Raw genomic sequence first — 72,089 nt, 5'->3', positions numbered from 1 at the left:
GGAAATCCTTTGTTCTGCCTTCCTGGGCCAGGGCTGCCTGGACCCCAGGAGGGCAGAAACCTTTCTGAGGGGTTGGCAGGAGCAGCAGCTGCAGTGAAACCCCAGTAAAGGTAGTTTGGCAGTACCCGGGTACTATGCTAGAGACCCGGGGGATCATGGAATTGTCCCCCTAATGCCAGAATGGCATTGGGGTGACAATTCCATGATCTTAGACATGTTACATGGCCATGTTCGGAGTTACCATCGTGACGCTATACATAGGTAGTGACCTATGTATAGTGCACGCGTGAAATGGTGTCCCCGCACTCACAAAGTCCGGGGAATTTGCCCTGAACGATGTGGGGGCACCTTGGCTAGTGCCAGGGTGCCCACACACTAAGTAACTTTGCACCCAACCTTCACCAGGTGAAGGTTGGACATATAGGTTACTTATAAGTTACTTAAGTGCAGTGGTAAATGGCTGTGAAATAACGTGGACGTTATTTCACTCAGGCTGCAGTGGCAGACCTGTGTAAGAATTGTCAGAGCTCCCTATGGGTGACAAAAGAAATGCTGCAGCCCATAGGGATCTCCTGGAACCCCAATAACCTGGGTACCTCAGTACCATATACTAGGGAATAATAAGGGTGTTCCAGTATGCCAATGTGAATTGGTGAAATTGGTCACTAGCCTGTTAGTGACAATTTAGAAAGCAGAGAGAGCATAACCACTGAGGTTCTGGTTAGCAGAGCCTCAGTGAGACAGTTAGTCATCACACAGGGAACACATACAGGGCACACTTATGAGCACTGGGGCCCTGACTGGCAGGGTCCCAGTGACACATACACTAAAACAACATATATAAAGTGAAATATGGGGGTAACATGCCAGGCAAGATGGTACTTTTTCTACAGGGACCCATCTATGTTAAGTAGAGGTAAGTATTTTATTTTTATTTTTTAAAGTGGCATAGGGGGGCCTAACAGAATTCCCCTGGGCATGGCCATTGGGCAGGGGGGCATGACTCCTGTCTTTGATAAGACAGGAGTCATTTCCACAGGGGTTGTGAGTCAAAAAATGACACTAGTCAGGTTTGAGTCAATATTTTTGACTCTAACCTGACTTGCACCATTCTTTGACGCACAACCCCCATTCTTCCCTACGCCTCCGCTGCCCGGTTAGAGTAATTTCTTTTGATGCTAACCAGGACGCAGACCCGGCTAACGTAATTCCATAAACAATGCACCCAGCTGGCGCGTTGAAATGGCGTTAGCAGGCGGTAAACTTTTTGAAACAAATCTGCGATAGCGCTGATTTGCGTCAAAAAGTATAAATATGGGCCTTGGTCCTGTAAAGTCTCACATCTAAGGCTTCAGTTGGGTATGCTTGTACGTGGAGGCACCCAGACATAGATCACCAGGACCGGCTTGTGGTCGGATACCGTCTTGGCTAAATAATCTGAATGTCACATTTGTGCATGAAACTTCGAGGAGCAGAGTAACATGTCTTGCCAGACATGCAAATTGTTTATTGAGGAATAAAAGGAGTAATCCCCTTCCCCAAGGTGCCACCCATCCCACGTATCCACCAGTCCTAACTTTTGCACCCAGTCCACTTCCTTATGCGCTGTCTATATAGCTGATGTGCCCCACAATGGTGGGTGCGATTTGTCTAGGTAGGGTTCTGTGCTGCAGTTAAATTTGTCCCTTTTGATTATGTGGGTTAGTGAGGTATGGTGTGTGAACTTTCGATAGTTCATCTAGGAATTTCAGTTCATCAGAGTTAGGGGCATAGATATTGACCACGATTATGTGTTATTCCTCCAGACGTCTACTAAGTATTGCATAGTGCCTATCTTTGTCCACCTTTTCCTCCAGGACCTGGAATGGTATTCCCAGCTGCACCCATAGGAGTACACCCTGTGCGAATACCGAGTACATGGTATGTGTTAGGTGAACCCACCAGCGTTTTTTGCATCACTTACCTCTCCACAGCTGTTAGGTGCATCTCTAGTAACAGTGCACTGCGTGCATCCCTCAGTTTAAGGCAGGCTTTCACCTTGTAGTTCTTGGCCATGCTATTAATCCCCCAAGCATTCCAGGTAATTGCTTTTTAGTCAGCCAGTTTATCAACTATTGGCTCTACAGACTTGGGTGCCCCAGATACTGGGCCTCCCATGGTCTCCTCTCTCACACTCCCTTAACAATGAATTCTACGCCAGACTCAAGTGAGCACCCCACCTCCACAGGACAGACAGGAAACAGTCATACCGTCCAAATACTAACAGCCCCAACCATAGATTAATAATGCCAACACTGCATGTTGGTAACACAGCGAACAGGTGTGGGGTTGTAGTGGTCTCCGATGCTTGGCGGCCCCACAGAGTGCCAGCCCCACCCTGGGCAAAGAGGATAGGCTTTGCTCATCAAATAGTTAATACATGTATCATGCCTTCCATACAGCGACCCACAGTGGTGACAGAAGTGACATCAGCAAGGAGAAAGAAAAGGCAAAGCAAGACCAGGGAACCTAGGCCTCTTTCTCCTCTCTAATCCAACACCAGGTCACAGACCACACAATAAATTACTCTAACCCAGGTCATCTACTTCTCATGGGTAATGTTTGACAGTTTGAAGTCAAAGATTGGGTGAATCAAAGAAGAGTAAATCATCTAGGAGTCTGACGATTGAGAGCCTACTCATCCATAGAACTCAGATCCGAACGGGCCCCCCAAGATTCACCAATGCAGACATGGCTTTCATGCGACCCTCTCAAACTTGTTCATGAAACAGGCTGCTAGGAGGTGTTCGGCCATGTTGAGAATGCCTCTAACCACTTACATTCTGATCCAGATGCTTCAGGCACTGCAGAGTATTTTGGGTGTGTTTCAATCCATGCCCAGGTCTCCATGGGTTCCAAGAAAAAGTGCACTCCATCGCCTCCCAGGATCTTCAGCGTGGCTGGCAACAACATTGCATACTTGACCCTCTCTGAATGAGCTTGGCCTTGGCAGCCAGGAATGAAGAGCACGACCACTGGACTGCCATTGTGAAGTCCGTGAACAACATAAGATTACGGCTGTCCACCTATATGTCCCCTTTCATTCATGCCATTTTGGGGATGTTACCATGATCTCTAGAGTGCAGGAGTCAGGTAACTATTGTCCTGGGTGGGGCACCCAGTGGAGGGGGCTTGTATGGTACCCTATACACTTGCTCATGTGCATAAAATGGGGAGAGGCCCTCTGTTGCCACCTCTGAGCAGATCCAGTAACCCAGGAAGTAAACCACATCCTGCACTTCCATTTTGTGAGCCCCTCCATTGAGGGTTGGAAGGCAGCCACTGCCCACTTAGTTGTGGTTCGGCATTCTGATAGTTTGTGAAGATCACCTCTGAGGATTCCCATATCCCAGAGCTTCTGCTCCAGTGCATCTTTGGAGTCTTGTTTGGTGGTCAGATTGGAGTCCAGTGTGCTTGCAATACATTGTGCCCAAAGGGCTGGTATATTGGTACACCCTGGCGGTCTGAGTTTGGTAGTGTGACCCATGTCTGTTCCAGTTAGCGCAGGGATGAAGAGACAGTTTTCTGCTACAAGTAGAGGGGGTGGGTGAGGGAGGAGGTGGGAAGCTTGATCTGCCCCCTCTGGACACACAACAGGAGTACACTTGTGGGCTGTCTCGCAGACCAGAGATAATATAGAGAGAGGGGCAGTGTGCAGCCACTGGGGTCACCACTCATTAATACGGGTGGCCTGCTGCGCTGTCCGGTCTGTGCCAGGTATTCAGTGAGGACAGTCCAACTGCCCCAGGTCAGCACATGGACATGAAGCATGGACCACCAAGTCCAACAGTTTCTGCTCCTTTCTCCACCCGTAGCTCCCCCAGTGGTCCCCCTCTATCTGTGTTAGTGGCACTTTCAGCACTAATTCACACACTGTGTCTGTGCATCAGTATTTAATGTTCTCCACCATCTTGCTCCACTGAGTAATCTCAGGGGAGTCATCCTAATCTTGACAGGTCCCAGCAGGTAAAGGGAGGAGAGGTGGTGATGCAGAGTTGCCACCTTTTAGTCACTGTTAGCACCTTGGATCCCCCCTTGGGCTGTTGTAGTGTCAGATGAGGCTGGATAGTGGTGCAGCTTTGGGAGCTCATTGATGGTATGTCCTAAACCATCGGGCACCCAGGCCACACCCTGCAGGTCTACCATAGTAGTTGCAATTTTTTAATATTTTTATACAGATGTCCTTCTCTTCTAACATTACATTAATTTTTCAAACTTTACAACAGATTTAGTCCCAGATTTACTAAATTCCCATGCAATGTAATGCAGCAGCTAAAAATGCTGCACTACATGAGTAGGAGAGAGCAGCAGGGTACCTTATTTACAGAGCTATGGCACTCTCCTCCCCACCTCCTAGTGCTGGTGCAGAAATGTGCTGCTGTGCACCACACATACACACACACCTTTGCACCATAGTGCAATGGTGTCTGCGTGAGTCTAGCATAGGTTTTGCACTGGAGGGCTACCCTTCCAGTACAAAATACTATGCTTAGACTCCCTTTAAATGTTTTCTCACTTTGTATGTGTGATGCACAGTGCAGCACAAACGCAAAGACAGATAAGAAAGGAGAAATAAAAACATTTCTCTGTTATAGCGCCTAGTTGAAATGTGTGCTGTTTTTTTACACAAAACCCTGTCTACTTTTCTTAGCAAATAGGGTTTTACGTCAAAAATCTTGGATGGTTGCATGGGAATGCCCTTGCACCACCCATGGAAAGCCCCTGTGGTGCTAAATAATGTAAAGCAGTGCTATATGCCGCTTTGTGTTACTTTCCAGCGATTTTCCAGCTGGAAAGTAAATTGGTAAAAAAAGATTTCAGGTTGATTTGCGTCACTTTTTTGATGCAAACACAGCACAAAATCTTAGTAAATATACTCCTAAGTTTTGAAGCTCCATATTCCTAGCCGAGTTTTTGGCAAGTTTTATCTACATTAGTTTGAAATAGCATTTTGAAATTCGTCATAAATGACAAGCCATTATATATCATTGCATTGTAGTTTGTGAGAACCTTACGCTTGGGGTTAGCGTAGTTTTAAGAAATGTGCACTGAGGGAATAGTTGGAAATTCATCATCTACACACTATTGTAATAGCATTGCCTTTATTCCATTTCTATAATGGTTTTCCCTCTCCAGCATAATTGGTTCAGCTGAAATTGGTATTTGGAATGCAAATAAACAAATAGTAAAATAGGGACATTATACCAATGTGCCTATAATGCTACTGTAAAAGCTTCCTTGAATGTTCGATATGAACTGCATAAAAAGGTGAGGAGTGAATAGCATACCTCTGAGCACTGGGGAAAGCAGAAAGGCAAAAGCTGTTTGGTAATGAAACCAATTACTTTTAGTAGAGAAACTTCTAACAGACCGAAAACATGCAATTTTATAAAATTATACAGAGCTAACACTGTTCGTTTTTTAGCAAACAAATTGTTGCTGACAAGAAGCAAATATATATTTATTTTATTAACGTCTCTTGTATTTAAACAGGTCTACTTTAAGAACTACAGACAATTTCACCTGGATGGGTTCATCTTTCAAATCTGTTTCCAGAAGCACTTATTGATTTCCCTATGACTTTTCATTCTCAATATGGACAGCATTTAGTTTCCACTGAGTTATAATTTTTTGGAACACCCAACTAGTGTTTGTTGCATAACCTATACTGTTTTCCTATAAAACAATAACACACACTGGTCTTTAACAAGCTCAACTAAATTATGGCCCAGCTTTATTAAGAACTGGTGTTAGCTTTACATGGCACAAGTTGTTGCAAGCAGTGGTGTAACAAAACTTGAGAAGCCCCTCCCCCCGCACAGCACATGGCGGGACTACTTCCAGACTCAGCCAGGAGGTCTCAAACCAGACTACTGTGCAGGACCCTGGAGCTCGCCCCACCCCCATGCACCACGGAGGCTGCGGGGCATTTGTTATACCATTGGTCACAAGGAAATGCAAGTATTTAAATGGGATTTACAATGCCACGCAAGGGGCTATTGGAGCTACCTTATGTGACTAAGTAAAAAAAAATGAAATGCAATGCAGCAGCTTGTGGAATTGCATTTCATTGTAATAGGCACTCCTTGGGTGCAGCATGCCATTCTCATGCATTCACCCATGGAATTTTATGCATTCTCAGATTTACTAAAGCTAGTAAACCTGAGATTGTGTCAAAAGGTGTGCCTTCCAAATTGGGTCATAGCAAGGAAAATGTGTTTTTTTTTCCTTGTTATTTCCTCTATATAAGCGTCATACATTTTGCATCACACATAAAAAGAGGAAATTGACTCTTACGATTGTTTTTGTGCAGGAAGGTGTTTCCTCTTGCATAAAAACAATCCTGTTCATAACGCAGGCGCCCTTGCAGCATGACACAAGAGTGTGCTGGTGTTAAGCAGCCTCAAGTACACCAGTGCAGGCAGAGAGCTGAAATGTACAGTATCGTGGAAGATATGGCTGTACTCAGCTCTCTCTTCCATTCACATAACTCATTGTAGCAACTTTGCTTCCTGCCCTGTGTTGCATGAGCCTTTAGTAAATATGCTCCACTATGGTTTTTCTGGAGGCACAATTGTCATGCATGTGAAGGAAAGTCAGCTTCTTCCAGTTACACAAAAGCCCAAACCATGTTTTTGTGCAGGCCCTCATCAGGCGCAAAATAAAAGAAAACCACTGTGTCAAACTATTAACCATTATAAAAGCATGCAGGTGAGACAAAAAGTTCTGCAATGAGGTGTGGGCAACCATGCAACTCTGTGCAAATTTAGGTCTAAATGTTCGATCCACATAATCTAAACACAGCAACAACCCATTTATCATCCTAAACATAGTCACTCATTAACATTCTATTTTTCCCAATCATGTGTAACCAAACACCATTTTTTGTCACCAATATGATAACAAAACATGGGGCATCTAATACATTTCTTTAAGTGCAGGCATAAGAGAAACAAACATGGTCATCATATGCACAATAATTTTGCAATTTACTAACCAACAATGAGGTACATACACTGACTCATTATTTTGCGCCACTTGTACATGATCTGCAAATGTACTCGCTAAAGATGACTTTGTACAGGAATACTGCAGTAGCCCTTCCATTTAGATTACAAATACAACAACACTGAGGTCACTGGGTCCTTTTGCTGATGTTAAGAGAAAACATACCAGTAGAAGAGAGAGGAAGTATGAATAATTGTATTGCATGTTGTTAGAAATGGTGTTGTTGATTGACTGGGGTGTAAACCTTAGTCAAGCAGCAACCACAATTCTAGTAAAGGTAAGTGACAGGCAAACCCCAAATTAACCTGTGCTCACCCTCTGTTATCTTGGCACCAAATGGCTAAAGTAAGAAAATGTCAACTTTCTAAAAGAGGCATTTTACAATCAGACCTTCTGTAGGTTGTGATTTTAAATTGTGATTCCAGAGACACAAATTTTGAAAAGTTTATCTCTTCCAGATTGCGAATTACATTTATAGGATATAATAAAGTGATTTCAATGTTATACTAGCTTCAGCACTGGTGGCACCCTGTGAGACCATCTTTTTTGGCACCCTCCCTCCCCCCCATGATCTCCTCCTTGGATTGTCACACTACCCCCTGGCAAAAGTTCCCCTTATCTCTCCATATCCCTCTCTCACATGAATTTAATTTTTTTAAAGCTTCGGTAAAGGCTAGATTTACTAATCCACTCACCTATCCACATTAAAATCAGATCTGTTCTTTCGCAGCTGGTATATTAACCCCCAGTGCTACTTTATGTCAAGTCAAACTAGACACTAGACAAAACTTTATTATTCTCTCTGTCTGGAAGATTAATCAGAAGAGTTATGTTGACATTTGTATTGTTGCCTGACAGCTGAATGCACCTGGAACTCCCCTTCAGCTGTTTTGAAATAGTTATTGCTAGATACAGCACCTCCTCCCCTGAGGTCAGCGCCCCCACCCCAGGTCAGTGTCCAGTGCAGCTGCACCAGTAGTAGCACCCCCCTGAAGCTGACCTGGCCTATGGGAGGGATAGGCCTTGCTGTAGTGAAAAACAACTGTGCAAGTTTTTCACTTCCAGGACGTGTAAACCTTAAAAGCACATTTCCCACTTTTTCCGTATATGCCACCCTGCCCTCTGGGTTGTTCAGGGCTAACCTTAGGGGTGGCTTATTTCTAGAAAAAGGGAAGGTTTGGACCTGGTAAAAGGGTTACTTTGCCACGTTGATGTGACAGTGTAAAAGTGCACAAACAGGCTCTGCAATGGCAGACCTGAGATATTGTTTAAGGGCTACTGAAGTGGGTAGTATAATTAGTGCCACAGGCCCACAAGTAGCATTTAAGTTACAGGCCTTGGGTATATGAAGTGCACTTTATGAGGGACTTAAAAGTAAATTAAATATGCCTGTAGAGGATAAACTGACGTTATCATTTATTAGGGGCGAGAGCACAAGCACTTTAGCACTGGTTAGCAGTGTTAAAATGCACAAAGTCGTACAGCCAGAAAAAAACTAGATCAGAAAAGTAGGTAGGCAAAAAGTTAGTAGGAAGACCACCCTAAGGCTGTCAGGTCTAACACATTGAATTTTTAATTAGGGTGAAATAAAGTTCACATACTGGCAATGTCAGAGGTAGTAAAGGTCACCCAAAAAGATGCCTTTATGTGAGATATTTTTAATTAAATTCAAACCAGGTTCCTGGAATTGCTATTATAGTAGAAATACACAACTAAAGTGCAGGCTTGCCCGAAACCTACGTTTTTACATTACAAATAGAAGATGCTAAACTAGTTAAAGTAGAGTACATGACCCAATCTGCCACATATTTAATCCTGCTACAAAGTATAACAAAAAACAACAACATGCAAGGGTTTAAAGCCAGCCCATTTCTTGCCATTGATTGCCTTTCCTTGTCACTCTCCTTTGCCTGCTTCTTATTCGTGCCACAACTTCTCAATCTTGTGGTGTCCCACCCATGGAACTGCTAACGCGTCCGTCTATGTTAATTTATACACATCAGGACTCGTTTTAGGCCAATGAATCTTTGGGCCCAGTGGTGAGACACCGTAGGACGAGATAACTGATCAATATATCAATCAATATGTCAATAACATTGTCAATAGTTAACACTAAATTATATTTTACTTTAGTCATTAATAAACATTCGGCGCACCCATGACCTTTCAGTCATGAATAACCACACCTTAATGAAGTTTTATGAGTTTTATTCCCTATTGATTACGATCTAGTAGCAAAGGCATTAATCTCGAAGCCAGGAAGCATATAAGCACAGTTACAAGATGACAACCACGGTAAGTTTTCAAGAATGCAAAAATCAGTAACATAGATAATCAGATGGGTATAACCAGATCACAATACATCGAATGTTCTAAGATACTAGTTCAGCATAGCATCACGTCAGTCACGTTAGTTTGTCAGTCAAAATGGATACCTCGTCTAACCTCTGATTAGCATTAGCATGTTGGGCTTCATGCAAAACAATTTGAACACCAATTTGGAAAACTTCTAACTAAGGTCTCTAATCAAAACATACAGCAGTTGGTACCTAGAAAGAAAAGGCAAATAGATTTCCGTTAGCTATATAATTACCCTCCTCGAGATAGGTCAGCATACAGGATCAGTCTTCGTCTTCAGGACATCAGTTAGTTCACCGTCAATCTATCTAAATTAGAGGCAAGGGACACTTTCCTCATAAGGAGGAAAGTGTAATAGGGCAGTCTATGGGCTAGGATGATTTTGTCTAAGTCTCAAATCACCAAATAGAGTGACAGAGTTTCTGGATGCAATCAATATCATTCCCTACCTAATGCCTCTCGTCTCTCGTGTCATGAGTTTTTATCCCCTTTTCGTAATACATTCCCCCAAAATTCTATTGGTTAATAACTACACCCCACTATTGGTAACCAATCAAATTATACATTAAGTAATGCATTTGTCATTTCTTGATATTAGCTCGTCTTCTAATTGGTCTTCATAATCGACATTTCGTAGGTGGCATGTCCGGGGTTACTTCACCATCTTGGCACACGTCTCAGGTTAAAAGTTCTCTTCCCCTCGTCTCATTGTCCTTGGAAGTGTCCATTAATGTTTCGAAGCACATAACTTTATACTAAAAGCTGCTAGCATGCGGATGAGAAAATGTGGCTCTGTCGCAAAATATTGAAAGGAAAAGAACAATCGCTGGGTCATGGTCTTTTGCAAGTCCGCACACTGAAGAGACAGAAGAATACGCTTTAATATGAGAGCTACACAGCTTTGCTTGACTCACGCTAACTTAAGATATACGAGTTCTAATGAATACAGTTTTGATCGTAATAATACATATAATCGAAGGATTATTATTATTAATTCAGCATTAGTGTTCACAAATGAGTAAATCACCATTTTTATTAATACAATTCAATCATTAATTATTAATATTGCATTGTCAAATGTAAGTGTTTCACGTCTATAATATATTATTTAAGCTACGCTCTCTCAGAGCATTGCCTCTTCACAATCTCCTTGACTGGTTGACAACTTGGCAGTTTTTCTTCCAGTGCTTAATTTTCAAGCACCACTTTTTCTTTTGTGTTGAGCACCCACACAGTACATGTGTTTTTGAGCTATCTCCCTCATGGACTTTTCTCCCCCTGCATTGCTCTCTGTTACCCACCCTGTTGTTCTCTCACGTGTGCTTCCATTGCCTCCTCTCATCCATGCTCTCCGGGTGCATACCCACCCTGCCTTCCCTCCCTCATGTTGCTTTCAGATTCATTTCACAAACTCCCACCATGTTGCTTGTGCTTTCATTGCCTCCATCCTCCCCAGTGTTACTTCCAGCCGATCCATTGATTCGATCCCCACACTTCCCTTTGAAAGAAAAAAAAGTTACGTGCATTTTATGTTCTTGTGTAAAATATACCGTCCCCAATTCGATCTATTGTCTAAAAGACCCAGAACAACATTCTCAAAATCTGCTAGTGTCTTATTTATTTTTACAACCTATACTGCTAATAACAGTACATTTCCTGTTTTCGGTAAAATGCAGAAAGTGTCACAAGAGTACAAAGTCTATTGGAGAACACTCTTAAAGTTTGTAACCTGAGGGGTGGCCTACGTTTACCTAGCCCCATCCTCCTCTGGACAATTTCTGACCGGGCGTGCACTGTCATAAAGCGTTAAAATTGAACCAAAATGCCTTCATGTCCTTATTTTTGGTCTGAACAGTTTAATGTACCATCTTAAAGCTGCATTCTCTGCGAGGATGGTGTGAAGTCTTATGGTGTTATCAGTATTGCTTCAAAAAAGCAATTGTCTAAGGGCAACTTCTGTCTCTAATTCAAAACTGCAAAACAATTCTGTACTAAGCGACACCCAGTTGTTATACAACAGGAAATGTACTATTTTTAGTTTAAAGCATTCTTGAAGCCAATATTAGTAAAACATGAGCAAGCTAGAAAGTTGCAAAGTACGTTTATTTTCACCAGCAGAAACAAATGCTGGGCTATTTGTTGATGCCCGCCTGCCAAGTCATGTGAATCATACGCTGCACAAGAATATGAAGGGTTGGTTCGAGGCCAGTCTTTTTGGTAAAAAAATATTTATTTATTTTTTGGGTTAATTCATTCTGGCTCTGCCCAGCTGTTCAGAATTTCACGGAAATCTGCTTATCTCGTATCCCTTGTTATCTGCTAAAAGCTGCCAGGGTCTGATTTCAGATGTCTTGCCAAGTACTGTTGTGCGATGTAGAGCAGAGCTTAAAAAGAAAAAAAGGGCGTGGAGCACATAGGGTATTTTTTAGCCTTGGCATATAAAACAGCAAACAAAAACATTCTGTTAAACATTCGCTATCTATAACTGTTGGTAGAGATCTACTATTATTCAGTTATATCAAAGAAATTAACAGTGCGCGGAACATTTCAAAGCTCAACAGTTCTAACATAACTGAATCATTTCATTTAGGGACTAAGCAAGCAAACTGCCAATTGCTTGTTTACAATTGCATTGGGAAGATTATACGAATCACTAAAATGTGTGAAACGCAAAACTGGGAGGCAAGTGAAATATAAGAAAGTTTTGGGGGAGAAATCGCTCAAATAGAGCAGTATTGGAGCTAGTGATCCAGTTAGTAAATGAAGAAACAATAGTAATATAATCAGTTATAATGATAGAATTCCTTAGGTATGTTGGAGCATACATTGTAGTAATGCTTTAGTGACCCAGAACTCAGGAGGGACATTTTCATTCACATTTAAAATCATAAGGTAGAAAAACTGCACTGACACGTATTTTAAAAGTGCTTATGTTGTCATTAGTGGTGAACACCATTGTGCCTACCAGATTTAACACAATTTAAATGATGCCAAAATATACTGTAAATATTAGAGTAACTGCTAGTAGTCAAACAAATTTGATTTTATAATGTTTAATGTGTGACCTATGAGTTTAAATAGACGTGCACATAGAAATAAATGCATTTCTTTGTCATAAATAATGTGATGCCTTAATAAGTTTGCTGTTCATAATGAAATGTTTTACTTATTCTGGTGATATGTTATAAATGCAGAACTTACAAGTTTGCATATTATGTGTGTTACATTACCAAACACATTAACACATTGTATTTCTTCTGTTAGCATAACTAGACCTGCAGACCTTGTATTTGTAGTCATGCGAAAGTGATGAATCATTATTCTTTTTCTAACAACAATTTTTCCATTAAGTTGCTCCTATGAATAGAAAAGGGTTCCTTTGTTTAGTTTCACAAGATTTGTTTCTAAATTACCTTGGTTCCCAAACATTGAGGCCTGTGGACTAACAGTGAAATAAATTGTTCCTTTTTTGTGTATTTTGTTGGAGTACTAAATCATGCCTTGAGAGAATATATGTTGTAAAAAAATGTATAGCTGACTTGTCATTTTTGGCATTGCTGAATTTTTGGTAGTGTTTTCTTCATTGTTTACCAAGCCTCCTGTTTCTGTCTAGTGTATGCGTGTGTGTGTGTGTGTGTGTGTGTTTGCCATAGGTCACCATTTTGCCTTTGTTCTCCATGCTCACTAAATTACATTGCCTGTACTATGAGTAATTCAAACTGCAAAAAATGTTGCAGTTCACTAAATGTTTTTCTTGTTTGTTTTCTTTTAAGTGCACAAGCGAAATCAACCACAGTACTACCAGACAGAAGGTTGGCCCAAGTGACGTGACCACAACACGTGATTCCTCCTCTGCTTCCTCATTTTCAGCTAAGTGCCAACTGACAGAGCTTGCAGAGTTCCAAAGAAAGATGCTGCCAAGAAAGTGACCGGTGAAGAGGAGGAGAAGAAGCAGATTGCTACCTCTGGCTTGTTGCCCTCCTCCTTTTTCAAGAAACTGTGTGTGCCTGCAGCACCGCTGGGAGCAGCACTCCCATATAACTGACGGCACCATCCCAACCTAAGCCCAAGCCCATGTCTCTTAGTGAGGCAGTCTGTGCAATAATGGCAACAAGTATTGGGTTTGAATTGGATTTGTCTCAGTATCTAACTAGTACCAAATTGTTTCAGCAAACTAAGGAAAGTGAACAACAGGCACCACAGCCAGCAATAATTCTTCCTGAAGTGGGAGCAGAACAGGAGGTTGAGCTTCCTGCAAGCTGTACTTGTTCTTGAACCATTGGCGTCCCGATCTCCAACAAGAAAAAGAAAGGATACTCAACCATCTTCTCCAAGTCCCCCTTCTGATGATCTGGACATGGACTGGTTTCCAGCTGAGTCTGAGACCCACCATGAGAGACAAGGAAAAATAAAAATTCCTGAAAGCCTTAGAATAATGGAAAGGCATGAGAATGGTACAGTGATGGAAGCCCACTCAGAGGACACAGACATTACCCCAACTATTCAACCAGCTCAGAGTGATGTGGCACTGGTTTCACCACCATCACCGCCAGCTTCAACATTTGTAAGGCCCTTGCTGAGAACTGCATCCACCACTGCCTCAGTCAAAGTACATACTGACGAGAGGCAATCAACACACCTTCTTACCTCCAGTACTTTAGGCATCAGCAGTGACACACTAAAAGGTCTACTTCCCAGTTTGGCCTTACTTTACGATTAGCAAGCAGGAGTATAACATTGCAATATACCCCATTTGCCACGCTAGTGTCCATCGAGGTAAGCCTGGTTCATACTATGGTACTAGAGGCCAAACGACCCATATGAAAAAACACCATGCAATCGGGTGGGAGGAGCACCTTAAAAAATAGCTGTAGGTGGGGGTGATGAGAGAGAGGAATCAGCTCTGATCCTGGTGGGAGATGACAAAGAAGAAGAGAATGACAGCTTTACACAAAGCAGCCCTGTACCAAGGAGTATGCTAGCATCACCTGCATCAATAACCTCCAAATGGCACAAGACTCAGATGGAGACAACATCTCATACAGTGATTATCCTGAGATGTACATTGAATCTACCACCTCAGTTGCATATGTCAGTGGTACCACAAAAGAAAACAATCCAATATACTATTATGGGCATGTTTAGGCAGGAGGGACCCTGTGACCGCAACCCGCCAATGGCACATTTGTACAAGGGGAAATTGGCTAAAATGTTAATGCTGGACCTCCTCCATTTTTTGTAGAAGGAGTGGGATGTTTAGAATTTACGGCAGTCATCTGCCCAATAAAATTTTTTTCCATTTTGCCCGAGTTGCTGCTCTAGCAGTCCATCAGGATGTGCTGCAATTGGTTAGGCAAGCTTTTCAGCAAAGTGCTGTTCACACTATCTACCCGATGACAGAGATGTGGGCCAGTTGCCAATCAGATGATTCCATGTGCATCACTGCACACTGGAACTCCTTTGTTATGGTTAGGTAACAGCTATCAGCAGGTCTCAGCATTGAAGAAACTTTTGAGGGCAATCAATAGCATGGAGCACTAGCAGTGCTCACCATGGAGAAATCTCATACAGCTGCACATATCTTAGAAGGCTTTAACAGCAAGTTGTTTGAATGGCTGTGACCCAGATGTCTCAGAATTGGATTTGCTACCACCCACAGACAATGGCACAGACAATGGCAGTAACATTGTCAAGGCAATGGCAGATGGTGAACATTTCAGGGTCCTGTCACAGGACTTTCTCACAAAAAGATATAGGGGGTCATTCCGACCCTGGCGGTCCGGGGACGGAGGAAGCACCGCCAACAGGCTGGCGGTGCTTCAGGGGCAATTCTGACCGCGGCGGTAAAGCCGCGGTCAGAAAAGGGAAACCGGCGGTTTCCCGCCGGTTTTCCTCTGCCCCAGGGAATCCTCCACGGCGGCGCTGCAAGCAGCGCCGCCATGGGGATTCCGACCCCCTTCCCGCCAGCCTGTTCCTGGCGGTTTACACCGCCAGGAAGAGGCTGGCGGGAACGGGTGTCGTGGGGCCCCTGGGGGCCCCTGCAGTGCCCATGCCACTGGCATGGGCACTGCAGGGGCCCCCTAACAGGGCCCCATTAAGATTTTCAGTGTCTGCAAAGCAGACACTGAAAATCGCGACGGGTGCCACTGCACCCGTCGCACACCAGCAACTCCGCCGGCTCCATTCGGAGCCGGCTTCATCGTTGCTGGGGCTTTCCCGCTGTGCGGGCGGGCCGCCTTTTGGCTGTCGCCCGCCTGCCCAGCGGGAAAGTTGAAATGACCGCTGCGGTCATTTGACCGCGGTACGGTCTTTTGGCGGTCTCCGCCCGGCGGGCGGTACCCGCCGCCCGCCGGGGTCGGAATGACCCCCATAGTCAGCAACTTATTGGCGACCCATAGAAAAATGTGCCCTTATTTCAACCATTCTTCTAAAGCCTGGAAGGAGTTGAGGATTATTCAGTATGCTAGTAGTAGACTAGTTAAAGCCCACATCCATGAGATGCCAACATGCTGGAGCTCAACCTACTACAAGCTGCAAAATCTGTTTGAGCAGTACAGACTGATCACTGACTATGTCCTTCAAAAAGGAGGGATGCAACTGGAAACATGACCATGCGCGTTGGAGGTGCCGGGAACTCGACTCTTGGGGCAGGAGCCCTTTAAATCTGATTTGCGCTCTCGCCGTCGCGGGACGCGCGCGGGCCCGTCCTTGCCCGTCACTGCCAGGAAGAGGCAGGGCAGGGTCACCCCCCTGACATCCATCCAAAGACGTCTGGATTAGGCAGCTCATAAGTCCATGGCTGCCTGAAGGTACTGTGTCGGCGCTTATTTCTAAAAAAAGAACTTTACTGAGGCTTTTAGCCATACTGAGAGGGTGGGGGCCAAGTCCCCCTTTTAATAGTGTAGTGTGCTTGATATTGCCCGCAAGAGTCCGGAGGAGGCTGGGCTGGGCCCCCTCCTTCTCATTTCCAGCAAGAGATCTGTTTGTATTTATGAGAGTAAAATTTTTATTTTAACATTTGTCACGTTTAATCTGAGAAGCCAATACTCGTTATTCAGCCCTACCTTCACTAGACCTTCCTCCAAATTCTTCTATCACAAATGCTAATTGGATATAACTTGGAGGGCTTCACTCAACAAGCTTACAGCCAGCGTGTGGGATACTCCCACCCCACAGCGGAGATTGACAAGCAGGATCAGACATTCTCGAGGCGGGACCTTTAATCAAAAATAACATAAGTACTTACCTGTATTCAAAAGGACTTTACCTCCTAGTCTCCTCAGGGTTTAAGTAACCCGTGCCTGGCACTTTAGGTCACTTCAACCAACACCATCAGGGCAAGAATCCAGAGGCCTGGAACTGGTTCCAGTAGAACCGAAGCATTAAATAGGTGACTAAAGACATGGGAAAACGCAAGGCATCAGAACCCCCAAGGGGGAAGGAGAAATCCACAAAAAAACTTAGGAATGCTGGCGGGAACTGTACTGTAGCTGAAATTGATGATCTCATTGAGGAGGTAGAGTCATTATTAAGCAATAGGGCTACCCCCCGGGAAGGTCCTGATAAAAAGATCACCTCCTACTACACAAAGAAAGCTGAAATAGAGAAAGATAAACTGACTGAGAGTGTTAGCCAGCAAGAGGGGAAGGTATCGCCCGGTATTAGGACAGGTAGCCCCAAAGATGCCATAACTCGAGCCATACACCCAAGCACCATAGATTGTATCAGGAAGAAGGGCCATATGCAGAAGAGTGATGTTGTGTGTTCCAACAAGTACGCAGTCTTGGCAGAACTCAGTACAAATAAAGTACAGAATGCACAGGAGGGGGAATTTGTGGATGAGTTAGATCAAACCATCCCAATAGCACAGTCAGCTAGAGAGAAGATATCATTACCCAATCAAGAACTAGAGAATTGTTTAAAACACAAAACAGGAACTCTAGTAGATCTTTATGATCTACTTTCTGGCTTAATCCAGGAAGTTAGGGAGTTAAAACACGAAGTAAGAACCTTATCAGATATTGTGGAAAAGGGGAGGGACAGGGGAATCCACAGAGCTCAGAGTGAAAAGGAGTACCCCTTAGCACCACTACATGCACAAGGTAGATCTACACGTCCTCAAAGTTTGAATGCCCACCCCAACCCTACCCCAGCTATAGCCAAGATTTTACATCGATCACAGGGATGCAGGAGAGGGGTAAATGAGGGGAATACTGGATTATGTAATTATCCTATAAGCAAGACTGGAGTTCTACGCCAAGAAACATGGAACTTTCGAAGAGAACCCCGCCTGGAAACAGGGCTACAAAAAGAAAAGGTGGTACCTACCTCGAAGCCCTATAACCTAGCACATAATGATCGTATCCCTCCCACCACATGGAGCCGTTACTTTGAGGAGGAAAAGAGTCCTACTAGGACCAATGTTGTTTATCTGTTAAATGTTCCGAAATCGACCCAAAACAGTATAGAAGATGAGGATTCCTTAAAGAATAAGCTTATACACTGGATCAGGGCTAAAAGACACTGCCTATCTATAATCCGCTCAGATATTACGAGGGCAGAAAGAATGCCAGGAGAGACGGGGAAGCAGGGTGTTGTTGCACTGACATTCATGGACGGAAGATTAACTGAAGGTCTGATTGACATGGAACAGAGAACCACTGCCCCAAAATTAATGCTATGAGATTTAGCCCGGACCCATTCATTACCAAACCCATAGACCAGAGGGTCAAGCATAATAATGGGGGAATACAAATGAGAAATGGAGATTCCAATCTTGAAACAGTAGATTGACTAACCCAGTTAGATCAGGCACATGTGGGACCAATTGGGGACTCAATAGTAGCTGAGCCCCATGAAGGGAATAAATATCATGCTAGAGGGGTAGGGAGTATAGGGGAGTATTTGCCCCGTAGGAAAGAATTGACCACATCCCTGAGCCCCATTTCTAACGTCACAACCTTAAATGGAAGGGGAATAGTCACTATGATCTCCTGGAATGTAGCAGGCCTAAAAAGTAAGCTCATAGATCCTGAATGGCAGGACTACATCGATCATTATCATGTTTATCTCTTCAAAGAGACCTGGCTTAAGGACCCACCGCACAAATTGGGATATAAAACCTTTTTTATTAGTGCAACTTCAGCAGCCAGAGGGAGGCCGTCTGAGGGGTTGGTTGCATGGGTGAAAATTTCACTAAACATCGAGATACGTACACAAGTCACAGAGTCAGAGGATATTTTGTGGTTGGTATTGGGAAATAAAAATAAGGTGACATCCCACTTGTTCAATGTGTATATAAGGCCTAGAAGGACAAATCTGGAGTCACCTGAAGTAGAATTACTAGATGGCTTGCTCAAAAAGATTCCAGTAGGAGAGACAATTATGATAGGGGGCGATTTTAATTGTAACTATGAACCTATAATTGGACTTGAACATTTAGCAGAAGATGAAGACCGAACGAGAGCAATCCCCCATCTAACAATAGAAAAAACTGTCCCTGGTACAGTGGCCGCCCTGCAACTTATGGGCCTCACACTAAAGCACGGACTGAGGGCGTGTAATGGCAGAGTGGGTGAAGGAGGCCTTAATATGGATACTTTCCAGAGAGGCAATTCAACCTCGAAAATAGACTATATTATGCATAGCATAAGTACATGGGAAAGATTAGTGACTTTTAAAATAGACAAAAGGAGGGAAAGCGATCATTTCCCGCTAATAATCGAACTCAGAGGCCACCTCCTGGATCTGGAACATTTAAAACATGATAAGGTGGAGTTACAACCCACTCTTAGCAATAATAGAAGGGTTGTAAAATGGCCAGCAATATTAGGCAACTTGAGCGTTATGACAAATATCTATAATATATATGCCGATCTTTTGGAGCCTCATGCTCATAAAAATTGTATTGATATCCCCATCATGGCCATCCATCAGTCAATGAGCACTGCACTAAGACCTTACCTAACCAAACAGATACAGCAAAAGCATAAAAAGGAGAAGGTGCAAACCACCCCTTCCAGTCCATGGTATACCACCAAATGCAGGGAGGGGAAAACAATATTGATAGAGGCCCTAAAACAAAAAAAAACACTAGCTGTACAACAGGCAAGAGCTAGCTATAAGAAAATACTGGCTACAGCCCAAAGTAATTGGGAGGATCAAAAATGGCAAGATCTGCTGGAAGCAGCCAAACGTAATGACGCAATGACCTTCTGGAAAATAGTTACTCACGGCAGTAAAGTGGGGTTATTCAATACAGAACATCATATAGACTCCAAAGCGTGGGTTAACTATTTTACATACCTTTATTCCGATCCCCCCAACCTTGACTATTATTCCTCCAAGCACAAAATTCTAGCTACTTGGGGCATTCTACCTGATATACAATTCCGCCTGGAGGAGACGGTGACTGCCATTAAAGCGATCAAGCCAGGGAAAGCCCCCGGTTTGGATAAGATCCCTGGGGATATGTTCAAACATAGTATAGAAACTTGGGCACCCTATATAAATCTACTAAGCAACGCTATAGCAAGGGGAGGTCCTGTGCCTGAGACATGGAAAGGGGCAGAAATAATTCCAGTCTACAAAAAAGGATCTAGGGAAGATCCTGGGAATTATAGGCCAATCAGCCTCATTGATGTTATGCAAAAAACTATGCTAGGCAGTTGCTGAATAGAATTAGCTGCTGGATAGAAGAAAACAGCATATTGACTATATATCAAGCAGGATTTAGACAGCAGACAAGTACAATCGATCAGGCCTTTAGGCTACTGGCAATAATGTGGAAATACACTAAATTAATGAAGGGCCACCTCTCTATTGCTTTCGTGGATTTGCGTGCGGCCTTTGATTTTGTGCCAAGAGACTCTTTATGGGCTGCGTTAGGGAAACAGGGCATGCCAGGGAGTCTCCTGTGCCAGTTAGAGAGGTTGCACGAAAACACATTTGCAAAGGTTCGGTGGGGTCCAAAGGGAGAGTTGACAGACCCAATACCTATCAAGAGGGGGGTGAGGCAGGGTTGTGTGCTTGCCCCAACTCTCTTTTCATTATATATTAATGATCTGATTGAGTACCTAAAACAGAGTAACCATGACTCGCCAAGGCTGAATGGAGATCCAGTTCCTGCCCTCCTTTTTGCAGACGATACCATCTTAATATCTCAAACTCCCATGGGCTTGCAAACCCTACTAGGGAAATTTAGTGAATACTGTAGCTCGAAGGGACTAGAAATAAACACAAATAAGACTAAATATCTGACCGTCAACCCCCATAAAGCACTCAAGAGAATCATTCTGATTAGAGGGCGGGAATTGGAACGAGTAAAAAACTTTAACTATCTAGGGATACTGTTGGACGCCAAGTTGTCATGGGCGCCGCACGTCAATAAAGCTGCAATCTCCTTAGTCCACAGTTCCATGGCGATTAGCAAAAATTACAAAAGCTCAAGATCCAGGATAGTTTCACCAGTATTTGAGATCCATAGGTACAAGGCACAGGCTGCTGCCTTATATGGTGCCGAGCTCTGGGGAATCTCAAACTTAACGCCGCTGGTAACCCAGGAAAACAATTTCATGAGGGGGGTATTGGGATTGCCTCCATCTACTCCATTGATTCCTCTAACTTATGATATTAATATGAAACAAATAGGTAAATTGGCAGCCCTGAGGCCATTGCTCTACTGGTGTAGACTTTGGACAACTCCTGAATTGATCCAATATAGGCAAGTACTAATCGAGATCATGGACCTGGACAAGACCATCTCCCTTCCGTGGCTCCACCACATAAGGTATTGGTTCTACAATTTAGGGCTGAAATGCTATTGGGAAGAACCGCATACACTCACAACACAATCTAAGATTCGATTTAAAGCAAGTATATTGGGACTTCTCTCTAATCAGCCCCCTCCACAGCAAGGACCTAGGTAGACTGACCTCAAGTTTCCTGGATATTAAACCAATACCGAGAGCTGAGGAATGGATAGATATTATCCAACCCAGGCGAGCAAAAGTAGTATTTATGAAGTTTCGATATGGGATTCTCCAGGTCAGGGCTTTTACTTCTAAATGGGGCCCCCAGAGTGGGAGAAGACACGAGGCGACATGTGGGTTGTGTAATATGGAGACCTCTGAAACGGCGGATCATGTTCTCTTAACCTGCAAAGCTTATGAGAAACTAAGGAGAAAATGGATTCGACCTATTTGCAGGAACGTAGGAATCAGAAACTATAACGAAGCGGCTAGATTCTTGAGATCTAGTACTATTCCACTTGTTGTTTATGGTATAAGCCGGTTTCTTTTAGCAATTTCATTTATCAGAGACAAGGCGGGCCTGAGGCTCTAGGTGTTCTAACTCAGATAAACCCCTACAGTTAAATTTATGGTGCCTGAAATGGCAAACGGGAGCTCTCTCTTGCAAGTTAATGGACTCCGGATATACATTATGCCTAGGATATATCTTCAGCTAATTTACACAAAGTGAGAGCTTAATGACCTTTTTTTTCCACTCACTGAGTTTTTCATTCCCTTCTTTTATAGCCGCTAACTGGTATAAAATGGTTATCTAGCCTCTACTGATAGCCCATGGGATATTGATAATGCTTGGGCAGGACACGAACTATAGAAACATTTGGCTTCTTAGTGCTAGGACTGTTTTTAACTGATGTATTTTAAGGTTTTTTAGAAGTACTATTTATTATTCATGTAATTATTTGTGTATTCTTTTTATAGTATTTGTATAATTATTTAATATTTTATGACGATGATTATTTTGATGTTTTATCCTTTTATGGCTGATAGCCGAATAAAGGTGTGTGTATAAAAAAAAAAAAAAAAAAAGAAAGAGAGACCATGTCCACCAAAGAGTACATTGGTGCCACAATACTTGATCCACGCTACAAAAAATTACTGCCCACTTTCATTCCTTTTTCAAAAGGGCATATTTGGCAATACAAGACATGGATTAGTGAGCAAGCGAGACCCCTGGAAGAAGAATGGCTGTAAAAGAGAGGCCTGGCAGAAGTTCTGACATGTAATCTTCAACCACCAGAGAGGGCACTGCTCATGTCTCACAGCAGCCAACACCAGCAACAACAACACCGGCAACAACAGCAGCAACAGAAGAATCCAACCCTACTTCTGAAATGTCTTGGTTTCAAGTCACAGGGCTTAAGTCAAGTGTAGTGGTGAAGGCAACAGAGGTTGAGTAAGTGGCAGCACCAATGACCATGAAGAGGATGGTCCAAGCCTATCTTGATAACTCAAAAGAGGTCTATGTGGATCATAACCCATTGGTTTATTGGCATGGGAAGATGTGCCAATGGCCAGGGCTCAGAAGACTGGCAATAAAGTATCAGGCTTGTCCGGTAGCCAGTGCGCCTGCTGAGTGTGTTCTCAGTGCAGCTGGCACAGTTGTCATAGTCAGAAGGATCAGTCTCTCACTTCAAAACATGGAACGATTGACCATGATTAAAAAGAACCAACACTTCATACCACAATATTACACTGTTCTTGAAACAGAACAGGAGGATGATAAGGGCAATTGATCAGACTCAAGTGCATTAGCTGACCAACTTCTCTGTGAACCCCCTGAGTTTGAGGATGAATTCTACTTTCCTGACTAAGTAGACTGTAATAGAACTTTCACATTATCATCACACTGTTTTGCACCAAAAATGGATACATTGTATATTTGGTGTCTCATTTATTGACATGTATGGCCAGATTGGAGTTGGACCAGTGTGCACAAAAGAAGCCTCCCATTTGCTTAAAGGACATGAAGACAATGCCGGCCTCTGTGACATCCCTATCCTTTTTTTCATTCTCTAGCTGAGCTGTCTCACTAAAGATCATTATTTTTAAGAATGCTGTTGTGTTACTTCCATGGGAAAAGAGGAGATACGATAATAGACAAGTGTGTACCACTGTGGTGTGCCTGGATTGAAACAGGTAACTATTGCACTAATGAGTAATATTATTGGGTGAGTGTGAGTGGTGATGATTGATTGTGGTGGCAGACAGAAAGGGTGTTGTTCAACTTACATTTGTAAACTTGATTTCAACAATTTGCATTGTTTGGGGGCTGATGGGTTATTCTGCCTAAATGTGATTGGCCTTTTCTTTCAAACTGAGCTAGATTTACATACATGGTCCACTACTTGCTGTAATTTTTTTAGGTTGTTCTGAGACTTGTGGCTTTAGTTAACAAATACAATCTACACTGAATGCTCAAATTCATTTGCTCATCTTGTTCATCTACAGCAGTGCAGTCTATCTCTCTGTTAGCCTCATTTGGGTGAGGAGGATTAGGATTTGGGAGTCGGTTGGAGTCGGGACTCAAGGTGAGACGAACTCCGGGTGGGACTACTTCAACTGACAGATGAAGGAATTTATCCCCTTCAAGTTCAAAGGAAAACCAATATGATTCAAAGAAGCCTATTGTGCCCTGTGGACTTCACTGGAGAGAGGTGTGTTAATTTGGGAAATGCTGAGTAGTGTGCTGGCTCACTTGTCAAACACCTCTAATGAAGTGGTTGTGCTTGGGGGGCTGTAATTGGAGACAGAGACGTCACATGATGAACACATTTGGCTAAATGTTGTGACAGTTGTGCGATTGATCAGCCAGGTATATGAAGTTTCTTGCCTGGGTTTGTTTGTTAATTTGTTCTTACTTCTCAGTTAATCACACATGAGTCATCATGTGATGGATTGAACTGCAGCCAGCAGAATATGCTCTAGCTATGTCTCTTGGTTAATTTCTCATAAAACTTACCTTCTTCTTGACTCTACAATATCAACTTTTATTGTTTTCCAATTACAGGCCTTCTCTTCTTCTCCAACACCCCTGCTTACCTTACCAGGCTTGTTCAGCCATGCGCCCAAGATGGACATTCCAGGAGGAACGTAGATGCACTACTCAATGTGGACTTGTATACAGTATTATTTTTCTTTCAACAATCATATTTTAAGTACTGTGTGGTTTCACTCCTCCCTAATTTGTATTTTTCAAACCTAGATGACAGAGCAGCTAGATAATAACAATGTCTCTGGGGCTGAATGACTGTGGGATCTCCTTAGTACTCCCTTTTTGGAAACTCTTCAATAAGGCTTAGGAAAATTGTGAGAGGTACCATCTCTCAATCAATTCAGTTAAGAAGTGAACTTAAATAACTACTTGATGACTTAATAGTGAGACTGTTCTTGGGAAAGATAGACAATAAATACTAAATTTTTGTGTATGTTGGCAGACCCCTTACTGGGCAGATAGTTACAGAGGGTCTGTCAAAGGCAATTACTACTACACTAATTACTGTAATGTATAGGTGATTGGGGGCTGCAAAACCTCATCAAGTGAAACAGAAATAAATGAATTACTTATCTGTTCCTGGACAGTGCCATTCTAGTGGTGGGATATAACATATTTCTGACAAGCAGGAAGAGGTTGGAAGCCTACTAAACAATACATAAATTGCAAGAGACTTCAAGTAGGTAAAAGTCAATGTAGAAGGTGTGATTTCAAATGGTAGCACTCTTGTGTCAACAATAACACTCAACAATGCTATACTATGCTATACTATGCTAACTAGCAAAGAAAATGCAGTTAATGAAGACAGATGGTGATTATGTCAAAGAAAAAATAAAGCCCATTTATTTTATGACCCACCCCCATTACTCATAAAAAGCCCACCCTCTCCCCAAACTAGAAAATATCCCAAAATGTTCAAAGCCCTTTCCACATACCTTCTGCCCTTCCTAACCTCTCCACCCACAATATGCCTTACCACCAAAACCAAAAATCTTTAAAAAGGGCCTGGAAGGCATCAATTTCCTGCATCAGGTTCTGCTGCCAATGCCAGATCAATGCCACCTCACACCTGAGCTGGGCCATCTCATGTCTCTGGTACGACAGCTCTTGTAAGACATAGTGGAGACAGTGTGGGTTGATGACTCCAAGGAGGAGGGGAGGTTGGCGGTGGTATGGGTGGCAGTGGGCCCTGATCGCGGTTGCAGTGGCAGTGGCATGGCTGAGGTAGAGTTGGGTCTGGCTGGTGGCCCACTGAACTTGAGCCCTGTGCCTCCTCTTTTTCTTCATCCAGGGCCACCGGCCAGCAATATTCTGCTGCCACTGCCTCCAACTTCTGCTTCGGCAGCCAAATGGCTATCTCCTGCTGTATTAGGACTGCAACTAGTTGCTGAGTTTTGCTGCCTCCTGCAGGAGTAGCTCAATATCAAGTAAGTAGAAAGATGTTGATGGAGGAAGCTGGGTTCGGTTGACTAAAGTATATGCTCAGCCAGGTGGAACGTGCCACTCCTGAACTCCCTCTAGGGTAGCTTGGCATGGAGCAATCAGGCTTATCTTAGAGGTAATGTGTAAAGCAAAAATTGTATTTAATACACACACATGATTAACACAGTTTGAGTACAATGTGATCTCAGTGTAAATGTCAAGGAGAGCACAACAATACGCAATGCAATTTTGGTTGCAAATCTCAATGAACAATGCAACACATGATAATAGGTCCAACCGCATTAAACGTTGATGACTGTATGTACATTTGAGGAAAATATTCACTTCCCTCACCTGCAGAAGGTGCCCACCTGTTGTCTATCCTCACATTACCCACGATCAGTGTAACACCTGCATCCTGGGTGTCCCCCCGGGGCTGAGAGTAGCAGCACAATGTATATCCCAGTATAAACACACTCCCATCTAGGTCCACAGCCTCAGCCACACTGGTAAAATGTGATGCCAACCTTAAGAACCCTTAGAACCCAAATACCCAGCACTCATTTGTTCTTGCTCAGGCTAATTCTCTCACATTCACCCTACGCCTGGGTCGGGGCCCGGGTATCAGTTGGAGCTGGTGCATAAGCGCACACTCTCAAATGCAGTCCCTTCCGGCACCCTCATACAATGCCCTGATAACTAGCAAGTCGAAGTCCATTCACTTGCAAACCCTCTTGGTCCCAACCTGCCCTCCACCTACCAACCAGGGTCCAGTTAACCTTGCCCCACCACAACCCCAAAGATTATAGTAACTTTCCCCAGGGCACCCAGACACTCACAGCTAAGTCACAAATTCCCAGGATTTGGGGTCAAGGTGGGGGACCAGCAAGACAACACCCAGCAAATAATTAAGGAAGAGACATTCAGGGTACCAATAGGAGGTTCACTCAGTGGTCTACAAATCACAGGGAGAGGCTTCCAGAGCCAACCGTTAGACTTGGAGACACCCAGTCCCACCAGACAATCTAGTGTTATCAAATAGTAACCAAATACAGCATCTCAGGAATGGAAGGGCACTGTTGAGGTGTATCGACTCAACCCACCCTTGACATTTCAAGTTGCACACAACAAGTTACCAGGTCTGTGTCTCAGATTGGAGACACCCCGTCTGGTGCCAATGAATTTGAGGCACTAGTCTGGTGTATGATGACTTGAACTCCACCAGAACATCTGGTTCCACTCGGTACTTAGTTTTCGTATCCCACTGGGTTGAGGGGCCCAGAATGCTATGATCTTAGCAGTACTGGACTCTCCTGTTAAACATACTAGACACAAGTTCCATCATGGAATACTAGGTCAAGTAAAGCACTCATCAGATTGTACCCATCCCTTCTCAGTTTCCAACCTATGAATGGGCACAGCACAAAAAGAGCATGCAGCCAAGGGTCACACAAAAGAAATGCTTCCCACTCAACCTTAATAAGATCCCATCATGGTCCCACAAAAGTGATCCGTTCACTTCACAAGCTGTCTTGGTGTGCAGTGGTCCCCACAATGAAGGGCCACACAGCAGGAGCATAAGCCGTACATTGCTACCCCACATCCGATGCACCCAGCGTTGGCTCCTCCGTTAGGGCGGAGGAGCATCGCCCCACCGCAGGCAGCAAAAGCTGCAAAACTTTTCACATCGAAAGAATAATAAACTGTGTTTATTATCCTTTCATTATGAAAGGGGCAGGGCATTGGGGGATGATGGGAACGAGGGAAGTGCATTGAGCACTCCTCTCAGAGAGCATGTGTGTTTGGCCGGCCGTCTCAGGCCGGCCAAACACACATGCGCAGTGTGCTCTCTGTGTTGCCGGGCTGAAGAGAGCAGGCACAGGCTCCCAATCTGCCTGGAAGCACCCTGGCTGGGCACTCCCTGGCAAGCCTGACGTTGCTCTAAGCAGCGTCAGGATTGACCGCAAGGCAGGCTGGGAGCCTGTGCCTGCAGCAAGAGTAGAAAGAGGAGCAGCGTTGCGCAGTGGCAAATCAGGTATTTTTTTTTATTTATTTAAAAAAATATAATAAATGTTATCGCCTCCACCCTCACGTGGCATACCCATCCCACCCCTTGTGAGTGCATCAAGCTGCGACTGGATGTACCTGGTCTCCAGACTTAGTTCCTGGTCCACACTCGCACAGCCCCTACAGGCTGGAGTCTGGTGCAAAGCATGCACAAACAGAAAGCACCAATCCCCAGATGTTACCAATCATGATGTATGTCCCTCTCTGGAGGTCTTTGATGTCCCTGGGACCTCTGCAGGGAACAGATGCAGCCAACCTGCCTTTGGAGAGCCACTTCAAGATGCCACACAGTAGCAGACAATTAGCCTCAGGCCAGTCACCAATCTTGAAGGGTGGACAGATCCCCTTCCTTGGACAGTTAGCCTACTGGGCACCAAGATTCCTGGGACAGTGTGCCAACGTGGTCTAGCCACACTGGTCCCACATATCCATTGGTGGCACTCTAAGTTGCAGACTTTGAGTACCCCTACTTATACTAGGTAAAACCTTTGAAGTTGGGGGTGGTTCGAAGGGTATTTCTTTGAACCACACATATCTCCCCATAATGTTCCTCTTTGTCTGCCCTGGGGCCCTGGAATGCAGATGTTTATGGGTTCCAGGGTCTGGCTCCTGAAAGCCAAGTAGCACATCCTCCGCCCCAATCTATCTCACCAGAACCCAAATGGAAGAGATCCATTGTTCTGTATGCTAGAGTTTCATAGCTATCACCTGGGGAACATGCAGATGTGCTCATCCCAGAAGTGGCACTTTCTGGGCATTGATAACAAAACTACCATTACCAACAGCTCAGATTTGTCATCCTGAGTCCAACGACACCAAACAGTTTGAGACTGCTCCCCTGCAATGCCTTATTGCAACCAGCCTTAATAAGCCTCAGTGTCCCATGGGTAGTGCAGCTCTCATGGGCAGTGGGAACACACGTGGGTGTTCAGCATTTCCTCATCACTTCTGCTCTAGCATACACACCAATCTGGTAAGACAGGTGACACTTCGGCTACAGCCACCACTCTGCTCATGCACCTCAGTCGGCCTGATCCTCAGGCTCTGCTCCTATTATGAAATACTTGTGCGTAAATATGCATACCATGGTCACTTCGGACATGTGTGTATTCACATAGGAACCACTGTACTTGGTTGTAGACATGGACACCCATGTTGGAGAGCCAATGCCCCATCCATACATGGCCGAAACCAGCTACTCCAGCCCGCACATGGGTAGCAGTGCCAGTTTATAAATTGTGTGGATGGCGTAGACACTTTCACTCTGCATTGGGACAGGGGAAAGTACTCTGAGCTCCTAGGCTCTTGAGCTGGATGGTGGCCAGATGAGGTTAGGTACTTTCTTGGCCTCTGTGCCAGCGTACCACATGGGGGGGGGTCTTCAGCACATGGTTATGCTGGTATGGGCCTGTTGTGCCTGGTCTGTACTTTACATGGCCCTCTAGGCCTAAGGCACTCTCCGGTTCCAACCATGGCTGGTCCCATACACGTTGGCCAGAGTGGTCTTCCCACTTGGGAAGCACATGCGCTTGCATCTCAACCCTGCCCACACAAGGGGCCGATGCTTGTCGGCCCATGGCCACACATCACGGAACTGGCTCCCCACCTTGGGATCCAGCCAGGTCCCTTTCAGTAGGGGCTCCCCCCTCAGGGCTTCATCCCTACTGAACCACGGCCTTCAGGATGTGCCCACCCAGCTCCATGTTGACCACAACCCCTCTACTTGGGCTCTCCAGGGAAGGGTTAGAACCCACTGAGGTCTGGTCCCCTTCAAGGGATCCCTATCCTGTGTGCAGGCCTGCTCAGTCAGGCTTCGGACGTGGCCAATGGGGTTCCCAACAGGGACAGCACATATGCCAGAATTCTCCTCGGCAACCAGGGCCGCACCCCCACCAGGTATCTAGTACACCTATCGTAAAGCATCAGCCGGGGTACGGCAGTCCAGGCATGACCTTCCCCATCCTACCCTACCTTTGGTAGGATGGGGTGCTCACTTCTCTTTGACAGACATCTGGAAAGTGCCCAGATTTCTGCGGTCCAGCACGGAGAGACAGCACTGACTGGAAGGAAAAAGCGAAAAGCTTCAGGAGGTTTCCCTAAAAAGAGCCATGTCTAACAAACATGAATTGTTCTGCTCAGCTCAAACACTTGTTTATACTATCTATCACGGCACTGTCCAGTAGCGGAACATTGCTGTTCCCTTAGGGCCATTGGAATTTATTTTGGAGTTGGATGTGATGATTGATGATATATAGTACAACATTACACCTAGGCATCTAACACATTGTATTCTCAAGAAAAAATACCTACACTTAGTAGTGGGGAAAATTGGTCCATATGGAGGAAAGGTATCAGGATTGGGCAAGGTACAGGTTTAGCTATGGAATGGTTGGGTGGCACACTTATCATGTGCTATTCTTTTGGTTCTTCGTAACATTGATTGATGGGAGGAAAAATATTAGAACAGTCAATCTGTAATGGAAGACATGAAATATAACTTTATTTGGACAGAGAAATGTGGCATAGACATCACATGACAAGATAGGATTTACTTTTTTAGGTAGGCTGGGACAGAAAGACAGAATGATGAAATAAAGCACTAGGAGGTGACGGAGTGGGCTTTGGAAACACACCTTGTCTTCAGTTTGTTCATTGCAGATTGGACTCTAGGTGGTGGCCAGAATATCTGTCTCACTGAACCAATACAGTGTTGTCAATAAGAAAGTAAGGAGACTTACCAGTTGTCCCTGCCACCACTGGGACGTCTCCCTCACTTTAAACTGCATCCACCTCCACCAAAGTCCCTGATGCAGCAGCACTGCTGGTGGTCTGTGCACCTGATGAACAAAATAATGCTCCCATTTAAATACCAGATTGCCACCTATGTATTTATTTTACACAATGTACAGTAACAAAATCTCACTACAATTAGGTTAGCTATCTAAAAGTATCTTCTTCTAAAAGAAATACATTTGAGAGGTTTGTGTTATCATTTAACAATATTTTAAATTAACCAATAAGTTTTTCTTCTAAAGAAGGGATAGGAAGGAATCAGGATAAAGAGGATTCAGGAATAAGGGGAGGACATAAGGTAAGGGTATGGATGGATAAGAGGTAGAAGAGAACGCAAACACCATAACATATGGTTTTGACATCCCATTCCTGCCATGCTGCAATGTCATAGAAACTACGAGTGTAAGACAACACTGGGGGTCCACGACGATGCCGACCACTCTTTTCCTCCCCCTGTAATTTTGGGCTAGTTGATCAAGAAAATAACCAACATGTTTGGTGACTAGAGTACAACTTTGGCCTGAATGTGCGATCCTCTTTACGTTGCCAAAAATCTTTTCCACTTTTAGTACTACACAACAATATGTAAGAGGGGCAAGGGGAAGCTTATGAAGAAAGGGAGCAAATACAAGTTGCAGACAGCATGAATAAACTAGTAAGTATGCAGAAGGGTACTAGTGGGGAATAAAAAATATTTATAGATGGAAGCAAAACAATAGGGGCTGATGGAGGTTGAACCAGTTACAACCACCCCGGTGCTGGTGGCAGCCGGCCTGGCCCCAAATACCCTCTTGCCCTTAGGTGCTTAAGAAAGAAGAACAAAACAATGATTGCTGGTACTCTGTACAAAATAAAATTGACAGGCACATCACTGAAGTTTTTAAATCAGATAGCCTTTTCCTTGTTTCACAATTCCTTGTAGGAGTGAGTGAATGATGAGTTGACAATCATTCCTTAAATCAGCCCAAGCGAACACCTGCCTAGCTCACCCTGGAACAGAATCGTGGCAGTATCATTCACTTGACTTATACTACCCTCCTAAATTCCTAACTTCCTAACTCTCGCCAGCCTGGCACAATGCACCATGCACCACTACTATGTATAATAATAGTATACAAATATGGAAATATTGAACACTTATGTAATATATATTTATCTATATGTATACATCTTTGTCTATAGCTCTATCTAAAATATATATATATATATATATATATATATATATATATATATATATATATATATATATATATATATGTGTGTGTATATATATATATATATATATATATATATATATATATATATATATATGAATGACCTAGTGGCGGTCGTCACTAGGTAGTTATAGTTGGGTCCATATTTTCATAGAAAAAGCATTTTTCGACTTGCCTATTTGTCTATATCTTTGGCACCGTTTGACGAATCTTCACTAAATTTTCTAAAAAAAAGTGTGCTTGTGAAATTTGTTGCACACAAAAAGTTTGGGGGTGAACTGGGGCTGAGAGAAAAAAGGGGGGGTCAAAAAATTTGTGTTTCCCATGTTAGTTCCCAAATTACCTTCGAACATGACTACAGCCTGAACCGCTGGAAAGAAATATGCTAAATTTTGCAGAAAGGTAGCTTTAGGTATGCAGATTACATTTTTACTTATTTGGTGTATGTTCGTGAAGTTGTTTTTGAGAAATTTAAGGAAATCTAAGTTTTTATATCTCTGGCCGTGATGACTTTGTCAAAAATGATGAGCTTGTGCAGGGAAATGCACAGCACTGGTTGGCTGCCAACACTTCATCCAGAACTTTAAGCTCAAAGGGCTTATGTTCTTTAGGATATTTGTGTCTAACATGCTCATTACAGATCCCAAACACATTTGCATTGCTGGGAGAGGTTAGATGTCTGCTGCAGACAAATTAGTAAACTGCATAATGCATGCTTAAATTCTTGGAAACATAGGGACGATACAAATCTTAAAATAAGCATGTGGCTTTCTATGATGTCTTTGGTTACCATTTGTGGGTCCGATCTAAAGAAGGAATGGCACCTGCAAAGCTAAAATAACACAACAAAATGCTGAATTTACTAAATGCAAACTAGGGTTCTCATTGAAAATGCCTTGATAAACACACACTCTATGAGATATGATCCTGTGGCCTTTCTGCTCAGTTCCAATGGACATTGTTCTTTGTTTAATCTTTAAGACATTTTACTAGAGATTTATAGGACAACATATCAAAAGAAAAAAGATTGTGAGTAAATAAATAAAAGTGCAATACATTCGTACTACACGCACCGTACGCACTACATCATTGCCACTGGCTCGATTACAAGCCGGAGACAATGCTGTAGGCTATTTCCCACTGGGCCAGCGGGCGGAAACTGTGTTTCTGCCTGCTGACCCAGCGGGAAACGTGTGATGGCCCCGGTGGGGAGGCAGTCACATCAGCTGCAACCTCTCCCTTGGAACTTCGGTGGACGGGCTTTTCCATCTGCCGAAGTTGTAATTGGGCCCCTAGTGTCCTATCTACAACCACAAGTAAATTTACTCCTACACGTTTGAGGAACATTACTACTGTTTGCTGGTCACCATTTACAAATGTAATATTACTCAAAAGTGTCACCTTACATTTCCCCACCTCCTAAAATACTCAGTATAGTCACTAAAACAGGGCATGTACAACTGTAAAGTTACTACTTTTCGAAACATTATTATAACTATATTTGATATTTGCCACACTTGCTAGAGACTCGGAGCAGAGATCTCTGTATGGTTAAGTATTAGTAAGTGTAAATGTATATTGAATCATTCAACTTATTAAAAAAATGAAAACATAATTTTATGTCAAAAGGTAATGTTAATTTATTTTATATTTTTATTTTTGTTGTTCAGAATATACATTATATTCAAAATATTGTTTATCATCTATTAAAAATATTGAGATAGATAGATAAAATTAATTAAAAGCAATTTAATTATTGTACATGAAAAATAATGTTCAATTAATTTTAAAAATTAACATAAAAGTTATGAAAATAATTATGCTTTTAAAATCACATTACATGTAGTTATATTTTTATAGTTTAAATAATTTAAGTTAATTTAACTTTAGTTCTTGTGGAGTTTTATTTTAAGTCCCTGCCTCTATTATTTTATGGAAGGCTACTGAACTATCAGTGGTTATCAATGTGTGGTGCTGGGCTTACTCCAGCTGAGTAGGAAAACATTTACTACTGATTTAGGTTGTTTGTGGCTGTAGTAGCTGTAGAAGTGCAGTTTGTGAACACAAATAGTCTTACTCTCTTGTGGGTAGGTGTCTGTCCCTCCCTAAACTCTTCCTTAACACTCCCAAAACTTCTCCTTACTCTGCCATTATCACCCCTATTTTAGTAATAAATATTCACTATTTTGAAGCCATTTCCCCGTTCCTCCTACACTTACCACAAAACATTTACTTATGTGTTCAGGGATCTCCACAGTTGGGCGAAAATCTCCCCACATAAAATATAGCAGAGGAGGAGGAACTTGCGCACTTAGGTATGTGAATAGTATTTTGTGGTAAGTTAGTACTATGAGAACATTACTATGTGCACTACAAATAATAATAGCCCCCTTGATTACTTTATTAACATGATGCCTGATTTAGAGTGGATTCTTGCTTTCTGACCCTGCATAAACCCCTGTTTTTGCAGGGGTCAGATTTATGAGTATGGTAGAATTTAACACAACTAAGAATTTTTGGTTGTGTTCAATGCTTTAACCTTCATTAAATGTCAGCAGGCCTAAGCTGCATTTAATAGGAGAAAAGCATAGAGTATTATTGTATCATGGGTCTTTTGGTGTATTAAAACCCAAATCTGCATGTTGTTCACCACAAACGCGTGATAGGTGCTAATGATCACACCTGGTAAATAACATTCCTGTGGTATTGTTATTTATCAGGCACAATAAATATCACCTGTACTCTTAATCAGGGCCTAAGATTCCTAAGTTACACTTGCAAAACAAACACATGTTGGAAGATACATATGTTAGTGAAATGCCATTCACAGATTACATAAAACTGATTTGATTTTTGAACATTATTTGAGAGTACACACCTAGCGGTTAGAATATTTTAAAATAAATTTTTCTACTTGCAGATATTTTTCCCCAATAAGCTGCTCTGTTCTACAATGCACCTGAGAAAATAAGGGTAATTGGTGCAATCACCAACCCTTTCAGCAGCAAACTAGTTTTGGTATAATTTAGTTGTTTATTATATGGCAAATATATTTATTAATTAGTTTGCATCAGGTTAAGTCCAGTTGGAAGGGGTGTTCACGTTTGTTTAGTTTTTCATCACCATTCCTTTGACACAACATTTAGAATGGGAATTTTGAGTAGCTAAGTTGAAAACTATAATCAGGCAAACCATAGTTATGACCTTTTAAAATTTTAGGCAAGGCAAATTACTAGGAAAGTCCTCTGTGTTTCAGGTCGTATTTGTTTGGTTGACTTTTGACTTATGTTTTATGTTGCCCCCTCCGCTAGTAATATTTAATAAGATAGGGCCTCATTTGATGTTGGTGGCCCAGTGTAAGCCCTGCCTGTACTCACCTTGCTACAGTTGATTCACGAAGTTTAGAACTGTCCTTTGCATTAACAGGTTCTTATAACCTGGAGTAGGATTTGCCTCTATTTCAAGCTTATTTTGTGAAATTGATTAATTGTGTATGATGGCTAATCCCCAGTACCATGGTGTCATGTCAAACCTAATGACTTTTTTATATTCTATTTTAATTTTGTTAGCAATCAGGCAATATAGGATGATATTTCCAGCACATACCAGTTACATAGGACATACAGAGACCATTACAGGTTCATAGCAAGCATGACAGCTGTTTGAGCTGAATATATAGTGCAGTGATGAACATGAAACAACAAATATGGGTATTTCTATCACAGCTATATATGCTTTTACCACATTCACCCAGGGGGCAAGCATTCAACATTATTTTGTGTATTAGCATGCAAACTTTATATAAGGAGCCTTCAACTCAGTGCTGCCCCTCACAAACAACAAGGGTGCAAAACAACTGGAAAAGGCAATATTAATGCTACATGTCAAGAGGACCTGGAAGCCTGCTCCTGGCACAAATCTATTTATAGATTACAGCGGTCAGTGAGAGTCAGGAGCACCAGCTCGCTTGTCTGGGTGCCCCGAGTGATGAAGGGCCCAGCTCGGGTCCAGTCAAGTTAAATAGGAGGGTGACCATATCCACAGGGGGCAGAGAGGCACAGCAATGCGGCAGAACTTCCCCTCCCGGCACAGGGGCTGTGGTGATGTGTAGGTGGGGTTCCAAGTTTACTGGCCCCTGTAGCAAGTCCCCGCTGCTGGGGGCAGATAAACCGTCGTCTGCACTGGAGCATCAGCAACATGGCTACTGCAGCAGGCATTCAATTTTGCTCCTCCAAAGTGTGTCACAGTGAGGAGGTTGAGGGATGGAACAAGTTCCTGTGTCCTGGACAGGCCAAGAAGCAGGCACCTGTTGCTGCAAAGGGCCAGACCCATTTCCGAGAACTCCAATGTGCTGGGTGGCTTCCAGGCACAGCAGACTGGCCCCTCAGGGAGGAAGTACAGTGATGTTGAGGAGCCCTCGCAGGCGCTGGAGCTCACTTTGAGTGCTGGGACATGGGGCCCAAGTGGTCCTCCACACCAGGCCCAGCAGCACAGATCCTGGCACGGCCATGCAGCAGGCTGCAGCAGGACTTGGCAGGGCCCCGGGTGTCGCTATCCCAGAGAAATGTCCACAACAGCAGGGGCGAGGTGGTGGCTTGGGGTGCTATTTATGGCACAATGGCTCATGATTATAGATGTGGCAGGAGGAGCTCACTTAATAGGAGGCAATCTCGGGGCCAGGCAAGCTCTACTCCCCAAAAACCCATTAACTTTTTTGGGCTTCAAAAACTGATCTCACAATTCTACCTTTGGAAAATAACAAAATCATTATATCTGAAATGCTGTAGGCTTATCTCAGTGCATGAGAAACACTTGCATTGATGGTGCATGTCAATCAATCAATAGTTTGATTCAACAAAGGGCATAATTGAATAGAACAGCCCATTGACTGTCAAAAGATTGGATATGTGAAAATAAGCCTGATATTGTAGAGGAAATACCAAATGGTAAATTATTTTACTGACCAACAGTATAAGGGAAAAGTAATCCCCATCATAAGATCGGTGTAATGTCTCATTGCCACTATTGAAGATGGCACTGAACACTTTACACCAATTGTATGATGGTGCTTTTTTTAAACAAATAGATAGGAATTACCTTTTCCTTATACTGTGGCTGAGGTAAATTAATGAATATATCTGTTTTTTTTATGGTCATTGAGCTGTTTCATTCAATTATGCCTATTTAGTGAATCAACCTAATGATTGATTGGTGTGCACTACTGATGTTGGTTAGGCTTTATCCCCCACATTTCTAAATTTATTGGTGCAATGGTTAACTATAACTTTGGATGCTTCCAAAAATCTTTTCTGTTCTGATGATGGCCCTGATATGCAAATTTAAGTATAGAAGTTACACTCTCTCTATGATAAGCCATGCTGAAAATAAAAGCACAACCCACATTTGATGTTATTTTTTTCTATTCATTCCACTCTCAACCAAAGGAAATACCTTTTCGTTCCAGTCTCACCAAAGGAAATACCACTGGGCATGAGATCTGTTTTGAATTCTCTGCTATCCTAGGATTGAGAGGCATTGGTAGAAGCATACACAAAGTCTAGTAGCAGGAGGTATATGAATCTGACTAAGGAGACCTTCAGTAACATGCTCAGTCTCTGCATCCTAAAACAACGGCCCTCTTCTAAGGGCAGAACATTCTGCAGCATTAAACTAGAAATACTCTTCATTTTGGCCAGAAGGTCCGATAGTACATTCCAAGGTACTGCAACCTCTGTTAGTAGCTGATTGTGGCTTTTATTGGGCATGTTCTGTAAAAAAGTGAGACCTGTTAACATTGTCAGTGCCTGTTGATTACTTCAACACATGTACAAATATTGATATACTTATGTTTGCTTCATGCACTTGGTTTAGACTTTGTTCTAAAACGGAAAAGCACACAGGGATGCGTGGAAAATATGGTGAATTCCTGCATTTTGGAAATTATGCAGCCCGGCTCAGCAGTATTGGTTGCAGCACTGCACCATGCCATTCCCTAATAAATGAGGCCCCAAGTGTCTTACTGCTCCGCCCTGCAGCACCAGTAAAAGGACAGGAATGTGCTGTAACAAGATATGGTTCAGTTCTGTCCCCCCGTGCTGTCACACAAACTGCTGCCTAATGCCAGTGCAGGCAACCTTGCAGCATGGTGCAATGATGCCTGCGTTGTTGGGATGATTGCTTTTGTGCAGGAAGGTAGACCTTCCTGCACAAAAACAGTCGAGAGGTGTTTTCATCTTTCTACATTTGCTGCAGAATGCAGCACACATAGAATGTGGAAAAACTGGAAGAAATAAAGATATTTCTCCCTGTTGTGTCACTTCTATGCCACCTCTGAGGTGGCGTAGCAATCGGACGCATTCCCAGACTTGTAGATCTGGAAATGCGTCAGATTCCTTAGCGTTCCATGGGCGTTATATGGGAACACCCATAGCAACACCAATGGAACACCCTTTTTATGCAGTTTTATGCATGAAAGGGCCCATATTTACAAAATGATGATCGTAAATGAGGCCCTTCATTTTAGATTCTCAGTTCATGCACACTTTAATGTCAACAAATAATGTAAAAAAATCAGGGAAAATAAAAAAAGTCTTACCTTTAGGGGGACCCATTGCATCATTTTTGAGAAACATATTGTGGAAACTGTAAAAATAAATGCATAGGATGCGACCAAAATACTTGACAGGGGAATAACTGATAGTATTGTTTTTCTGCTTATCACTTCTAGCATCTTTTTGTCAATTATTGGTGAAGCTTTTATCAATCAATGAGAACCACACGTGAAATCAATGAATATGTAGAAACAGCAAAAGGTGAATAGCAAAGATGGTTATAGCAGCTGAGATAACAACTGTTTGCATTAATCCTAAAGCAGAAATAGAAAAGTTTAGCTCACAGATGCTCGGAGAGACAGGGTCCAAAAGCAAACTGAAGAAATGGCACAGGAAGAGCCAGCAAATAATAGAATTTCGGTCTTTATTATGTGCACATAATGTTTTCAAATACAGCAGCTGCTGTTACAGGTATCTTTCACGTTTTATAAGCATATGAACTCCGAGAAAAGGCAGTCCGCTAATGCTTTTAGTATGACAATAGTTCAAAAAGTTCTTCAATGCCCAAAGGGGTTTCCTACCTTATTTTCCTAAAGGAAGCAACGTTCACATCCACATTTCCTCTCGTTTTTATTCATTTTAGAATGGATCCACTCGAACAAAAAAGCCACCAAACGCATGACGATGTCATGCATCTGTAAGAGACATATTGGCAGATTTAGAAATATTTATGCAGGCACATGTTTTGTTTTTGCAGTTTTAAATAGCATCAACTCTACCTAAAGGTATTACAGCGCTTCATACACCCACTATACTAATAACACAAGGTTTGGTTCATTTTTAGGCACGGGAGATTAAGTGAATTGCCAATAGTCACAGGATGTTGAGCCGACGCCAGGACTAGAAACTAGTTCCCCAGTTCCAAAGTTGGCAGCTCACCTCTAACCGCCACAGGCTCTTCCCTTTGTTAGACCAAGTGCTGATTGTCAAGTATTTTTATCTCTTTCATTTGTTTCACTATCAGGATGAATGCCTTTATTAGGTTTCTGTCTTGTGAAATCAGTGAATCTTAAAGCCAGCAAGAAAAGATTACTCATTTTGGTGAACAACTACCTAACCAGAATTCGTCAGTGAAGCTTTTGTATCTGCTGCAGCGGGGATCTCAACTTAAATATCAGTTTACGAGGTGAGGCTTGCCAACTCATCAGGGCGAAAGCCTCACGGTTAGAGCCAATGGACCTTTGACATTAGATGAGATTTAACAGGAGCTGTTCCATCAATTAAATTAGCATCACAGTTTCAATTATTATTTTCAGTCGCTAATGAGAGTTTATGTGAGTTTAAAAGCTTTATTAAAAAAATCTCTTAGTAGCTCATCTTTTTTGAATAAGTATTTAAATGTGTCAATATCATAATTAGTTGTCAATGATCAAAAATAAGCAATCAGTAATTCATGACAAACGCATAAAGTGTGCTCCATAAGTGACAGAATCTCTATTCTTATAATGAGAACGCTTAAGGGAAAAGGCATCAGTCACAACACTTAAAGAGCTCCAATCAGAGAGATCAAAAGCAATCAGAGAGTTCGAAAGCCTTAGGCTTTAGTGGCAAACGTCAGTTCAAATTCGATAATCAATCAAAGCAGAACTTCTCATAAAAAGAGGTTCAGTAACTCAGTAGAGACTCACCATGAGCAGCGTGAGCATGAGGAGCAATGAGGTAACCCATTCTAAGACTACACATTATTGTGGACAGTACAATCTAAGCTTTTGCAATATGTTGCTTATACTTTCTTCAGTCAGCCAAAGTAGCTTTTGATGTCCTCCAGGGAATAGGATTACTCCTTCGTCTTCTCACCAAGAATACAAAAGTCCACAGAAAGCAATGTTGATTGCACATTTTTATCAAATACATTTTGTAGGCTTCTGCTCATTCTTACCATTAATTTGCTTTTAGGAAATTGCATTTTAAAGTTTAAGCTTCTACATTACCCCACTTAAAGATAGATTGCCTATTCATTTTTCTACAGTGTTGTTCCTGTAAGTGGAAGCATTTGTAGCGTTAAATGAAAACATCTTCAATTCAACTGTGGTACATTAAGAAAATTATGCCTTTAAGAAGGTCTGAAAACATAACAATTCCCATTCTTGAACCAGGTCAGCTTGTCAGTAAATACTGCTTCAATTATTCAGGCCAAGTACGTATAAAAATGGCTACCTACGTAATTTCTTTGCATTTAAAAGCACTTATTTTCTTTTAGGGCCTACATGTTAATTCTACACATTATTGCATTCATTTTCTCAATATTAAAATCCCTTCTACAATTTTCCCCTCTTATGGTTATCAACGATCATAAATTCTTCACAATTGAATCTTCAGAGTTCATTCTCATCTTAAATTGGGTACTTTCTCATTCTTTTTAAACTCTCATATTGTTTCAGCCTAATGTAATCTTGATTGATGTGATCATTTAATTCTAATTCCCTTTTTATCTGTTTGTTTCTGTCTCTGCTCTTTCGCTTTTCAAGAACATTTGATACCTTTGTAGATACTCAATAAAATCAGGAAGCAAACACAAAAAATGAGTATAGGCCCCATGATTGTGGTGAAAATCCCTCCTCCTGCTGTTGTAAGCCACTTGCCAATTGCAGAAACACTTTTTTGTAAGTTTTCTAGTGATTCTAATTCAGGTTACAGATCATATATGTTCTTTGTGTATTTTCTTACTCTCATCAGGGATGTATGTGCAGCATTCCAGAGCTTTCAGCATTTTGCAGACTTTGCCTTTTTCTGCGAGTAAAATTTCTAATAATAAGCGAATTTGTAACACCATTGATCTAACATCCACTTACTCTGTGTTAACAGCTAATAAAGCTCCGAAAGTAGTAGTTGCTAGTTTTCCCACTATTGTAGAACGTTTTCTACTCTTCTTATCATGTAAGACAGCTCCCACAGGTGGGATGATCACTCCAAATATGTCTCCAACTTGTGTTCCATCACTGATACTACGTGTGTGTCTGTGATATGGGTTCATTGTCAAAGCATCTACACTAGTTATCTGATACATTTTAGAAACAGCAAAGCTAAATAGCAAATACCCTCCCAATCAGCTGGTAATATAAAATAAGCATCCTGTCCACAACCAAAATAAACTCTGGGTATGACTGTCTCTCTCTTCTCCTTGTAAAATTTGCCATGAGCCTTCAGATAACTAAAACATGTGTTCACATTTAACAGTTCATACAGGTCTCTTTCTAAGTTCATTTCTTCTTCTGAAAACACATATTTTACCCTTTTCTCTTCTGTTTAATTTGAATTTATGATAAATATTTATTTTCTGAAAGCATCTTCCTCCTTTTTCCAAACATGTTTTAAAACATCTTCTTTTCTATTTGTACTGTGTGAAATGCGTGCTCTCCTTTTTTCTAATTTTTTGGCAAATGCTTTCTCTAATGGTCTCATCAGACAGGCCAAATTGCTTCTGTGTCCCTTAACAGTGTCTATAGGTAAACGTGGTCTAAAGTACTTCCAAGCTGTCCCCAATTATTTTGCTTGTGGGTGTAAATTCATGCTCTCCTGTAAAGGAACTTTGAAAGAATCATGTCAAAGCTAGAATAATAACATTTAAAGCATTCTCAAAGCGTTCTTGCCTATATACTAAGATAAGCAAAATACTACATGTAATTGCATAAGATAAAAGCATGTTATGATATGTCACCTCCCCCACAGCTGATGAGGGTAAGTGCACAAATAAGTTTGTATTCTTGTACTAACCTAGAATAAACATTTGTGATGTAATCTTCTTTCATGTAATCTACAAATGAAGCTTTCAAATTATCCCTAGATAATACATATGCAGGTTGTAGGAAAGAAGCCTCTTTCTAGCATGGTTACCCCCACTTTTGGCCTGTTTGTGAGTGTGTGTCAGTGTGTTTTTGCTGTGTCACTGGGATGGGATCCTGCTAGCCAGGTCCCCGGTGCTCATAGATGAAGACCTAACTGTCAGTGTTTTTTGCCTGTCTCACTGGGACCCTGCTAGCCAGGGCCCCAGTGCTCATAGTTTGTGGCCTAATGTGTATGCCTGTGTAGTGCCTAACTGTGTCACTGAGGCTCTGCTAACCAGAACCTCAGTGCCTATGCTCTCTCTGCTTTTAAATGTGTCACTGTAGGCCAGTGACTACATTTACCAATTTCCATTGGCATACTGGACCCCCTTATAAGTCCCTAGTATATGGTACCTAGATACCCAGGGCATTGGGGTTCCAGGAGATCCATATGGGCAGCAGCATTTCTTTTGCCACCCATAGGGAGCTCAGAAAAACCCGTGAACAGACCTGCCATTGCAGCCTGCGTGAAATAACACACATGTTATTTCACAGCCATTTTCACTGCACTTAAGTAACTTATAAGTCACCTATATGTCTAACCTTCACTTGCTGAAGTTTAGGTGCAATGTTACTAAGTGTGAGGGCACCCTTGCACTAGCAAAGGTGCCCCCACATAGTTCAGGGCCATTTCCCCAGACTTTGTGAGTGCGGGGACACCATTGCACACGTGCACTACATATAAGTCAATACCTATATGTAGCTTCACAATGGTAACTCCGAATATGGCCATGTAACATGTCTAAGATCATGGAATTGTCCCCCCCTTCCAAATCTGGTATTGGGGAGCCAATTCCATGCATCCTGGGGACTCCACCATGGAACCCCAGTACCGCCAAACCAGCTCTCTGAGGCTTGCACTGCAGCTATAGCTACTGCCACCTCACAGACAGGGTTCTGCCCTCCTGAGGTCTGGGCAGCCCAGTCCCAGGAAGGCAGAACAAAGCATTTCCTCTGAGAGCAGGTTGTTCAACCCTCTCCCTTTGGAAATAGATGTTACAGGCTGGGGAGAGGTAGCCTCCCCCAGCCTCTGGAAATGCTTTGAAGGGCACAGATGGTGCCCTCCTTGCACAAACCAGTCTACACCAGTTCAGGGACCCCTTCACCGCTGCTCTCCCGGGAAACTGGACAAAGGAAAGTGGAGTGACCGCTCCCCTGTCCATCGCGACCCCAGGGGTGGTACCCAGAGCTCCTCCAGTGTGACCCAGACTTCAGCCATCTTGCTTTGCAAGGTGTCGGGGCACTCTGGAGTCCTCTGAGTGGTCAGTGCCAGAAGGTGACGTCAGAGACGCCTCCAGGTCCATACCTGATAAGGTAGCCAATCCCCCTCTCAGCGCTACTTAGGGTCTCTCCTGTGGGTTCTCTTCAGATTCTGCTTGCAAGTTTCCTACAGGATCCTCTGCAACAACTTCAGACTCTTCTGACCTCGGATCAACCACAGCTTGCTCCAAGAAATGCTGTAACTGCAACAAAGTGTCTACAAGAGCCACTTTTCTTCACCAACCTCAGCTCCAAGTCAGCAACTGCAACAGTTTTTACAGTGTGCATGCTCTGGGAACTCACTGTCTTCATCCTGCACCAGAAGGACCACAGAAATCTCTCGTGAAGTGACAGAGTCACTCCCCTGCTCCAAGCAGGCACCTTCCAAGACGACGACCGGTACCCTGGGACTCCTCTCAAAATGACGAGCATGCTCCGAAGGGCACAGAACATAGATATCATCAACATAGACTGTCCTGAGGTTCTGCTGATGCAATTTAGAGGAGGTAAGACCTTGCCCTCACCAAGAACGACAGTACCCCTGTGTACTGTGTCTTCTTTGTCTCCTGAGGCCTCTGTGCACTCTTTACAAAATTCCTTCATGCACAGCCTGGCCCAGGTCGTTAGCACTCCATCCTGTGACGCTCAAATTTCTGAGTTGTTCTCCAGCGGCGTGGGACCTTCTTTTGTTGTGCTGCATCAACCACATTTTGCACCTCCTTTGAACCCGGATCCTGCGACTCCTGGGGGTACTGGCTGGCATCCTGAGGTCACTATAAAGTACTGAAAGCACCCCTTCCTCCTCACACAGAGTTGAGGCCCCCAGGTCCCTCCTGGATCCATCCAATGCATTTTGATGTCAAACTCACTTTTGTCGTAGCCAAGGGTTGTTGGTGACTTCTGAAACAAAATCACATCTACAACGATCTTCACGCAGTGTAAATCTTTTGCATCATGCAGTAACCCACCGGCATCTTCCTAGGGTGCATTCCTGCAGTCTTTAACTAACCAGGGGCTCTTCTTTTGCACCCTCTTCTGGGTTGCGGGGCTCCTGTCTTTCCTGCAACTTCTTTTGACTTCTGGACTTGGTCCCCTTCCTTTGCAAGTCTTCAGATCCAATAATCCAGCAGTTGTTCTTTGCAGACTTGGTTGACTGCTGCAAAATCCAAAAACGAGGTGTAGTGTGTCCTAAGGAAACTTGCAGTACTTTACTCCTGCTTTTCTGGGCTCTGGGGTGGTGTAGTTTACTTACCTTTACTGTATTCTTACTCTCCCAGCGACTCTGCACACACTACACTTGTCTATGGGGGAATTTGTGATTCACATTCCACTTTTTTAGTATATGGTTTGTGTTGCCCCAAACCTGTTTTCTCCCATTGCATTTGATAGGATTTCCTACTGTTTGCATTGTTCTATGACTATTTACTTGTCTAATTTTGGTGTCTAGTGTACATATTGTGTATAATACTTACCTCCAGAAGGAGTATTGTCTCTAAGATATTTTTGGTACTGTGTCACCCAAATAAATACCTTTATTTTTGGTAACACTGAGTATTGTCTTTATTTGTGTATCAGTACTGTGTAACTATAAGTGGTAATGCATGAGCTTTGCATGCCTCCTAGTTCAATCAATCAATCAATCAATCAATCAATCAAGGATTTATAGAGTGCACTAATCACCCGTTAGGGTCTCAAGGCGCTGGGGGGGAGCTACTGGTCGTAGAGCCATGTCTTGAAGCGTTTCCTGAATGTCAAGAGGTCTTGGGTCTGTTGAAGGTGGAGCGGTAGAGAGTTCTAGGTCTTGGCGGCTAGGTGAGAGAAGGATCTTCCTCCAGCGGTGGTGCGGCGGATGTGGGGGTTGGAGGCGAGGGCGAGGCTGGCGGAGCGAAGATTGTGGGTGCGGGTGTGGAAGGTGAGTCTGTCGTTGAGGTAGGCTGGGCCTGTGTTGTGGAGGGCCTTGTGTGCGTGGATGAGGAGTTTGAAGGGGATCCTCTTTGATACTAGTAGCCAGTGAAGGTCTCTGAGGTGGGGGGAAATGTGGTCGCTGTGTTGGATGTCCAGAATGAGGCGGGCGGATGCCTTCTGGATTCTTTGCAGCCTTGTTAGGAGTTTGGTTGTTATTCCTGCATATAGGGCGTTTCCGTAGTCCAATCAGCTGCTGACCAGGGCGTGGGTGACAGTTTTCCTGATTTCGACGAGAATCCACTTGAAGGTTTTGCAGAGCATGCGGAGAGTGTTGTGGCAGGAAGAGGAGCTGGCATTGACCTGCTGAGTCATGCTAAGTGTGGAGTCCAAGATGAAGCCTAGGTTACATGCGTGGGTGTTGGGTGAGGGCGCGGTTCCTAGGGAGGTGGGCCACCATGAGTCATTCCAAGTTGAGGGGTTGGTGCCAAAGATGAGGATTTCTGTCTTGTCTGTGTTTAACTTGAGGTGGCTTGATTCCATCCAGCTGGCGATGGCGTGAAGTCCGTTGTGGACGTTGTTCTTTGCAGTTGTAGGGTCTTTCGTGAGGGAGAGGATGAGCTGAGTGTCGTCTGCGTAGGAAACTATGTTGATGTGGTGGGTTTGTGCGATATTGGCAAGGGGGGCCATGTAAACGTTGAAGAGCGCAGGGCTGAGCGAAGATCCTTGGTGAACCCCACAGATGATTCTGGAGGCTTCTGACAGGAACAGTGGGAGGCGGACTCTCTGGGTTCTGCCTGAGAAAAACGACGAGATCCAGTCGAGTGCCTTGTCGCGGATTCCAGCATTGTGGAGGCATGTGTGGAGAGTGTGATGACATACCGTATCAAAAGCTGCGGAGAGGTCCAGGAGGATGAGTGCTGCTGTTTCTCCTTCGTCAAGCATGGTCCTAATGTCGTCTGTGGCAGCAATGAGTACAGTCTTGGTGCTGTGGTTTCTGCGGAATCCGGATTGAGAGGTGTCGAGTACCTTGCTGTTTTCCAGGAACCGGGATAGTGGCTGTTTATTTTTTCGATGACCTTGGCTGGGAAGGGGAGGAGGGAGATCGGCCGGTAGTTCTTGGGGTCGTCTGGGTCTTCCTTTGGTTTCTTCAGCAGGGCGTTGATTTCTGCGTGCTTCCATCTTTCTGGGAAGGTGGCTGACTCGAAGGAGCTGTTGATGGTTTTGCAGAGGTGGGGGGCGATGATGATGTTTGCCTTATTGAAGATATGGTGTGGGCAGGGGTCCGATGGTGATCCGGAGTGAATGGAGGCCATGGTGGTGGCGGTGTCCTCTATGTTGATGGGGGTCCAGGTGTGGGGGAGGTGGGTGTTGCTTGGAGCATTGGGTTCTTGGGTGTTTGTAGTCAGCTGGTGGGTCTGGTGTTTGAAGCTATTGTGGATTTCTTCTATCTTTCGAAGGAAGTGGGTTGCAGGTGAGTTGCAGAACTCCTGTGATGACGGGGGTTCGTTGGAGCTGGTCCTGGTGGTGGAGAGCTCATTGACGATGCCAAAGAGCTCTTTACTGTTGTGAGCATTGGCGTAGATGAGGTTTTTGAAGTGGGTCCTTTTGGTGGTGCGGATCAGTTGGTGATGTTTGCGTAAGGCATCCTTGAAAGCGATGTGGTTGGAGTTGGTAGGGTCAAGGTGCCAGGTTTTTTCCATTCTGCGGCATAGCCGTTTGGATTCCTGTAGTTCTGGGGTGAACCAGCTGGCCTTGATTCTGTGGGAGGTGTTTTTTTTTTTTTTTGAGCGGTGCGAGGGTGTTGGTGCAATCTTCTATCCAGCGATGCAGGTTGGTGGTGGTTGTGTTGGGGTCCGGGTTCCCGGGGGTGGAGCCCGGGCGAGAGTGGAGATCAGTTGATCCATTGATATTTTGCTCCAGTTGCATCGGGGGGTTGTGTGCGGTGGTGGTGAGTGACTGGTTTCTGGTAGGAGAAGTGGATGCAGCGGTGGTCTGTCCAGCTGAGTTCGGTGGTGTGGCTGAAAGAGACGTGGTTGCTGGCTGAGAAGATGGGGTCGAGTGTGTGGCCTGTGGAGTGGGTGGGTGTAGTGACGAGTTGCTTGAGGCTGAAGTTGGCGAGGTTGTCGATTAGGTTGGTGGTGTTGATATCGTTATTTTCTAGGTGGAAGTTTAGGTCACAGAGGAGGATGTAGTCTGTTGAGGTGAGGGCTTGGGAACTGATGGCGTCGGTGATGTCGTCGCAGAACTGCGGTCTGGGTCCAGGGGGTCTGTAGACCAGTGTTGATGGTGTTGTTGGAGTTGGTGGAGACTCTTATGGTGTTTTTGTGGACTATGGCGATTCCTCCTCCTGGTCTGTTGATTTGGTCTCTTCTGGTGATCTTGTAGTTTTCAGGTATGGCTATGGCTACGTCTGGTTCTGAGGTCGAATTCATCCAGGTTTCGGAGAGGAATGCGACGTCGGGCGAGAATGTGGTTAGGAGGTCCCAGAGTTCAATTGCATGTTTGTGGACGGAGCCGGTGTAGGATGCATCTTAGGCGGTTGTCTGTTTTGATTTGGAGTTTGGAGGTTAAGTTGCAGGTGAAATTAAAGGCTTTGCAGGAGAAGGGTCCTTTGGTGCGCATCGGTGTGGACTGGAAGCAGATGGAGTAGCATCCTGGATTAAGGGCGTGGAGTTCGTTGGCAGTGTAAAGGTGTTCGGTGGCGCAGGAGGTGTGTTGGCCAGGGGGTCTGGCACTGGGCGCGGTGTTGGCGCGGATGGGCGCAGACGGGCTTGCCTTTGGTGTGCCAGTGGCGCGTCCACGCTGTGGCCGGCATAAGAGGGGAGATGGGAAGGAGTGGCAGCTGGGAGGAGGGAGGGAAACCTCCAATGGGAGTGCGGGGGCAGCAGGAACCAGGAGCGGGAAGAGCTGAGAGGAGGAGGGAGGGCGGTGGGGCCTTCTGAGAGAGGAGAAGCCAAGAAGCCCAAAGAAGCCCAAACCAACCCAGACAAGCCCACACAAGCCCAAACAAGCCCAAAACAATGGCAGCACTGACTGGAGCATTGGTGAGGAGGAAGCGACCTGCTTGCAAGCTTAGTTCAGCCTAAGCTGCTCTGCTATAGCTACCTCTATCAGCCTAAGCTGCTAGAACACTACTACTTCACTAATAAGGGATAACTGGTCCTGGTATAAGGTGGAAGTACCCAAGGTACCCACTACAAACCAGGCCAGCCTCCTACACAGGTGTCATGTTAGTACATGCAAATGTTATTTCTCTGGCTTTAAGTGTAACACTAATAACAATGATATAGCTTCTAATACAGCTACTGAAAATGTAATACCCATAATATTCTTGCATCTATCTCTGGTCGAAAAAACACAAGCTTTTCTAAAGTCAGATCTTTTTCAAACAGAAAGTGTAGCAAATAAAATGTCAATCATGTGTCGTCAAATGTATTTGTCAAGCAGCCTTTCAATGTTTCTTGTTTTCCTTTAGTGCAGTTAGTTCTTTATAGCAATCTTCATAAAGTGATCCCTAACCTTACTCAGTCTTCTTCTAAAATGTTGTTCCTACTCTTCTACTCCAGCCTTAGGCCTAGGGGGAAGTTTAGCTTTTTTTTATTTAGCAACTTATCAGTCTTTATTTTTCAGTCTCTATTCCAGTCAATAAAGTAATACAGTTTTTCAAACAACTTTTAGTTCTTCCAGATTTTTTTTTCCAGCAACTTTCCCAAGTATTGTTTTCAGTGTGACATCATGGGGATTCCAACAGTTCTGTGCTCAAGTCAAGCAAATCCTATATTGGGACAGTTAGGACTTGGTTCACGTAGTAAGTTTATTCAGGTGCAGAATACCTCCGACAAGGTAATCTTACTCTTTTTGGTCTCCTTGGTGCCTATTGATTTCCTTCTTCTGAGTCACGTATGCCACTTGAATCTGTCTCCTCAGCAATTGTTGGCAGTATGCTTTCAACTGACCCACTTGATCTCAGTTTCTTCCAGCCATAGCTTTGTTGCCATTCAGAATTACAAGGAATTCTTCTTGATCCAGTACTTGTCCCTTCACCTGGAACTTCCACTTGTTCTGGTGATGTCTCAACTGTCTCCTCAGGTTCATCTCTTGTCCTTCTTTTCTTTCACTAGAAATGTTAATGCCGTTTGTGGGATCAAAGGAGTCAGGATTGGTACGACTGTCTGTGGTTCTTCACCCCTTTCTGTAGCCTGCTGTTGTGCCTCCTATGGCACTGTTCCTTGCAGTTGTACAGCAATCTTTCTTCATATGGATTCCGTGTTCTCTGGATTTGGGATGCATGCATCCGCTTTGGAACTCCAGCACGCTTAACAACAGTATTTCTTATTAAAATCAACTGGTAGAGGCCTTTTCACTTTAGCTTCAGACAGGACTTCCTTACATGGTTTTTGACCAACACCCAATCGCCAGCGGTGATGTCATGGCACTGCTCCTGTTTTGGATTTGCAGTGAGAGTATCAACCTGTTGAGAAACAGAAAGCACCACATCAGCCAATCCCTAGCAGTAATCGAGTATCATGTCATCTGCGATCTGCAGTGTTTACAAGGGCACTCACAGGTACTACAGGCAATCTCATTACATGTCCCATGAGGATTTCATGCAGCGATAATTCTGTCTTCCTGTCAGGTGTACTTCGAAGACTCATCAATACCAAAGGTAGACCATCAGACCATTTCAGTGAATTTGATGCACAAACCTTTGCCAACCAGGACTTTATGGTCCCATTAGAGCTTTCAATAATCGCAGATGCTTCTGGATGATAGATACAGTGTAATCGTACGTATCTAGCAACCCACACTAAACGTAAATAAAAAATCATTAAAATTACACAATTAACAATTAATTAAATAATAATGTATGAATAAATAATAATGTATTATTTAAATAACTTTCCACCCTAAACCCCTACAAACCCAACAACCCGCACCTAAAATGCAACTTTAAAAAAATAGTATTTACACAATTTACATCTTAATGGAAAAATGAATAATTAATATTATTTTAAAAAATATATGCATTTGTTACACATAATTAACTTCCCACCCTGTATTCCTACAAACCTCACAATCTGCTATGACATTATAAATTACTATTCTACAATTAAAATTAATATATAAGTAACTTAAGTTTACAAATTATATTCAAAAACATTAACAACTATTACTCAAACAATATAAAATAAAGACAATTAAAATACCTTAAAAAATAAAAAAAACTATATTTCAATATTTCTTACCTTAAAACATCGATATTTCTGTCGAGATTTTTGCACACAATATTTCTGTGTAATGATATTAAAAACTCAATACTTCTGTATCTCGATATTTCTCCAAACACTGATAATCCCAAAGCGATTCTACGGGAAAGATAGGCCTTCCAATAGTGAAAAATGAATTTAAGGGTTTTTCACTATCTGGACATAGTGAACTGAAAAGTACATGTTGAACTTTTTAAATACAACACACCCCGCCCTTGGAGCTTACTAGGGCCTACCTTAAGGGTGACCTATATGTTTCATCAATTAAATTATCTTCACAGTTTATATTATTAGATTCAGTCACAAATGAGAGTTGACATGAGTTTAGAAGCCTTATTAATCAAATATTTTAGTAGCTCATCTTTATTGAGTCAGTATTTAAATTCATCAATACCAGTCATTAGTTTTTGTCAATGATCAAAAATAAGCAAACAATAATTCTTGATCATTGCATAAAGCTTGTTCCATAAAGGAAATAATCAATGTTCTAAGGATGAGGATGGTTAAGGGAAAAGGACAATGATGTAAGTCAGAACCCATAAAGAACTCCAATCAGAGAGATCGAAAACAGAAAGCTTCAGTGTCAAATATGAGCTCTAATTCACTAATCAATCAAAGCAGAACTTCTCATAAAGAGAGGTTCACAATCTCAGTAAATCCTCACCATGGGCAGCATGTGGCAATGTGGAAAGGGTCTGGGAGCATATGGTGGAAAGAGAAGAGGCAACCTACTCTAGGAACGTGAATTATTCTAGAGAGTGTTATCTAAGCTTTTGCACCATATTGCTTCTTCTTTCTTCAGTTAGTAAATCAGTTTTCAATGCCCTCCTGGGAACACAATAACTCCTTCATTTTCTCATCATGAATACAGTAGTCCACAAACATCAAAGTTGAGTGAAACATTTTTAGCTAATACATTGCATAGGCTTCTACTCATTCTCAATATCCATTTGCCTTTAAGAAATTGCTTTTTAAAGTATAGGCTTCTACATTACCTCACTAAAAGATAGTATTAGAAAGTGGGTTATTAGTAGTGGTAAGTATGAACCTACCCCTGTCAATAAGGCCACTAACCAAATATAGGTTCATTAAAGGTCTCAGTAAATTAACCCCTTGCTCAACCCTTTGTAGCTGTAACTGAGCAGGCAGGCCTTATTTAGGGGACACGATTGAAAAGCATTCAAAAACACCAATACAGTAAATAAATGAGACACAACACACAATCAAATTTTCACACCAAGGTATAAAAATTGGTTGTGTTTTTATGAGTAAATAGACAACAAAATGGCTGAAATCCAATGTAGGAAACTAGCAATATGTTTTATTTTTTAAAGAATAAACATTTTCTAGTGCTTAGAAACCCAAAGCGCTAACTTTACCAAACTTTTCCAAACTTCGGGGGGTGTTTCCTGAAGTCCTCCCTGCAGGTTCAAAGGGTCCAAAACACCAATCCAAGGGTCTATAATCTCCTAGATGGTCCTTGGAAAGTTGGACCACAGTTCCTGCAATGCACCTGGCAAAATCCTCAAGAGTCCACTGGATGCACTCCAAGCTAGGGACTCTTACTGGAGATGATACAGGTAAAGCTTTGTTAACCTGTAGCTGCAGGGAGTTTACTCCTGAGTCCTTTTTGAAGCAAGGCCCCATCCCCAGGGCTGTTGTACCAGATTGTACAGCAGGCACAGTTCACTCAGAAGTGCAGGCCAAGGGTGCAGATCCAGATTCCAGCAGGGCATTCCTTCTTCCACTTGTAGTTTCAGGCAGCAGATCTGAGAGGCTATATACCTCTCACATATTTTTTCCCAGGTGCTGGGCATTAGGAAGGGGGGGCACCACAGACCAATAGAATGCAGAATGACACCAAGATGCATGACCACTTCCTCCAAATTGGGGCACATTCCTGTCCCAGAAAGCACCATTCTTCAAAAATTCATGATTGCTGAAATTTCAGCAGAGCAGTCAGAGCTGACTAAACCAACACCCAGTGTGACTAATTTCAATAGCTCTCCTCCTCCTAACATCTGCAAATTAATTCCTTAAGCCTGGTATCTGGCTGAGAGGTCCTGAAGGTATGGGTTGGGTGATCTGGCATTACCTGCCTGTCCTGCTCTCCTTTGAGGCTGTATGTTTTATTACCCCTGCACCCGCTCTGGCATTCCTGTTTAGCCCCAGAGCTGCCTTTCACCAGATAGCTTCTCCCCGAACAACCACTTATCACTTATTCAAGCAGCTCTGTTAATCATGTTAGCACTTACCAATCAGATGGGATCTTCAGAAGGTTGGATTTTGGCTTACAGAAAGAAAAGCCTTGGAACATCTTTTCTGTACAAGTTATGATAAATTCACCAATGACAAATTTCTGGATTTATCAAATCGAATCTTTTAAGTCATTGAATGACTTGTCTATGCTTTTCCCTCCTATATGTACAATAAAATATAAAATTGCAATGTTAGTCTGTGGAGCCCATTATCTACAATGGGGGGGGGGGAATTAAATGAGTAGTTTTTTCCCCTCACCATGGTTTAGAAAACATATTTCAAAGGGATCCTGCTTATAGTGACATGACCCCCCCACCCCTGGGACAACTTCTGATAACTAATACGTGAAAAAAAGGCAGACTATCACTTTCAAAGTGCCCATAGAACCAAAGTTGAATTGTGACACTATTTCCATTTAAAAGCAGTCTGCAGAATCAGACTACATTTAAAAATGACAGAAACACCCCAGAAGTGGCCACATGCAAAGGGTAGCAATTCTGTTGGGCCTCTACTTCCATGACCATTTATTTCCTAGGATCTTATAGGTAGTTGGTACCCCCTTGCCCTATTATATACTAGGTATATATAGGGGCTGTCATGCAAATGGTGACAATTTACCTTTTAAAGACAGGCTGCTAGGCAGGTCTACATTTAAAAGGACAGAAAGCACAGAGCAGTGCACACATGCAAGTGTGGAAAATTTTCTGGGTATCTAATCCCCATGCCCTATTATATACTAAGGACTAACAGGGTCTGTCATGCCAATTGGCACGCTACCACATGTGTGCATTTTAACATAGCATTGGCCTGGGTCTGGTTAACAGAGCCCAGGGCACAGTCAGTGTCAGTTACCATCAGCACCAGTCAGCAACAAAAACTGGGGTGAACAGGGCAAAAATGTGACTTTCCAACAGATAGATTGCCCATTAATTACTCTACAATGTTCTATGTCTAAGTTGAAACATTTGCAGACTTACACAAGAACTTTTTAATTCAACTATTGTGCATTATGAAAAATATGTCTATGGGAAGGTCAGAAATCATAACATTTTACATTCTTGAACCAGGTCAGCTTGTCAGTAAATACTACTTTAGCATTTAAGGCCTAGTAAGTGTAAAAATGAATGTGTACCTCATTTCTTTGCATTTAAAAGCACCTATTTTCTTTTAAAGCCTACTTGTTAATTCTGCACATTATCCTTCTAATACATCTCCATACTGAGAGGCTCATTACAATTATGGTGGTCAGCTGACCGCCGTGGAAGAGTTGGGGGTCGCACCGCCACAGGCCCAGCGCTGAAGACCACCATATCATAAGTACCGGGAAGGCACCTGCAGAACACAGCCAAGTTACCATTTGGCCCACCACAGCGGAGGGTCAGTACGGCTGGCTGCAGCCATCACCAGGCCGGAGGTCAGGTAGTATCCCACGACCACTTTACGAGGTTGCACACCGCCAGGATTTCCGGGGCGGATCCATTGCCACCAAAAGCCTGGCAGAAACGAACAATATAAAAGGGAATACCCACCTTCAGGAACACAGGGACATCTGCAGGCACCATGGCATGCGAATTGCAACTCCTCCCAATGCTCTACCTGGCCATGCAACTCCCGGACCAGCGATGGTGACCAAGATACCAGCTGTAAGTACACCAGCCTCGCATACACTGAAGGGAACGATGTTAGTACACACACACAACACACACACATGACACGGGCAGCCATGCCCACGTGCAAACAAACACCCATACCATCACACAAACACACAGGCATAGACGATAATATCCACATCCACCACACATTTATGTGGAAGGAAAGCCAGGACTAGGTAGGTACCATCGACACTAACAGTGTTGTGGCACTCATATAATATAAATGTTAAAATATTGAATAAAACTATGAACCCAAAAGGCTCAAGGGCCAGTCCAAAATTTCCACAGTGCCCTGAGTACCCTGGGCCAAGGTGACCCCTCAGCGTGACTCCTGACTGCAAAGTGCAGGTCTCCACAGGGCAGGGGTATTAATCGGGTATGCAGGCACCTCAGGGGTGGGGTGAGGGGCTTTGAGCTTGGACGGGGGAATCCTTTGGTCTGGGCTTGGAGAGGGTGTTTCAGCCAGGTTTTTTTTGGCATTGGCCTTGGAACCAGAGGGACTGGGCTTGGCCTTGGAACCGGAGGGAGAAGGCTTGGCCTTGGAAGTGGAGGGAGCAGGCATGGGCTTGGGTTTGGCAGGAGAAGCAGTGGACGTGAAAGGGGAGGAAGTGGCAGGTGGTGAAGGGTGACGGACAGTGGTGGTCTGAGAGGTGGAAGGCAGGTGACTCAGAAGGGCAGCAGAGCACTGGGGGGACAGGGACTGGGGAAGTGGTAGGGAACATAGCAAATTCTCAGAGGAAACGATTTTGAGGACACAAGGGAGGTCAAGGTAAGGACATTTGGGAGTGGAGGGAGTGGGCATGGGTGAGAGGTTTGTACGTGGATTTGCCTTGGGTGCAGGTACATGCGTGAATGAAATGTGTATACTGGGAGACTGTTGGGTAGGTACGTCTGGGCGTTTAGATGTACTGGGAGAAGGTGGGGAGGAGATGCAGGGAGATGGCAGGGGGGACGTGTCTGTTGATGTGGATGTATGTGGGTACTTAGGTGTGCCTTGGGTGGATGAGGGGAGACGGATGTAGGTATGGGAACAGGTAGCTGGAGGGAGGGCGGAAGAAGAAGGGACACTGACTGCCGTCTAGGAGGAGGCCAGAACCTGAAACGATCTCTGCAGGCCGGACAAGGCACCATGAGTGCCTTACAGGTATGCATTGGTTTGTTGCATCTGGGTTGCCAGTCCCTGGATGGCATTCACAATAGTTCTCAGCCCCACAGAGATGGACCTCAGGACGTCAATAGCCTCCTCATTGAGGGCAGTAGGGCTGACTGGGGCAGGGGCAGAGGTGCCTGTGGTGAAGGAGATGCCCACCCACTTGGGTGAGCGGGCACAGGCAAATGGGTGGGGAGCTAAAGGGAGGGCAGTGCTGATAAGGGGGGTGGCAGACAAGGTTGGTGCTGGGGTGGTCCCAGATGGGTCCGCCACCGCCAGGGAGATGCCATTGAAGGGGGAATCTGAAGATGTAGTCATTGAACCGGTCACCCCTGTGGCACTCCCCTCACCCTCCGTTCCACTGGTATCATGAGCGCCACTAGTTTCAGCCTCTTGGGTCCCGTGGGATTCAGCTTTCCCACTCGCCAGTGCCCCTTCGCCTTCACCAGATGATGCTGATGCACACAAAGACAGAGGAGGACAGGGAGGGAGGGAGAGAGAGACAGGGTGCAATCGGTCAATGCCAGCACAAAAGTAACACACCTGCTGCTCTGGTGCCCCATACGATTGTCCTTCAGGTGCAGGAGCCCGTTTACGAACCTCGCCAACTCTTCCTGGGTAAAGGGTGGGGCCCTGTCTCTTGCAGGACATGGCATCTTGGCTACCAGAGTCAGAAACACAGCAGCACATGCAGTGGAGGTCTTCAGTACACGAGTCAAGTGAGCATGAGCACATGAAATTTCGGTCACGGCTGCCACAGACATCGCCATCACCGCCGGCAGTGATAACCATTGGCTCCTGCCTCCCATAGGAAACAGTATTAACCAATGGGGAGTTGCTCAACGGTTGTGACCGCCTACTGTCATGACGTGTTACGCCGGTTGGATGAGCTCACTTCCACCTGTCCCATGCACACAGGACAGGCGGCTGCCATTTTACATGTCCAATGTGTGCTGTGAGTGAAATGCCAGTGTGTAATGGGTGACATTTGGTGACATGTAGCCACATCATCACTGTCTACACAGTCTATGGTGCACGACATAACACCCATGTCTTTGGAGCCATTTATGGCACCCACATTGGTCTGATGCCACCTAGGAGGAGTGAACAGGTCTATAGGAACCGCATAAACTTTCATGCGGTCAACTTGCAGGTGGTGTGTCTCGCGGACCAATACATCTACCAGGTGACGGCCTGGTTCTCAGGCTCTGTGCATGATTCCTTCATCCTGCAGAACAGCAGCGTCCCACACATGAGGGTACCACTTATGAGGGACCGTGCCTGGATCATCAATATGTACCTCTGCATATGTGTGCAACTCAACTTTCTGCACTCATGTGTCCCTGCCTATCGCACTCCCAGACTTGATATGCCTCTTACCTCTGTGCACACAGGTGACTCTGGCTATCCCAACATGCCCTGCCCCCTAGCACCTGTGAGGCATCCAACTACCGATGCTGAGGACCATTACAATGAAGCCCACAGTCATACCAGACAGGGAATGTAAAGGTGCTTTGGCCTGCTGAAGGCCAGATTCCGGTGCCTGCATATCTCATGGGGTACCCTGCTCTACAACCCACAGAAGGTGTGCCAGATCAGTGTGGCCTGGTGCATTCTGCACAATCTGGCCCTGTGGCGTCACATCCATTTCTGGATGCAGAGGAGGGGGTAGCTGTACCAGTGGCTGATGAAGGAGAAATGGGGAGTGATGAAGAGAAGGATGATGAGGATGCAGCTGACTCCAGGGCAGAGCTTATTCAACAGTACTCTGACTGAGATGCAGGTATGTGTCAACTGTCTAGTATGTGTCCTCTACAACTGTCTGCCTTGTCCCTGCTACCACCTGTTGTCTGTGACCACTGTTGGTATTGTTTTCAGCTCTGCCTCTAGGTGGGTTGTGGGGGTTTCACGTGTGCCCATGACGTAGGTAGTCACAGTGTACAGGTCAGGCCTATAGTCAGGCAGCTGTTGTGCTAATGCACTAGTGCTCTCAATGTGTATGTACGAAGGTCCCTGAGCTGCCAGTTCAAGTGCTTTGTGTGTGCCACACAGGATGGTTGCATCTGTGCAGCACCTATCCTGGGAGTCAACATTGGGTCGCAGTACTACATTGTTGACGGTGCAGTATGTATATGGTCAGGTCTGGCGCTGGATGCTGTGAGGGTGGTAACATTGGGTTGGTGTGTGTTGTTTTTCTGTGCTGGTACTGGCCATATGGTTATGGACTTAAATGCCATATCTGCCTAGGATACCTGTTCCACCAGTGCATTTGTGTTGATTTGGCATCTGTGACTCCTACAGTGATTATTGTCCCTGTCTTGCTCTGCTTTCGGAACATTGTAGTGGTGTACTCTGGTCGCTGCCTGACCTGTTGCCTCCCATGACACATATCTTCAGCTACTGGCTAATCCACAATCTTCCTCCATGCATTTTGCTCCCCCATCTGTCACCCTCCCATGCATGTGCTAGGCAATGGGTTGCCAGTTGCACTTGTATTGGCAGTAACTGTGCTCAGTGCTGTTTATTTGGGAGGGACAAGTGCAAGGGATGATGAGTGGGGTCTTGGCAGCTGAGGTCATCAGAGTGATGAGGTCAGCTGTGGATAGTCCAGGTCCAGTATGCTGGCCATGGGAAAACAGAGACACAAGAGTGGACAGTGGACCGGGTGTCTCAGTCACACACAAGGTAGAATGTTCAGGAGAGGGTCACTTACTGGCAGTGGTCGTGGTCTTGCATCATGTCCGGCTGTATTTCTAGTTGGACGTCCTCGCTTGTGTGGGGGTTCTCCATCTAGAGGGAAGGGGTGCTGGAGTCCTGTGGGTCTTGTGGCGGTGCCTCCATACCACTGGCTGCCGCTGATCTGGAGGTCTCTGATCAGATGCGGCCAGTGGAAGGGGCCTGCTGGTGGGTGGTGGACTCACGCATGATAGTGGTCAGGTCCTTGAGCACCCCTGCTATCGAGGCCATGGGAGCACTGTGGGCCTGCCACTGTTGCATGCCCCCCTGATGGTCTTTCCCCTGCAGCCTCTTGGTCTCCTGCACGGTAGCGAGGATCTGGGCCACTGCGTCCTGGGTCTGCTAAAATACACCCAGGACGTGGCTGAGGGTCTCCAGGGCAGTCGGTTGGTGTGGCTGTCCCAAGCCATAAACCACAGTTCCCCTCCCACTACCACTTGCCCCCTGTGCATGTGCCCCTGGCATAGTGTGTCCACACCCAGTGGCAGAAGGGCCTTCATTGTCTGCGGTGTGTGCCTTTGACTCTGGCCCCTGTACTATGGGGCACACCACTGACTGTGAGGTACCTTGGGCACAGGTTTGGGGTTCAGGGGCTGGCTGTGGGGTTGTTGCTACATGTATGGGGGTGTCCAGGGACTCCAGGGTGGTCTGCTGTTGGTGGACTGTCCAGTGGCCCCAGATTGCCCAGGCAAGTCATCCCCATCCAGACATCCAATGGGTCCTTCATCCTGGGGAGGGCTGTCAGAGCCTGGCATCCTCTACAGGGTGGCAGTGGCAGGGGTACCTGTGGATGGAGACGGTAGAGATTAGTTGTGTAACTGTGGTTGTCATGTCCCTGTTGTGATGCATGCAGTGGTATGCGTGCCGGGTGCAGTGCAGTGTATGTGGTGATGTGGGGGTGGTTTGGCTGTGGGTGCTGGTGAGCTGTGGTGTTGATTTGTACAATGTGTGCAATGCGATTGTTTTTGCTATATTTGGGGTGTGCTTATTGTTGGGTGTGTCTGCTCGTAGTTGTCACTAGGGATTGTGTGTGGGTGTGTGGTGGTGTTATATGGTGGCATGTGCAGGTGTGCTTGGTGTGTGAATGAGTTTCATGTGTGGGGTAATCGAACTGGCCAATGTGGTGTTGGCTACTTTTGGCAGTGCCTTTTTGTACAGCCTCGGTGCGAACCGCCAACGGTTTACTGCTGTGCATGTACCACTGTGCTGGAGGTTGCCTCTAAATATGACGGTCAGAATGGTGTTGGCGTGGTGGGGACGGCGGTTGATCAGTCGCTCTTTCGCCCTGGGTTGTCCTGGGAGGGTTGATTTTGTGTCTGTTTTAGAGCGGTTTGTTTTGTGACTCGTAATCCGGCAGTCATTATACCGCCACCACTGGTAGTTTGGTGGTGCTATTTCACATGGCGGTCTTGACCATAAACCGCCAAACTTGTAATGAGGGCCTAAATATTCATCTGCTTTCTCCTACTCACCACAATTCCTGCCAAATGCATCTTTTTGTAGACAGATTGGTCTATGGGAAAACGGTAGCACCTTCATCCTGGGTTTACAACAGTTGCAATCTTCCATTTTAGAAAACTGATAACCTCCTCAGAGAAAATGAGGCACAGTTACCTTTTGTGACTATCAATCGCAAACCAGGCCTCTCCTAGGCTTACCGGAGTAAATAGGAGCCTCAAAAATGTAGGAAAAAGGATCTTTAAAAATATTGGACAAGCATTTAAAAGGATCTGTAAAATATTTTAAGAAATTGAAATTGACTTATTGATTGTCAGAAACTAGAATGCTCCAGTACTACCAGATGATCCACCAAGCATTTGACCCGACTGTAACAAATGGAGGCGCAAGACCAATGATTTTATTAAAAAAATGCCATTTTACAGAATATGTGTTCCCTGGGCAGCAAAATATTGCGCGACCACTGTTCAAAAAAGCTTTAACTTGTATTACACATTTTCTGCTTACTCAAGCCTCAAGACGCCAAATAATATTGAATTAAATGTTAAAGGAAAATATGGATAAAGAAAAGTAAAAAACTGTAAATTCTCACTTTCCCAGAGGCCCCCTGGAAAGTGGGGGCCCTGGCAATTGCTCCTTTTTCCCTTTCCTTAAAATGGCTCAAAGACATTTTTCAAGGTAATATAGGAACTTTAAAACTCACATCGAACATGTATAGTTCTCATGAGGTTGAATCCTCAGTTTGTTAGTATATATAAAACGCATTGGAGAGTTAGGGCCCCGTTACGAGTGTGGCGGTCTGAGGACCGGCACACTCGTGGTGACGGTTGGACGGCCACAATCCAGGCAGTCAGACCGCCACATTACAACCTGGTGGACGGACCCACCTAAAGATCAGAGTCCCCGCCAGAAACATTGTTCCTGATGTTTTGACAATGGTCTGGGTTGTACTAAGCCAGAGCAGCGCTGAACTCAGCGCCGCCTGGCTGATTCCACTCCACTTACAGCCCGTCTTTCCATGGTGTTTGCTGGAGGTAAGCCAGGGATGGGGGACCGAGGGGGGGGGGGCTGACTTGTCCATACCCATGGAATGGGCAGTACTGGGGCCCCCATGCACAGCACTGTCTTAATGAACACTTTCTGCTTTGCAGACAGTGCACATTTCAAGGGTGCTGGGGTGCTACGGTATTGGCCTCGGCTCCATTAAGGGAGCCGAGGCCAATTTTGTAGCACTGTTCCCGCCAGGGAGCCCAGTGGGAATGCAAATTACAATGTTCCTACTGGTCAGCAAGGTGGGAACATTGCAATATGCTCAGGAGGGCGCTACCGCCATGGCGGTGTAATCTGCCCCACAAGTATGGTGGTCCTGCGGTTGGACCACTAAACTCATAATTAGGCCCTAAATTTTGCCTCTGTATAGTGAGAGTCATATAGGCTGGAACCGCTGCAGTAGCAGTTTTGGTCAATGTTATAGCAGTTAGATGTACGACTCTATCAGACATGATAGGCAATTGTCAAACTTTTACAATTTTTTTCATTTTTCCTAAACAACCTCTGTAAGCAGGAGTATTAGTTCCAAAAATGTAAAACTAATGACAGCCACACAATGGACGTTTTACTTCATGACAGGGGGTGGTCAGAGGGGGTATTTTATTTTTTCCTATTCCTCACTGCTGACAAACAGAAAAAAAGTCATCCGATTACTCACTCTAAATTTGACTGGGTTGTAGGATGGCTAACTTGCTGAGGGGCCCAAACTTTGTTAGGCCATCAAAGGCGTATGTCCGTGACAGAGCCAGGGTAGGCTCCTTCTTTGACAATCTTAAGGTCTGCCTTCCTCTAAATCTGAAAGACTGACAATAAGTTCAGCAGAGTTGTTCCTCTGTTGCTAGTGGGATAAAGTGTTTTCTCTGCCAAACTCTAAATCAGCGACTAGGAGTGTCCTTCCACTGCTACTCAAACATCTTGCTTAAAGTAGCTGCAAACAACATAATTTCCCAACATGTAAAATGAACCTAGGAGGTAGAGCTACTTCCATAAATACTCACAGTTATGCTCACACTTATACTAAATATTAAGGCCCATATTTATACTTTTTGACGCTAAACTGCGCTAACGCAGTTTAGCGTAAAAAAAATTTGCGCCGTCTAACGCCATTCTGAAGCGCCATGCGGGCGCCGTATTTATGGAATGGCGTTAGCCGGCGCAAGCAGACCGGCGCTGCCTGGTTTGCGTGGAAAAAAAACACGTAGACCAGGCAGCGCCGGCGTTGGGAAAAAATGACGTTAGGGCGTCTTAAAATGGGGCAAGTCAGGTTGAGGCAAAAAAATCGCCTCAACCCGATTTGCGCCATTTTTTTACGACGCCCAGACGCCATTTCATGACTCCTGTCTTAGTAAAGACAGGAGTCATGCCCCCTTGCCCAATGGCCATGCCCAGGGGACTTGTGTCCCCTGGGCATGGTCATTGGGCATAGTGGCATGTAGGGGGGCACAAATAAGGCCCCCCTATGCCACCCAAAAAAAAGTAAAAAAATATAAAAAATGATACTTACCTGAACTTACCTGAATGTCCCTGGGGTGGGTCCCTCCATCCTTGGGTGTCCTCCTGGGGTGGGCAGGGGTGGCAGGGGGGGGCCCTGGGGGCAGGGGAGGGCACCTGTGGGCTCATTTTGAGCCCACAGGCCCCTTAACGCCTACCCTGACCCAGGCGTTAAATAGTGGTGCAAATGCGGGGTTTTTTGACCCGCCACCTCCCGGGCGTGATTTTTGCCCGGGAGTATAAATACGACGCATTTGCGTCGCCGTCATTTTTTTAGACGGGAACGCCTTCCTTGCATCTCATTAACGCAAGGAAGGCGTTCACGCAAAAAAATGACGCTATTTGCCAATACTTTGGCGCTAGACGCGTCTAACGCCAAAGTATAAATATGGCGTTAGTTTTGCGCCGAATTTGCGTCGAAAAAAACGACGCAAATTCGGCGCAAACTGAGTATAAATACAGGCCTAAATTTCACCTGACTGCTGGTTTAGCTCAATAGAGATGGGAATGAAGGTTAAAAGGAGGATTGTGGCTTAGAGATAGAGTATTGATGTGTGTAGGGAACTGAGGTTATGTGTTCAGGTCTTGGAAAACATTTATCAAAATGATCTAAAAATGTTAATGAAATCTATTAGGATAACCAGTCATTTAAAATAGTCTTATAATGATTTCCACTACAGAAGCAAATAATGAAACATAGTTGACCTTGGCACTTTTGAGGACATTTAGGGATTTGGGTTGTCAAAACACTTCCACTGAGAGATGGCAAAAGCAGAATCCTGGGTATTAAAAAAAAAGCCTATGACAAATCATTTGTTTAGAAATATGTAGGGGCATATTTATACTCTGTTTTCACCAAATTAGTGTCATTTTTTTTTACTCTAATTCGGTGCAAAACTAACTCCATATTTATACTTTGGTGCTAGACCCCTCTAACACCAAATTTATGGAGTTAAAGTCATTTTTTGAAAGTGGAGACCTACTTTGCCTTAATGAGATGCAAGGTAGGCGTTCCCGTGCAAAAAATGACTCTATGGCCTTAACGCCATATTTAGGGGCATATTTATACTCTGCGGCATATTTATACTCTGTTTGCACCGAATTAGCGTCATTTTTTTTTACTCTAATTCGGTGCAAATCTATCTCCATATTTATACTTTGGTGCTAGACCCATCTAGCACCAAGGCCCTGATTTAAACTTTTTTTGCACCGCATTAACCTCATTTTATGATGCAAAAGTGGCGCAAACTTACAAAATATTGGCCCTTATTTGTACTTTTTGCTGCAAAACTGCACTAACTCAGTTTTGCACCAAAATGTTTAGCACCGGCTTGCACCATTTCTGTGCACCAGCCGGGCACCATATTTATGGAATGGTGCAAGTCGGTGCAAAGGGTAGGCTAGAGTAAAAAAAAATTACTTTAGTCGGGTGGGGCTGGTAGTATAGAAGAAGAGGGTTTAGCACCAAAAAACGACTTTAGGCAGGTTAGAGTAAAAAAAAATGACTCTAACCAGATTAGCGTCATTTTATGGTGCTAAACCTACCATGCCCATTTCAGGGCCCCCTATGGCACTTAAACAAACAAAAAAAATAATTAAATACAATCTTATCTGTTCTTACCTGGGATAGGGTCCCCCATCCTCCGCAGTCCCTATGGTGTGGGTGGGGGTGCACCTGGGGCTTGGGGGGGGCACCTCTGGGCTTATTCCATGGTGTTGCACCATGGAAATAGGCCCACAGGTCCCCTAACCCCTGCCCTGACCCAGGTCTTAAAAAATGGGGCAAAGCTTGCTTTGCCCCATTTTTTGACCCCTCCTCCCTCCCTTGCACCATTTTTACATGGGAGTATAAATATGGTGTTAAGGCCATAGAGTCATTTTTTTGCACGGGAACGCCTACCTTGCATCTTATTAAGGCAAGGTAGGTTTCCACTTCCAAAAAATGACTTTAACTCCATAAATTTGGTGCTAGACGGGTCTAGCACCAAAGTATAAATATGGAGTTAGTTTTGCACTGAATTAGAGTAAAAAAAAACGGACGCTAATTCAGTGCAAACAGAGTATAAATATGCCCCTTAGCATCAACAAATGATGCTAATCTGGTCAGATGAATTTATTTTGACTCAAAACTGCCTAACGTCATTTTTTTTAAAGCTAGCCTACCCTTTGCACCGGCTTGCACCATTCCATAAATATGGTGCCCAGCTGGTGCTAAAAAATGGTGCAAGCTGGTGCAAAACTTTTTGTGGCAAAACTGCCTTAGTGCAGTTTTGCACCAAAAAGTATAAATAAGGCCCGTAATGTATTCATGTGGCTTTCTTGATATCTGTATTGTCTTGGAAGTCTATTCTATAGTCCAGCCCTTTGTGTCACCCACAATCATATTTATGTTTCAATCCTTGTGGATCAGGGCATGACCCAAAGGGAGTGCTTGAATTCAACAATACTGTCTGTGGGGGGTTTTCAAATACCATGGGCCTCAGTCACAGATGGACCTACAGGATATAATGACATCCTTAAAATAATATGCATTTTCACTGGAGGCCAATGGAGATGGGATAGTAACAGAGTGAAGAGATGTGGGTTTCAAGTCTGATGCAGTAGATGATTCCCACTATTAATTTCTGAAAATACTGAAACCTGGCAATGGTGTATGCTGGGAGGCCAAGCCATAGAAAGATTGCATAGTCATTTCAGGCTAGACGAATTGCACTGAGTTATGGCACTTGATGCTGAGTTTCCAGATACTAAGGGCCTGATTTAGATCTTGGCAAGACTACTGATAGAGCTGATGGAGTTCTGACCAGCGTGTACCAGTGGTGATCCCCTGAGGATGGGAGTCTGTTGTGGGACCCATTCAGATTTGCACTATGGCTGTGGCTATCAGATGGATGCTATTTGGCCAATTATGAACATCTGCAAACCACACTATAAAACACATTCTTTTTCAGACCATGATCCTTTGCCATTCCACTGCAGCAGGTCATTTTGATGCTGAATTTGCCGGATCAAAGTCAGGTTTTTTTCATAAATTTTTCTCCACGTTTTTTTTAATTTTCTTATATTTGTTTTATTTTTCATCACTTTTTAGGGAACTAGTTATTAGAGTAGAGCCACAATTGTTGGGAGCCAAAATACAAACTACAACCATATCTCGGAAAAGGCAAATGTGAACCAGAAAGGATGGCAGAGTGAATGCTATACCAAACAATCTGCAGACACACATCACAAAAACCAAGGCCCTCGGCCCAGCAGCCCAGTCCAGACACACAGTAGGAATGACTCACGGACAGAGGACCGGAGATATCCAGCGTTGAATTTATGACGGAGTTCAAGTACCCTCCCAGCAAGGTCAGACCTAGAGGAAGCCCTGTCAACATGTCACGGAGAGCAAGCAAGAAGCAATCAAACGCTCCAGGAGGAGCATAGGCACTCAGGATATTAACCGGCTGCCCCCCAGCGTGCCGGACAGCACTGCGTAACCCCCTTGTGGATCCAACTGGGTAGCGGTTATCACTATGGGCAAGGAGCAGTGCAGAAGGGCTGCCACCCCTCTGGAGCCCCTAGAAAAACCTGTGTGGTAGACCCTGTCGTACCTCCCCCCGGGCGAGCATTGGGCAATGGGTACCAAGTAAATCGGTCTCCTGGAGGTGGACCATGGCAGGGGTGTATCTGTGGAGGGCACTAAAAACCATGCACTGCTTAATTTTATCAAGGATGAAACCCTGAAGCATCTGTCGCCAATAAACCCAACCAAAATCTTGAAAACATAGGCCCTCATTACAACCCAGGCGGTCGGTGTTAAAGAGGCGGTAGTACCGCCAACAGGCAGGCGGTAAAAAAAATGGGATCACGACCACAGTGGAAAACCGCCAACACAGCCACTCACTTTAACACTCCGACCGCCACGCCGGTAGCAACAAACACCGCAGTGGTCACTGCCAACAGACAGGCAGAAGACAATGTACCCCCCACCCCATCACAACCCGCCTATCCGCCAGCTTTTCCAGGGCGGTACCAATGGCATCAAAAACATGGAAATAGGACTTGGAAGGGAAACCACTCACCTCTCGATACTCAACGAAGAACCAGGACGCCATGGAGCCCGAGTTGAGGGTCCTGCCCATGCTGGTCTACCTCCTCATCTACCAGGAATATGAAAGGCGGCGGCAACGACCACAGTGAGTACTGCACCTAGTACACAGGGGAGGGGGGAGGAAAAAGAGATTGGGACACACATACAACACGCAACACCCCCGCCCCTACCCTCAACCACAACACCATACACACAAACATATGCATCAGCATTACATTTACACCCCGTAACCCCCTGGAAGAATGCAAGGACAAAAGTAATAGAGTTAAATCAGTGATATTGTAGAAATAGGCAGATATACGTAATAAATATAAAAACAGTATTTACAAAAATATACAATATGTACATAAGGTGGTCAATTGTCCATTCAAAATGTCTGTGGGCCACTGGGCCAAAAATCATGGGCCAAGCCCACACTTGACTCCTGTCTCAATACGGAGAGAGCACTGCAGGGGCATCAGGTCGACAACATACAGGCACCTGAGGGGGATGGGCAAGGGGGGGCACCTCAGCCGGAAGATGGAATAACGTCACTGCTCCTGCTCCTCGTGGGGGCTCCATGCCCACTGCTTGGTCCTGGGGAGTGCAAAGCCACAGTCTCTCAAGTGGGAGATATGCCCACTGCTTGGTTCTGGGGAGTGCAAAGCCACAGTCTCTCAAGTCTCTCAAGTGGGAGGTTTGCCCACTGCATGGTCCTGGGGAGTTCAAAGCCACAGTCTCTCAAGTGAGTGGTTTGCCCACTGCTTGGTCCTAGGGAGTGCAAAGCCTCAGTCTCTGAAGTGGGTGGTTTGCCCACTGCTTGGTCCTGGGGAGTGCAAAGCCACAGTCCCTCAAGTGGATGCCTGTCTCCACTGGTTCTGGAGGGGGCTTTGTGCCCAGTCTGCTTCATCCTGCCAAGGATTGGGTGAGTGGATGCCTTTCTCTATTGGTTCTGGAGGGGGCTTTGTGCCCAGTCTGCTTTATCCTGCCAAGGACTGGGTGAGTGGATGCATATCTCCACTGGTTCTGGAGGGGGTCTTGTGCCCAGTGATGCAACACTTGGGGTGTGGCAGTTCACAGTCCCTCACCTGGGTGTCTGAGGCACGAGTTTGCAGGGACCAGATTGCATGATAGTCCATATAGGCAGGGCTAGACTCCATCCTGTGGAGGCTAAGGCTGCAAACTGGTGGTAGTGCTGGTGCTAGTGGGGGTGCTGCCAGTGGTGGGGGGAGGCTCCAGCCCTTCTCCTGCAGCCTTGGACGGCTGCCCACTGGGGCTGCTGCTGCTGACAGTGGTGCTACTGTCGGCAGTGCAGGTGGCGGTGCTTGCGGCGGTGCTTGTGGCAGTGCTAGTGGCGGTGCAGGTGGCGGTGCTGGTCATGGTGCAAGTGCCAGTGCTGCCAGTGGTGGGGGTATGCTCCAGCCTTCTCCTGCAGCTTCAGACGGCTGCCCACTGGGGCTGCTGATGCTGCCAGTAGTGGTGCTTGTGGTGGTGCAGGTGGCGGTGCAGGTGGTGGTGCTTGCGGCGGTGCTAGAGGCGGGGCTGCTGGCGGTGTTGGCTGCGGTGCAGGTGGCAGTGCTTGCGGCTGTGCTGGTAGCCACCAGGCCATCATCTGCAGCCTCCGACGGCTGAAGTACCTTGCCTGGTGTTTCTGCCCCTTCCTCACCTTTGCAATATTTGACAGGAAAAGCTTCTTAGACACACTGGGGTGGGAAGAGGGAGAGGGTTTGGGAGTGGAGGAAGAGGGAGTGGTTGTAGGAGGTGTCTGCTGTGTTTGAGTGCAGGTGCATGGGCTGGATGCTGTTGTGAGGTGGATGGCTGTTGGGTGGGTGGGTACTTGCGTTTTGTACTTTAGGAGGAGGGATCACAGATACACTGGGAGTGGACACAGGGGATGTATGCATGGATGTCTGGTTGGTGACTGCCAGTGAGGGGTGTGTAGTGATAGGCGTCCTGGTGATGGAGGTAGTGGATGAGGATGTAGTGCAAGCAGGTGTGAGTGGAGATGCTACTGGGAGGGAGGTGGATGACGAGGAGGAGGGGGACACAGTGGAGGCAGTGGATGTTGGCGTGTCTGCATGGGGATGGTGCTCGTGTGAGTGCCTGTGAGATGAAGTGTGGTGCTTGTGTTTGCCTGAGCCACTTTTGTGTGTTGATTTGGGTGAATGCTGGTCTGCAGGTATGCTTGGGATAGGCTGGGGTTGAATGGATTGGGACTGGGTAGAGGAAGTTGGAGGGGGAGGCTAGAGACAGGAACAAGAGCTGCCATCAGTGCTGAGGCCAGAGCCTGAAATTCTCTCTGTTGTGCCGCCAAGTCAGAGTGAATGCCCTCCAGGTCTGCATTTGTTTGTTGCAAATGCCTCTCAATACCCTCAATGGCATTCAGAATGGTTAACTGCCCAACAGTGACAGATCTCAGGAGGTCAATAGCCTCCTCACTGAGGGCAGCAGGGCTGACTGGGGCAGTGCCTAAGGTGCCTGGGACGAAGGAGATGTCCATCCTCTTGGGAGAGCGGGCACGGGAAACACGCTGAGGGGCTGCTGGGAGGGCGCTGCTGATAGGGGGGTAGCGGCTGTACCTGTTGTTGGGGTGGGCCCAGAGGTGTCTGCCACCGCCACGGAGGAGGAGTCGCTATCTGTGGTGTCCCCTCCTGTCTTCGGCGTGGTTCTCTCCTCGCCCTCCGTCCCACTGGTGCCCTCACCGTCAATGGGTCCAGCCTCCAGGCCCGTGGGGGATGCAGCTCCCTCTGTCGCCGGTGCCTCTGCTCCTCCGCCAGATGATGCTAATGCACACAAGGACAGAGTGACAAAACAAAAAGGGGGGGAGAGACAGGGAATACACTTGGTCAATGCCAGCAACACCACCACCGTTGGCGTACACAACACACAGGGAGCAGCCCTATGCACTAGGCCATGCACTACCAGTTACTAAGATAGTCACCATCCCATGGGGTACAATGCCTACCGCCATTAGCTGCTCACCTGAAACCCACAGGACCCTGCCCAGTAGTAGATGCCCACTAACACCATTGGGGTAGGAGTGCTTCAGAGCCTGCCCAACAAGGGACCTCCCCTGCCATGTTCGCCCTGGCCTAGGGGCGCCCACAGCCCACATCCCTGTCCCAGGTAACCCATGACATGCGCAAAGTCAGGATTCTGAATCTGTATTCACCCCCTTGTGGCTGCTGTGATGCCTTCAAGCACCCATCCAACTCCGGATAGGCCACCACCAGGATGCGGAACATCAGGGGGTCATAGTGCGACGGGCACCCCTTCCTCATTGGGAGGCCAACCCCAGCTGGGCCTCTGCTGTCTTCTTTGCCCAGCGGCGCAGGTCCTCCCACCGTTTGCGGCAGTGGGTGCTCCGCCTGTCAAAGACCCCCAGGGTCCTCACCTCCTTGGCGATGGCACGCCAAATACCCTTTTTTTGGTGGGAGCTGACATGCATGGAAAAGACAGCAGCAAAGGGAACTAGTCAACCGTCCAGACCGTCACACTCATGGGACACCAGTTCCCTCTCATCCCCTGACGCACATACATTGACCACCATACAAGCAGCACTCTGGCCAGAACACCTCTGCCGCCCTACATGTGGCTTACACACACAGCAATCCATACATTCATAGCCCTGGCTCTGTGCATGACGCCTTTATCTTGAGGAATAGTAGCATCCCATATGTGATGGGCCAACTCCAGAGGCACTGGGTGTGGCTAATAGGTGACCCCAAGGTCCCCAACCAGTATAAGTGGGTGTCTGGGTATCGGGTTGTCGCTAAAGGTTTGTCTGTGTCTAACAGTTGTCCCTCGATATTTGCAGGTGACTCTGGTTACCCCAACCTCTCATGGCTACTGACCCCAGTGAGGAATGCCAGGACAAGGGCAGAGTAACGTTACAGTGAGGCACATGGGCGACTAATTGAAAGAACCTTCAGCCTCCTGAATGCCTGGTTCCTGTGACTCCATCTGACTGGTGGATCCGTGTACTACTCACCCAAGAAGGTGTGCCAGATCATCGTTGCATGTTGCATGTTTCACAACCTGGCCTTTAGATGCCAGGTGCCTTTTCTGCAGGAGGATGAGCCTGGAGATGGTCTTGTGGCAGCTGTGGAGCCTGTGGACAGTGAGGAAGAGGAGGCAGAGGAAGAAGATGTGGACAACAGAAGTAATATAATACAGCAGTACTTCCAGTGACACACAGGTAAGACACTGTAACTTCACTTTACTTTTCATTTTTCTGTTGGACATTGGACATTGTACATGGCAGCCTGATTTCCCTGTGTCTATGGCCACTTACTCTACCCTTTGGTATCTCTATTTTCAGATCTCTGTGGCCCACTCAGGAGAGTCTTATTTCCTGGCAGAGGTCTTGCAGTGTTCTTTGGCTTCTGCCTTGATCACAGGGACCGTTTGCAGGGTGGTTCTACTTCTGCAGGGGGTGGGGTGCTGGTGGCCTGTTGTTCCAGTGGCGGGGTCTCCTGTCCACTAACGCCGGCGGAAGTGGAGGGCTGTTCTTCAGTGTGGCTAGTTTCATGGGCCTGTTGTTGTGCCACTGCTTCCCTCATGCTGTTGGCCATGTCATCCAGCACTCCTGCAATGGTGACCAGGATGGTGTAGATTAGTTTGAGGTCCCCCCTGATCCCCAGGTACTGTCCCCCATGCAGCCGCTGGGTCTCTTGCAACTAGGCCAGTATCTGGCCCATCGTCTCCTGGTAATGGTGGTATGCTCCCAGGATGTTTGTGAGTGCCTCCTGGAGAGTGGGTTCCCTGGATCTGTCCTCCCCCTGTCGCACAGTAGTCCTCCCGGCTTCCCTGTTGTCCTGTGCCTCTGTCCTCTAAATCGTGTGCCCACTGCCACTGACCCCAGGTCCCTGGTCGTCCTGTGTTTGTGGGGGTGCCTTGGGCCCCTGTAGTAGTGGACACACTGCTGATTGACGTGTCCTGGGGACAGTGGCATGGGCCCGCTGGGTGGGTGCTGTGCTGGTGTTTCCTGAGGGGGAAGGCTCTGTGGTGGGTCGGGACTGTGGAAGAGTAACCTACTGTCCAGAGGTCCCTGATGGGCCAGGTTGGTCATCGTGATCCAGGCATGCAAAGCTGCTGTCATCACTGTGGGCCTCCTCTGTGGTGGACTGGATGTTGCTGGCAATTCCTCTACCGGGACGTTGAGTAGGGGTCCTGTGGGGATGCAAATGCAGTGTTATTGTGTCTTCGTGTGCCATCTTGTGCATGGGTATGTTCCCCTCTATGGTTTGGCTTGTGTGAGTTGTGATTTGTTTTGCTAAGTGATTGTCACTAGTGTGCATGCTGTGGTGATGGGTGTCCATGCTGGTCTGTGATGGGTGTCCATGCATTGGTGTTGCATGCAGGGCTTGGTATATTGTTCAGACAGACCACAAACCTCTATTATGGTTTAAACAAATGAAAGGTGAAAACCCTAAATTGTTGAGGGGGTCCATCTCCCTACAGGGAATGGACTATACAGTGGAACATAGACCTGGGAGTACCCACTCCAATGCAGATGGACTCTCCAGATATTTCCACTTAGACAATGAAGACTCATCTGGGCAAGGTTAGACTTATTGTCCCTCGTTTGGGGGGGTTGTGTAGGAAAGTACCATCTTGCCTGGCATGTTACCCCCAATTTTTACTTG

This window comes from Pleurodeles waltl, chromosome 5, assembly GCF_031143425.1.
Source record: "Pleurodeles waltl isolate 20211129_DDA chromosome 5, aPleWal1.hap1.20221129, whole genome shotgun sequence".
Lineage (NCBI taxonomy): Eukaryota > Metazoa > Chordata > Amphibia > Caudata > Salamandridae > Pleurodeles > Pleurodeles waltl.
The sequence above is the reverse complement of the archived record's forward strand: the minus strand, read 5'-3'. Positions refer to the sequence as shown.